Source organism: Lipophrys pholis (assembly GCF_963383615.2).
Source record: "Lipophrys pholis genome assembly, chromosome: 10".
In the NCBI taxonomy this organism is placed as follows: Eukaryota; Metazoa; Chordata; class Actinopteri; order Blenniiformes; family Blenniidae; genus Lipophrys; species Lipophrys pholis.
In genome coordinates, this window is record NC_137640.1 from 1,042,621 (window position 1) to 1,094,982 (window position 52,362).

General features: G+C 45.1%; 2 protein-coding genes across 3 annotated transcripts; one reads left to right on the forward strand and one right to left on the reverse strand.

Annotated features, from left to right (window-relative positions):
- Positions 1-23,785: 23,785 nt before the first annotated feature.
- fam174c (family with sequence similarity 174 member C) lies at positions 23,786-30,418 on the reverse strand. Its single transcript, XM_080472790.1, has 3 exons — positions 29,956-30,418; positions 27,827-27,949; positions 23,786-26,387 (listed from the first exon to the last, which is right to left on the reverse strand). The coding sequence occupies exons 1-3, from the start codon at positions 30,243-30,245 to the stop codon at positions 26,384-26,386; spliced, it is 417 nt and encodes a 138-aa protein (XP_080328916.1). The 5' UTR covers positions 30,246-30,418; the 3' UTR covers positions 23,786-26,383.
- Positions 30,419-31,905: 1,487 nt separating this feature from the next.
- Positions 31,906-50,822, forward strand: LOC308115302 (calcium/calmodulin-dependent protein kinase type IV). Of its 2 annotated transcripts, XR_013935679.1 has the most exons (12): positions 31,906-32,791; positions 34,279-34,357; positions 34,432-34,494; positions 37,784-37,866; positions 40,345-40,417; positions 41,511-41,601; positions 43,355-43,429; positions 44,647-44,722; positions 45,903-46,029; positions 47,490-47,642; positions 49,125-50,474; positions 50,650-50,822. XR_013935679.1 is itself a non-coding variant. In XM_080472741.1 (11 exons), the coding sequence occupies exons 1-11, from the start codon at positions 32,685-32,687 to the stop codon at positions 49,632-49,634; spliced, it is 1,437 nt and encodes a 478-aa protein (XP_080328867.1). In that variant the 5' UTR covers positions 31,906-32,684; the 3' UTR covers positions 49,635-50,822. The 2 variants fall into 2 exon arrangements, 1 of the variants encoding a protein (XP_080328867.1); XM_080472741.1 differs by having other exon boundaries at positions 49,125-50,822.
- The last annotated feature ends 1,540 nt before the right edge of the window (positions 50,823-52,362 follow it).

Genomic DNA, 52,362 nt, shown 5'->3' on the forward strand with positions numbered 1-52,362 from the left:
TGTGATCATTAATGTTCTTACTACTGTGGCAAGGGAAGTCTGTCAACGGTCAATTTTAAAGGTTGCAAACATTTAAACACTGTGAACAGAATAGACTGTGGTCGTGAGGCAACAGACATGCTCAAAATCAGTATCAAGCCCCCGGTGCACCCCAGATAACCAAAGATATTTCTCCACACAAACAGGGAATAATTACAGCAGAACAATAGAGTTAGGTTACATGTAGGAAAAGGAGTGGGAAGAAGTACAACTTATTAAATCTCACCCTTTCTCCATAAATAGTATAGAATTTTCTTTAGCCTCCACATATTTAATATTCAATTCATTTAAACATGTTAGAACAATAATATGAAGACAAATGGTCGGATGAAAAAGTATCAATAAATTACTTAAAAAAAAAAAAATTAATATGTAATATAGAATACATATAATAAAGTGACCATATCCAATCATACATACATAAATTACTTTATTTATACATATATTCAACTTATGTGCATAGAAATGTGTTCACACATATACCCACATGCAGAGATATACATTTGCTCACACTCCTTCTTTATATAATTTAAAAATCATCTCAATATCTTTTCTGAACTGTTTAATGTTTAAACATCTCTTGAGGTTCACATTCACACTGTTCCATAGTTTCACGCCACATATAGAAATAAAAAACCTTCTCCGAGGTTTTTTTTTACTTAAATGTAGCTCAGATCAAACTTTATGACCTAATAATTTTACATATTATTTAAACCGATTAGGTTTTCCACTGCATGTTTGCTGATTCAGCTTTTACCAGAAGCAACTGTGTGACGTAGACACGGCCTGGATTGGAGGTTTGTAGTGAGAAAGAGAAATCCTGACGGCTTTGAATGAGTCTTCTTGTTTTTCAGGGAACATTGAGGAGAAGGGGAGGAAAGTATTTTCTGTTCTCTGAAGCACAAAGCCCCCGGCTGAGTGTTGCTCCCGCTCGTGTTCACGATCATCTCCGTGAAAATCGGCCCGTCGGGTCTCCGAGACGACGACACACCAAATTAAGTCGTGACAGCGAAGCGTTGTCGACGTACGAACTCGTGACAGGAAGTCGCTCGGAGTTGTGCGACCCGACTCACCCAGCAGCCGGAAGGAAACAAACCCCTGGAGGTAAGCCGAGCGTCTGCGTTTCACGCTTCACCTGACGAGAGACAGATCCTCAAAACACGAGCTGGATGAAGGGTTAACCATCGGCAGTACGACGACCAGCTCCCTCTCGGTAAATAAAACTGTCAGCATTTCCAGCAATAAAGCCGATATCAGGCTCTGAAGCTCGGTGGAGTAATGAGGGGAGCACAGCAGGGGGTTTATTTCATTCTAGTTAGAGTTTGACAGCACATTCTGCAGGATAGAGCTTAGAAATAGAGAAACTCCACAAACCCAAAGCTATTAACAAAGAGCTCTCTCTCACTGCAGGAACGATGCACCGACTGTCAGTCAGTCAGGATTTGTGACAGGAGAAAATCCAGACCTCTGTCACCACAGCCAATCAGAGAGCCACAGAGATTATTGAAGCTGTGGCAGCAAATGAACCCGGGAGGAATCCTTAAGCTCAGACCAAAGCAATCACTCCCACTGATATTCTCCCCGCAGCCTCGCCGGCGTTAATACGACCCGCCTGAAAACGCCGACGGAGCACAGCCACAACCGGAACAGAGTCCTGGAGGTCCCTGGTTCTCCTGACACTCCCAGAAGTGAAGCTGTGAGGAGAGTCCTGCCGGTAATGAGCCGTAGGTCACTTCTTCAGTGTCTGCTCCTCTTTCCCACATCGACCCAGCTGAACACCGCCGGCACCTCAACATTAAACACCGTCATGATTTCAACAAACTCTAGTGATTAGTTCGTATACGAAGCTGAACTGTTAAAACACTTATTATTTTTTCCATTTTCTTCCAAACGTCCAGCTGATGACCAGTGAAGCTGCTCCTTAAGAGGAAAGTCCAGGTCTGCGGATTTCAGGGGAACTTTAAATATGTGATATGTAATATGATTTATTTTGTCTTTCTTTTCATGAATTAAGCCATAAGTACTTTTTCATCAACATTTATTTTGGTTGCCATGGAAACAAGCTCCCATGATTTATGCCATATTTTGGCTCTGGTGCGACTGGGAACACTCACACTGAATTTTGACCTTCTTCTCATGAATATGAACTGAAGGGTTTTCAAAGTAACACCAAATTATACACATCATGGGAAAGTACACCTCTTGTGCTTTCCAGACCCACGTTACTTCATATCAGGATATTATGTTTTACCCTGAAAATGCTTTGTTTTGTTTTCCTCTCCTGTAAGAATGAAAGGCCATTTCCATTGATCTGCTGCTACAATAGCGCCCACTACTGGGCTATACCCATATATTGAGCTTAGAGAAGGACGCCTGTATGGCGTCAGCATCTCTTAAGGTGTGTTATCAGTTAGATCCGATCCGTTCACGTTGATACCGAGGCTGAGTATGGCGCCGCTGGTTCCACTGCATCTATTAAAGAATAAGAGACATTGCATGAAGCAATATTATTGTTGTTTGATAAACAAGGTCACTAAAGCAGGTTGTGATGCGAGCCCATCCTGTGGAGCGTCAGGCGTCTTCAGGTAGCGGTAATGGCGGACAGTTTCACACTATGATTAGGTCTTTTCAATATTTTGGAGAAGTAATAATGATAAAAATAAATAGATTTATGTTCTTAACACCCAAATACTTATAGGAGGATTTATTGTAATTGTAGTGACAAACTGAAACTATGAGATGAGCATCAATGATCAGCGTCCATAAAGTCTCACTAGATGTTTCAGATTAAAAGCATAATTACCTATAACTCTCTACAGCTGTGAATCATTAGAAACATTACAACATTAGGAAGTTTGACAAATTATCCAACCATTTCTGATTGAAAAGAAGCACATAAGAATGAACCCAGCTGAGTTTAGAAAATATTCTTTGGTGGAGGTTTCAGCTTCCATCGCTGTGGCGTCGGCTGGCGGTTCGGTGTGAACGGATCAGCTGCTTTCAGAACATCAGGGCTGAATATCCCGACTAAATCGGGACATCTGACTGCGGGTCTGCGCACACACCAACTCCTGACTCCCCAAATGGAATTACTGCCTTTTTCGCAGAGTAATCACAGTTATTGTGCTGCTGCCTGTGTGCCGTCACACGGCCAGAGGAAATGGTCCCAGGTCTATTTCCAGGCTGCCTGCAGACGGTGGCTCGCCGGGTCCAGCCTTCAGTTTCACTGATTGTGAGATGCTTCAGAACCGTGCTGCAGGAATCCTTCCTGTCATTTAAATTACAAATCAAGTGATTATTTAAAAAAAAAGGCAAGAAAAGATTTTGGCCTTCCTCGCACTCTGTTTTTCAGGATCTGTCCTGCCGATGGCGAAGGTTCTTATCTCCACTATGGAGGCGGCGCCCTGACGGAGGAGTTCTTCCAAGGCGAAGGATCTTCTGGGAGCAACGTGGGCTGCAGGTTATTCGAAATGTAGATCTGAGCTGTGTCTGTTGCGCTTTCATCCTGTCCATGAAAAAAGCATGCAGTGATCTCATTATGCTGATCTCCTCTTGGAACGCCACATAAAATCAATCCGGGGCAGAGGAGGGCGAGAACACTCCAGATCCGTGAGGAGAGGCCCGACCAGCCACAGCGGAGAGAAATGTGTGAATCTGTGTTACTGATGTAACAGTAACTGAGCTTTTATTTCATATTTTGAATGACAACTTAAATTCAAATTCCACCACACTGAACAAATTGTCTTCCTTTATTGTTTATGTAAATAGAGTAAATATAGAATTATAATGTCTTAAGAGGTTTTCTGTATGCCATGTCTCCTGCCTGAAGGTATCAGCCTCTTAGTACCGTCATTATGATGCCTCGGCTATAGAAACCATCAAATATACACAGTAACATGGTAAAAGAGGGTTCTGCCTGGTGTTCAGGTATCTCGTGTAGAGACAACGAATGCTGTTACTAAACCAAATATCCCAATTATCCAAGTTTCCTGCAGCCGAGCAGCCACAGCTACACAACGAACATATTCAGCAACAGCATCACTATTAACATAATGAAATTAGTAGTTCTGTCAAAAATAACGCATTAATTCAATTAATTGATTTGAGACGTTTAATTTGTTAAAGAAATTTAACGTAATAATGCAATTTCGTTTACTTCCAGGTTTTCTTTTCCTCCCTTACCGGAGCGGCAGCATGAGCAGCGTCTCTGGATGCAGCACTGTCCACAGAGCAGCACGACACGCAGTGGAATAATGTTAAGGCAGAAAGTTTCACTATAAAAAGCTCCCCGACGGCTGAATGAGAAAGTGAAGGTCATTAGCTTTACTTTGAAAAGCTGAATTTAACGACCCCAGAAGTAATTCTGCAGCTAAACAGCAGGTTGCCATGTTGGCTGACCAGGAGCCTCCAAACTGCTAAAGCTGGAGGAAATACTGCTAAAATACAACTTTATTTCTAGAAATATTCAAATTCTCCAAGTGGTGGACCTGCACTCAAACAAAACCCAGACTTATGTTAGATTAATCAATTTATGTTTGTATTATTTTGCTGATCTTAGAGAGAAACAGTTTCACCAAAAGCTAAAAGGACGTTACAAAAATAGTCTTTGAATTTAAATATAGTCTCTGTGTGTGCTGAGTCGACATGTTTTCCGTGGTTTTCCCTGAATATTTATCAATTACAAGCTTCAGTCATCAGTAGAAAAACAATGCGATTAATCGCAATTAATTACGGAAAATTGTGCAATTAATTAGTAAACAATTTTTTAATCGATTGACACAAAAAATTACATTATTTGAAAAGATTTATGAAATGTAGCTTTGTTTATTACTTCTTTTCAGGCATATGGCATTTCAAATACAGTATTTGTGCCATCACATACATAACTGATATCCGATATACACACACACGCACACACACATTTCCATATATATATTAATATGAATGAATGATGGGAGAAAACAAGTGGGGGTGCAGGTGGGGGGGTGTACGTGTCGTTGGGATTTAACCAATTACAGTAATGATGGGTGGCGGCTGTGTCTCATTTCCCGCTGTAATGGACTAAAATGAATAGACTTAAACAAACACCCAGCGCCGTGTCGGTTCTGTTGTCAGCTTCGGCTGGTTGCGCTGGTGAGAGCACTCTGTTTATTCCAGTTACGGTTACCAAGGCAACCGTCCGCCAAAGGTTGAAGTGAGCTATGACCTGCCCCCCCCCCCCCCCCCCCCCCCCAAGATTAATGGGCTCTTCAGTCCCCCAGCGCATTGATGTCCTCCGCATCAACGTAGGCAGAGCCGTCTTCAGCTTCTCCACAGGGAAGTCTTACATAGTTTCTTAAATAAGATTTAAACAAAAGCAACAAACATTATTTCTCAGCCTCTTTTTCTTTTTTCCCTTCAACAGTCGATGGGCTTCATCTACCGAAGGGCTGCACTCCTACAACGGCATGTCGCCAGCACACATGTACGGAAGCTGATTTCTTAATCACGCATGACAAACAGGAAAAATAACAAACTCTTTCTATCGAGCCTGTTTGTCCTCATGAATATGAAGTAACATGTGTGTCTTCCAGTACATCTAAAGTACTGCGAGGAAACGGTTCCTGCTGACAGATAAAGGCACAGCGTGATTCACTTCCTCTGAAAAGGCCTTCTTCATTATTAAACCTTCTTTCAATAAGTTTGACATGTACTGCAGGGGAACAAAACTGTTGTAGCAGCATGAATACACACATCTGAATAAAAAAATTATTAAATTCATGAAAAGAAATTATAAAACCCTACCAGCATAATATCTAATGACATTTAGGATGAGGAATCATAGTTTGAGGTCTAATCAAACCTGCTTTCAAAGATTTAAGTTGATCTTATTCTATAAAATGCCATTAATCACATATTGTATTAACAGTATAGTGTAAATCATAATATAAAGATTGTTACATTCTATAATTCATATTGTGGCTGAAATTCTTTGATAAACTTCCTTCTGGTTCGTTGTTGATACTTTCCATAGCAACGCAACGCCATAGCAACACAACGCCATAACAACGCAACGCCATAACAATGCCATAGCACGCCACAGCAAAGCTATGCCATAGCAACGCAACGCCATAGCAACACAACGCCATAACAACACAACGCCATAACAACGCAACACCATAGCAACACCATGCCATAGCAACCATATCAATCCTAGGTTGGTTAGGAAAGCTGAATAAATATACCAAGTGGATACCATGAACATAAAGCTGACATTTGTTTCTAGAAAAACTATCAAAACTAAGCTAAAGCTACACGCTAACTGAAAATGTAGAATTCTCCACCAAAAAGAGAAGGGATGTTCGAAAAGTCTTGGCAGACGAAACGTACACGGTCCAATGTCGGAGCCATCTTGTTTAATTTAGTGAAACGACTGGGTGGCGGGAACTTAGTAAATCAGACACTTTCTTATCTCAGGTCCCCGTCGAGTCCCCCGACCTGCAAACCAGCACAATGGAAATAAAGCGGTTTTATCAAGGAGCGCTGCTGCTGTGAGGCACTGAACCACCGTTTCACGGTGTTTAGTTACTGACAGATTTCCTGCTGTAACCACAAAAACAAACCGGAATCACTTAAATCAAAGTGGTGATGCACAGCAAGAGTAGTACTGGTGAGCATTGTCAAAACAAATCTGCCTCACAATCAAAACAAGATATGATATTGTAAGACGCACCTGCTCAGTTGTGTTTAAAATATGGAGGAATTTCTTCTCATCTTTACAATGTAAGACATGAAATATGTATGACTTTGGTAAAACTTGTATTAAATACATATTGTATATTTCCCTTACCTTGAAAAGCCTTGAAACCCTCTACATTAATGACAATAAATCTTCCATGAGTACCTCACACAGAGGTTAATTGATTGATTTAGAAAGTTATTTATTTATTTATTTACTTACCTTTTGTTCAGGCAAAGCCAGAAGCTGACGACTTGTACAAGACTTTAAAACCAGGGGGATTCCAGAAAGCAGGTTTTGTGAAAACTCAAGAGTCTCAAGCTTGAAATGGGGGAAACTCAGTGTTTGCCGTTCCAGAAAGAGAGCTGAATTTAGCTCGGGGTCAGTCACCATGGCAACAGACTCTGTGAACCGAACCTGCTGGCTGCCAGGTTTTGTAGAGGAAACCCTGAGTTTCTACTGGCTCGATTGTCCGTTATTTTCAAACCCGATCGAGATCAACACAGAAATAATTTGAGATAACTTACATCCCGAGAGAGTCTTCCGGCCCAGATTAGAAGGTTTAGTTATTATTTTGACTGTATTAATTCCCGGTGCTCCATTGATTATGTTTTTTTTTATTCTGGTTGTGCAGCCGCTTAACTCAAGGTTCGCATACTGAGTGTCGACTGAACTAATCCAATTCAGCTGTTCTGGATCTGGAAACTGTGACTTTCACAACTCAGTCAGTTGACTCAGAGTTCAGGCAGAAACTCAGAGTTTGTTGAACCTCCTTTCCGGAATAAACCCCCTGGTCAGTAACCAATCACACTCTGTTGGACTCAGCCCAGTCCGAACCACTGGTCCACCGTGTCGCCCTTGATGCAGATTCACAACTCAACTCCTAAAAATACTCTGAGTAGCAAGGTAACTGTTCGCTGTGCATCCAGGCTGTTTGCCTCGTATTGACTTTGTCTTTGCTGTAATCTGATTGGCTTAATGGACTGTGCAACAACTGGATGAGCTTCTGAGCGGAAACAGAGTCACTCTGTTAAAGCAGATTAGTTACCGTCATGGTTACGGCTCGACATCAGCGGGGTTTAACGTGGTGAGTGATGATTGGGTAAGACAACTCTTTAGCAACGTGTTGGGAGTTGAACTCCAGCGCCCAGGTTCTGGAGAGTTGTCCTCCTTCACGTGTGTGTGGGATGAACCGCGGCTGTAAATCCTCCGTCTTTTCATGCAGCGTCCACCGCCGCCACTTTGCCTGAAAGACGACACCCCCACCCCCACCACCACCACCACCACCACCACCGCCTCCTCCTCCTCCTCCTCCTCCTCCTCCTCCTCCTCCTCCCCGCACGCTCCTGCTGGTGAACCGGCCGATGGAAATGTCAGGTGGTGCATGTTAACTGGCTGGCATTTCAATAAACAATGGGTCTGAAGAGGATGAAGGCTTGTCGTGTTACGTGTCCTTGGACAGGGCGGGTGGCGTGCTCCCTGGTTAGAGGATGTGATATCGTCATTACAGTCGTCAACAACAGAGTGGAGCATATGAGTGTGAAGCCTCTGATAATTACATGTATTAGGTTCATAATGTGTGTGAGCACACGCGGAAGCGCAGGCTGTAATTAGCAGATGAATGAACATGCAGCATGGAGAACTGGTGATGTTGTAATTGGACGATCCAGAATTGAGAGTAATTTGAATTGTCATACCTGCATCGGGCCTCGCTTGGCGCTTGAACCCGATCTGCGCCGAGCGGATTCCTCCGTCTCCTCTCAGCTGCTTGGACTGTTGGATTCATTCGATTGGCCTCGCCGTGTCGGCAGCAGCAGAGATCAACGCGTCGAGGCTCAGACCGGAACCCCCGACGAAAGCTGTCAGTCGGCGAAGAGCAGCCAGAGAAACCCGAGGCGACGGGAGGAGATTAAATCAAGGAAACGGCGATCTGACGCAGCGTTTTGTTAAAGCAGAATGAAGTGTGGAAGACTCCGCGGAGCTGAAGGATATCTAATAAAACCCACGATATTAGAGGCTTCGCAGGTGAACTTACTCCGAGACGGGTCAGGTCAGGCTCAAGGCTAAAGCTGTTTACAGCTTCTCCTTGTCTGGGTTGAATTATAATAATAATAATAATAATAATGATAATAATACATTTGATTTATAATGCATCTAAAAGTGCTACAAGAAACAATATTTTAAAAGGTAAAAGTAAAACACTGTTTAAATCATAGAGGCTTTTGGGTTCTAAAGAAACCAGAAGAGGAAATTAGGAAAAGGCTTTTTTAAACAGTCGGAGTAACAACGCTGGTATGTGAGGTTCAGTAACGCCTTACTTAGTAACACTTTCCTCTCATATGACCACTTTTATCAGTCATGAGTAATCCAACAGTTTACTATTTCCAAACCATTTATCAGATTACAATTACTTATCCAAGTAACTGTGCATTACTATTGTGGCGTTACTATTGTAGTGTTACTGTTGTAGTGTTACTATTCCGGTGTTACTTACTATTGTAGCGTAACTGTCGGAGCGTTACGATTCCAGTGTTACGATTCCAGCGTTACTATTGTACCGTTACTGTCGTAGCCTAACTGTCGTAGCGTTCCGATTCCGGCGTTGCTATTGTAGCGGTACTATTGTAGCGTTACCATGTAGCGTTACCATGTAGCGTTACTGTCGTAGCGTTACTGTCGTAGCGTTACTGTCGTAGCGTAACTGTAGTAGCGTAACTGTGGTAGCGTACTGTGGTAGCGTACTGTGGTAGCGTACTGTTGTAGCGTTACTGTCGTAGCGTTACGATTCCGGCATTGCTATTGTAGCGTTGCTATTGTAGCGTTACTGTCGTAGCGTTACGATTCCGGTGTTACTATTGTAGCGTTACAATTCCGGTGTTACTATTGTAGCGTTACAATTCCGGTGTTACTATTGTGGCGTTACAATTCCGGTGTTACTGTCGTAGCGTCACTGTCGTAGCATTACTATGTCGCGTTACTGTCGTAGCAATGCTGTCGTAGCGTTACTGTCACAGCATTACGAATCCGGCGTTACTATTGTAGCGTAACTGTCGTAATGTAACTGTCGTAGGTTAACTGTCGTAGCGTCACTGTCATAGCGTAACTGTCGTAGCGTAACTGTCGTAGCGTAACTGTCGTAGCGTTACTATTGCAGCGTCACTGTCGTAGCATTACTATGTAGCGGTACTGTCGTAGCGTCACTGTCGTAGCATTTCTATGTAGCGTTACTGTCGTAGCGTTACTGTCGTAGCGTTACTGTCGTAGCGTTACTGTCGTAGCGTTACTGTCATAGCGTTACTATGTAGCGTTACTGTCGTAGCGTCACTGTCGTAGCGTTACTATGTAGCGTTACTGTCGTAGCGTCACTGTCGTAGCATTACTATGTAGTGTTACTGTTGCAGCGTTACTGTCGTAGCGTCACTGTCGTAGCGTCACTGTCGTAGCGTCACTGTCGTAGCATTACTATGTAGCATTACTATGTAGCGTTACTGTCATAGCGTCACTGTCGTTGCATTACTATGTAGCGTTACTGTCATAGCGTTACTGTTGTAGCATTACTATGTAGCGTCACTGTCGTAGCGTCACTGTCGTAGCGTCACTGTCGTAGCGTCACTGTCGTAGCGTCACTGTCGTAGCGTCACTGTCGTAGCATTACTATGTAGCGTTACTGTCATAGCGTTACTGTCATAGCATTACTGTCGTAGCATTACTATGTAGCATTACTATGTAGCGTTACTGTCATAGCGTTACTGTAGTAGCGTCACTCTCGTTGCATTACTATGTAGCGTCACTGTCATAGCGTCACTGTCGTAGCGTCACTGTCGTAGCATTACTATGTAGCGTTACTGTCGTAGCGTCACTGTCATAGCGTCACTGTCGTAGCGTCACTGTCGTAGCATTACTATGTAGCGTTACTGTCGTAGGTGTCACTGTCGTAGCGTCACTGTCGTAGCGTCACTGTCGTAGCGTCACTGTCGTAGCGTCACTGTCGTAGCATTACTATGTAGCGTTACTGTCATAGCGTCACTGTCGTAGCGCCACTGTCGTAGCGTCACTGTCGTAGCATTACTATGTAGCGTTACTGTCGCGGCATTACTGTCGCGCCGTTACTGTCGTGCCGTAACTGTGGCGGCGTCACTGTCACAGCGTCCTGCAGGACGAGTTTCTTGTTTGTAAAGCTGCTTTATTACTGAACTGAACAGAGAGAGATGAACTGGCCTCCTCCTCCACATGCACACACCGCCTCGCTCAAGTAAGATAAAATAATAGGAACCAACAAACATCATTGAATCGTTACAACATAAAACATGACTGCAGAAATGTGACTCAATTTTTGGGAGTAAAAAGACATTTTGGCAGAAAGACAATCACAAACGATCGTGTTGATTCAGTTGCCAAATTCCAGGAGGAAACTAAAATCTATTTATCCGCGCTGCAACAAGACAGTTTCTTCTGGTAAAGAAAAAAAAAGTACATTTTTATGATTTTTAAGTTTAAAGTTGAAATTGAAAGTTCATATGAAAGTTCGTGTTTGTCACTATTGATCGTCTTGTTTAAGTCTCAAACAAAATGAAGATATTTTTGAAAAAGAAAAAAAAAGACTCACAACACACAGGACTCAAACGGATGACAGTTGTTCCTCGACATGACAGTTCTGTTGGAGATATTACTCTCCAATTAGCTTCATCGAATGTTCCGGCTGCCAGAACTCGGTTAAATGACCAGCAGGCCGTCGGCGAGTCGGGCAGCGCCGGGTTTGACTCTCATCAACCCCGCAGAGAATCGTCCGCAGCTTCAGCAAAAAGTAGCAGGATTTCCCCTCAATGTCCTGGACGTCTAACCAAATGTGATTTCTGTAAAAGCCCGAAGGAATGAGTTCATCTTTTTGGGATTATGTAACGTAGCTCATATCAGCCTCATCAGTGGATTTTCCCTGCAGACTGAGTCCTCCTCCTCCTGCTGCTGCTGCTGTCATGGGAACAAAAGCTCCGCAGTCTGAATTACAGTCAGACTCCCAGCTGGTGAAACCTTGAAGGCGCGTCGTTCATTTTGCTTTCAATTTGAGAGGCGCTCGAAGAAAAGCAGCTGTCAGCGGCGCGACGTCTTCCACTGGATGAGGAGAATCACTACCGATCAACTTTCCGAAAAGATGTAGGAAAACTCAATTTAGTTATTTATGACCAATGCAAGAATTTATACGTCAGTAAGAAGAAAAAAAAATCTGTTTTACAAATGTGTGAAATCACCTGGTGTTCACACATATCCAGTCTCCCTTTAAAGAACCCCCCCCCCCCCCCCCCCCCCAGTGATCAAGAAAGTGATTCTGATTAAGTCGCCTTTAAATCAATTCTTAAAATATATTATTAAAAAAAATAATCAAACCTGGAGCTTCATTCTGACCCTGTTTCATCCCACAACTTCCTCTCAGAGAGAACAGGAGAGTTTCTGACGGGTAGGATGTTAGGCTGCTGATTGGCTGCAGGAACTGTCAGTCATGGTGATAGCATAGCGATAGCATGGTGATAGCATAGCAATAGCATAGTGATAACATGATGATAGCATAGCAATAGCATAGTGATAACATAGCAATAGCATATTGATAGCATAGTGATAGCATAGCAATAGCATAGCAGTCCTCTGCTAACACAAAAAATAAAAGCGATGGTGCAGCGTCTCCAAACATCCAGCTGCAGAGCAGCGCCCCCCGGAGGTTTAAAATGAAATACAGGCTCATTTGTAAATCACATGGTTCAACGTTCATTGTACTTTGGGCGGCCTGGCTTGGTTGGTAAAGTGGTCATCTCCCAATCAGAAGGTTGCCGGTTTGCTTCCCATCTCCACCTGTCCACGTCGTAGTGTCCTTGAGCAAGACACCGAATCACTAAATGATGCATTCACTTTTATCCAGCTATTGTTTTAGCCTCCCTGTTCTTAAGTTATGTAATGGTGCTAAAAAAATCATTAAAAATACAAGCACACACACACACTTTGTTTTTCCGCTAATTAAGGGTCGCATTTGTCATTTCTCTTATTTCCTTCCACCTTCATCATGTTGTTGATGACAGTTAATCAGCAGGACAGCGAGCAGAGCATGACGGGTAATGCGCTCGTTCTTTCTGGGTCACAGAGACACAAACAGGGTCGTTACTCGGGGTCGTTACTCGGGGTCGCTCTCAAAGCCCTCCATTGATCTGCCAGTGGGAGAAGAGGCCCGCCACACTTTGAGCTCCTTCATCACTTGTTTGTTTGCTGTCACATGATGTTGGACTCTTCTTTTTGTGTCGTGAGTGTTTAACCCCCACCTGAAGTCCTAATGGCGGGAGCGAAAGATTTACATGCAGTGTGGCTATAACCAGTGGGGAAGGTTGGTCACATTATGATATTGACATGATATTGTATATACACCTTGTTCAGAGCTACTATGAGCAGCCAGACCTGTAGGGGGCAGTGTAGATGTTTTACCTTTCAGCTGCTGGTGGAATCCGCCTCCATCTCCACCAGTTTGTCATCTCATCCATGGATCTTCTCTGAGTTCTTCCTCTTCTCCTCCGGCTCGGCAGCTCCTTCTACAATACATCCACTGTGTGTCTTCAGCTCATGCCCAAACCACCTGAGCCACCCCTCCTCCCCAGTTTGATCTCCACACTGTGAAAATGTGAATCTTGTTGTTTTAAATCCTGCCCATCCTGGTCACTCCTCCATTTCCCAGCTTGAGCTCAGCTCCCCGACTTCCAGATAGTGTCACTGTCTTCAAACCAAACGTCACTGCGGGTCTCTCTCCTGATGGTTTCACTCGCGTTGCAGTCATCATGATCGAAACACAATCTCATAATCCACATTTTGCAATATTAATAAATCTATAAAAAAATCTATTATTTAATTCCTTGTTGGAGCTGATATCCAGTGGATGCTCGCTCCGCATCAAATCTGCGTGATTACTCGTACACGACAGGGAAAAGCTCCCATGGCTCCGCCCACAGCGCAGTGGTACTTTATTGTAATAGAAAACGGCCGAGGATGAGTGGAGTAGAGCCGGGGAGAGTAGAGCCTGGGAGAGTAGAGCCGGGGAGAGTAGAGCCTGGGAGAGTAGAGCCAGGGAGAGTAGAGCCTGGGAGAGTAGAGCCTGGGAGAGTAGAACCGGGGAGAGTAGAGCCGGGGAGAGTAGAGCCTGGGAGAGTAGAGCCGGGGAGAGTAGAGCCAGGGAGAGTAGAGCCTGGGAGAGTAGAGCCTGGGAGAGTATAGCCGAGGAGAGTAGAGCCGGGGAGAGTAGAGCCGGGGAGAGTAGAGCCTGGGAGAGTAGAGCCTGGGAGAGTAGAGCCGAGGAGAGTAGAGCCGGGGAGAGTAGAGCCGGGGAGAGTAGAGCCGGGGAGAGTAGAGCCTGGGAGAGTAGAGCCGAGGAGAGTAGAGCCGAGGAGAGTAGAGCCGGGGAGAGTAGAGCCAGGTAGAGTAGAGCCTGGGAGAGTAGAGCCGGGGAGAGTAGAGCCTGGGAGAGTAGAGCCGGGGAGAGTAGAGCCGGGGAGAATAGAACCGGGGAGAGTAGAGCCGGGGAGAGTAGAGCCTGGGAGAGTAGAGCCGGGGAGAGTAGAGCCGAGGAGAGTAGAGCCGGGGAGAGTAGAGCCGAGGAGAGTAGAGCCGGGGAGAGTAGAGCCTGGGAGAGTAGAACCGGGGAGAGTAGAGCCGGGGAGAGTAGAGCCTGGGAGAGTAGAGCCGGGGAGAGTAGAGCCTGGGTGAGTAGAGCCGGGGAGAGTAGAGCCTGGGAGAGTAGCGCCTGGGAGAGTATAGCCGAGGAGAGTAGAGCCGGGGAGAGTAGAGCCGAGGAGAGTAGAGCCTGGGAGAGTAGAGCCGGGAAGAGTAGAGCCGGGGAGAGTAGAGCCGAGGAGAGTAGAGCCGGGGAGAGTAGAGCCTGGGAGAGTAGAGCCTGGGAGAGTAGAGCCGAGGAGAGTAGAGCCGAGGAGAGTAGAGCCGGGGAGAGTAGAGCCAGGTAGAGTAGAGCCTGGGAGAGTAGAGCCGGGGAGAGTAGAGCCTGGGAGAGTAGAGCCGGGGAGAGTAGAGCCTGGGAGAGTAGAGCCGGGGAGAGTAGAGCCTGGGAGAGTAGAGCCGAGGAGAGTAGAGCCGAGGAGAGTAGAGCCGGGGAGAGTAGAGCCAGGTAGAGTAGAGCCTGGGAGAGTAGAGCCGGGGAGAGTAGAGCCTGGGAGAGTAGAGCCTGGGAGAGTAGAGCCGGGTCGGAGCTAGTGGAAAAGAGCCATAAGAATCAGTGAGAGTTGCGACCCCTCATCGCTGTGTCTTATGTCCAGTTATTGACAGTGTCTCAGCTTTTTTAGAGCCGAGCTCATCATACCTGATTCTTCTGAATGAACTCAGATATGAAGGCCGCCACACACGCAGTCTCGTGACACTCATATGAACACACTGCATAATCTAAAGTTCACAAATCACCATGGCAACCAACAAGGTCAACACTTCCTGTCTCAGCCTCACCTCACTTAGGATGACAGTGATTTCACTGCATCACCGACTGAACACTGTGAAGAAGACATCCCAGCACATCTCACATCTTTGTGGTTAAAAAAACAATAAAAAAACAACTTTGCTGTTGTTTTTCTTTGAGTTCATTATGTATCCGGATACTTGTGTTGCTGTGTTCCTTCCTTTATGTGTCATCCGGTGAAATGCAGCTATTCATAGAGGCAATCAATGCCAACCAGCAGGAAGAGTGACAAAACAAAGCTAAGTGACGTGGGCGGCTGCTTTTGATAGCTCGTATAAATAATCTTTACGCTGCTGCTCATCGGGAGGCTGTTCAGAACCACGGAAGCTGGCGAAGGAGTCTGAAACCATGAACATCGGCACCAAAAAAGAAAAGAAGAAAAGGAAAAGAAAGTTCTTCAGTTCATGTTTATGGAGTCCGGCCAAAAACACAAGCTTGATAAGCTGCAGGTTGGAGCGGGGGTGTCACACATGCAGCCTGCAGGCAACCAGCAACCAGCAACCAGCAACCAGCCCACCCACAGGATGACCACTTCAATCCTCCAATCAAAACTACAGCCCATTGCCAACTTCTTCCTTGTTTCAGTAAGAGCAGTTAATATAAGTTAGACTGAACACTGAGACAATAAAGCAGTAAAGCTTGTACTAAAAACAACGTAGCTTAGCATTAGCACCAACACTGTGAGGTTTGGGGAGGCTACATGCTAAAGGCTAAAAAAACATCACCTCTGGATTATTTGGTTTTTGGATTGTTTACTGTAGTTTGCTACATTTGACATAATTACAGCTGCTTTGATATTTAGCTTTATGTGTTTTAAAATGTTGTAGTTTTCAAAATGCATTCCCAACCTCTTGAACTAAAGGAGAAAATGGTTGTTAGAATCTCACTGAGTCGTAAAAGTTGTACCAAGTCAAACCAATGTGTTGAACCAAGAGGGCAACAGCTGAAAGACGCTCTCTCGTCCAACGTTCAGGCAGAAAAATGTGGAAATCCAGCAGGAAGACAATGAACCTAAGGTCAGGCGAGGCGAGACGAGACGAGACGAGACGAGACGAGACGAGACGAGATCAGGTCGTCACGCCGGTCCAGGACGTTCAGGAATCCAGGATTTTCAGGAAAGTTTCAGCTGAGGTCCAACACCAATACACACACTTTAACAGGGACGAAGGTCATGTCCGGGTGATGACTTCTTTAATGAAAACACAATTTGCACATCTGAGTCAGTGATGCTGTTTCAACAGATTCCCAGACTGGATTTAAAAAAATGAATAACTAAATAAAACAGGCATAACAGACATGTAGCTAAAGCACCGAGGAAACATCCCAGCAGACGTGGAATCTGTACTTTTGGCAGCGTTAGCTCGTTCTGGCTCAACGCTGTCTGAGTGCACAAACAATTAGACAAACACTGGGGAAATAATGGCTGCTTGTCCTCCCTGAGCGGAGGGATGACGGCTGGATGAGTGACTCACTGCTTCAGTCTGTTCTGTGGAGTCGATGGAAGGAAGCCACGCTCAGTGATTCCTCCTGTCGGTTCTATTTGGACTCTGAGCCGGTGGCCTGGGGACCAGATCGCGTCAGTCTGCATCCTGCAGGTCCACTGAAGTCCTGGTTTCTCTGCTGTTTGTGTGTGAGACAATCACTTCCTCGGATGTGTGTGTAGTGCATATCATTTATTTTTACTATCATACCGACGTCAGGGATCGTCTCATTGACTGAATGCCTCTAACCTTCCAGATAACTTTTAAAAGAAGTGCTTGATCCACTGAAGGGGTGTAGGTATTAAACATGGGCGAGTCCATGGTTGTCTTATTGCTGAGACCAGCGTTCGACCGGGACTACTGGAGGAGGAAGGCCGTCGGTAGAGCTTCAGAGGCAGCAGAGACTCTTCTAGCTCTTCTGCCTGTGGATCAAGACGGACTAACTGTGGAGGAATGCTGATCACGGATCGCTCCCGGTCGGGTTGCCTGGGCGACGCTGTCTGAAGTTGAAATACCGGAAATGGCAGATGGCCCCAGGTACCATCACCGATGATGTGTCCGAACGTATCGAGAGACGTATCCTACTATCTTCTGACACTCTCACACTGCATCAAAATATACTCCACAATGATGGGAGGCTGTGAGAGACGACCTCAGCAGGGAATGTCAACACGGCCCTCAGAGTCAAATCTAGTAAAAAAACTGATTGAAAAAATGACTGAATCGTCCAACAGTATTAGATGATGCATCCACACAGGCAGTTTGATCACCATGCCGTGGGACCTCGGCCTCCAAGGTGCTCCTTTCTCCCCGTCACTCACCCCCCCGGAGCAGCTGTACCCGTCAGAGCTCGCCATCCACCAGCTGCTGTCGCTCACCTGCTCCACATCGCCCTCCGCCTCCTGCTGCCCTCCAACCACTACCAATGTCTGCTGTGGCTGAACAGCAGACAACCCACCGGGCGCCGCAGCATCTCAGACCTTCAGCTGACCCAAACGGCCACTGGTCACCTGTAGGTGTCCAGAAGGAGCCAATCAGATCGCTGAGAAACTCAGTAGAGCTTTAAAGACTCTGACATCATAGCGAAAGAGCCTGAACTCTGCCTCACTGGAGGAGAAGATCGTAACTCTATAAAAGGAGGGCGCGGTAGTGAGTGACCAGAAGAGCAAACTGGTAAACTTGATTGATTGATGAAGTACTGAAGTTGTTTGATGCAGTGGCGGCTGTGTGTACCTGTATTTCCTGGCAGAATTATGCCAGTAATGTGATTTACTGGGTGGGATCGGCTTTTTTATTTCATGATATCATTAATGATGCAAAAACAAAAGATAGCACAAAGATAACACTCCACATTTCGACTCTATGTTCCGTAAAAATACTGGTGCATGGCGGATCAAAAAGAAAAAGAACTAAACAAATAAATTGAAATACCGATTATGACTCAAACCAAGAGCTCCCTGCAAGGCAGGTAGGAGTCATAACCACTAGGCTCTGGTGCTGCAGGTGAAGCAGCTTCCCACAAACATTCATCTGCTGGACGCTGCTGCTCACAAGGACAAACTTTAAGTTGTGTCACAGACAGTGGTGAGCAGTGGTGAGCAGTCAGAGGCAGCAGGGTGAGCATTGTCAAAAATGATTTTTCTTTTTTTCTATAATTAAAAAGTGATTCTGAAATTTGTGTCTGGAATCAACTAGGCTGCTTGTTTAATATGCAACTTTATCCAGAAAACAACTGGTTCTATTTTGTGGAGCTCAAATCTCCTACGTCCTCTGAACGCACCACAGCAGTTACTTCGTTGCTAACCTCTGATAGAAGCTGGACGCTGCTATTGGGTATAAATTTTGAGTGACAGGATCATCAGCCAATCAGATTCTGATATTATTGACAGAACGCCCCAGGGCAAGCGGAGTGTCTCGTGCTGGTGTTGGTGTCGTCATTGAATTGAGCTTCACTGATTGGCCCATGAGCAGGTGGTGATGACGCTCTGTTATTATCTGACGTTCTGGAGGTGATGGCGGCGAATTTAACATCTAGATCAGGTGATACGATGGCGGACCTGCTTCTGGACCTGCTTCTGGACCTGCTTCTGGACCTGCTTCTGGACCTGCTTCTGGACCTTTTTCAAGGAGCTCGTTTGAAGAAGAAATGGAAACTGTGAGTAGAAGAAGACCGAAGACTTTGAGGAGCATTTTACTGTGGAAACTACCGACACTACGACTGGGAGGCAGCGAGCTGGAGCTCAACGAGCTGTTCTGCTGCTCATGGTGACTCTTCACTACAGCTCCAGAAGCTGTTCTGCTGCTCGTGGTGACTCTTCAGTACAGCTCCAGAACATGGAGCAGCAGTGGATTTAGCAGCGATTCATCAGAAAGGATGGCAGGATGGTTTTCATCTCCCAGTGATGGTGAGTGCTAGTTAGATTTTTTTGTGAATCTTTTTATATTTCAGTAACAGTTTGAGAGCATAAATTCTGGTAACCATCAGAATCTATGTGATTCCTCCTCCTCTCCTTCGTTGTCATGACTCCTCGATGCAAAAGGATTTTGCTGCTTTGTCTCCACAACGGTTGTAGTTAAATGCTCTTATATGTGCGATGCCACACGTCTGCGCAAAAACTCAAGTAAGGCAATATGAGTGAACAATCATTCTCATTGTTTTGTGATCCAACACATATTCAACTCTGCTCCCCAAAATATTCTTTAAAGGTTTTAAAGTGACTGTACGGTTCAAAACATTGGATAACTATAAGTATGTCAGTTATTTATTAGATATTTTCTATTTTCCGTGATGACAGGTGAGGCTCTGTGGACCCAAACGCATAATCACAAGTTCCATTAAAAAAACTGAGTTTTATTGGTTTCAATGTTCAGGGGGTCAAAATGGAGCAGAGAAAACAAAAATCACAAACTAGTGTCCAGGAAATAGACGGAGGAGCAACAGAGGAGAGGAAGGCTGAGAGACCACAGGTGCTGCACATGAGCTGTGAGCAGAGGAGGAAGACGAGAGGAAGAGTGAAAACGTGAAGTGAGAAACACCAGAGCAGCTGCAGACTCGGGCCTCGTTCACACGGCAGGAACCGAGACCCGGTTCTGATGTTCTGCTCACAGCGACTCATCAACCTGTTTAGTTTCCATGTTAAAGCTCCAGTTTGTTCATATGTGGAACCAATTCTGATATTTATCTACATCGACTGCTTCGTCATCGACGTCTGACGTCACTGATAAGAGGAAGCGGCTCCGCCAGAATAAAAGCTGTGCTCTCTTCTCCCTCCTCCTCTTCTTCTTTCCTCCTCATGCTGTCTAGATTCTGTCGCTCATATTTAACAACCTCTGGAAAATGAATCTACAGGCTGACCTGTGTTGCCAGATATGGAGGGTATCCCCCAGTTGAGGACCCAAACTCTCTGACCTTTTAACTTTATTTCCTGCATTTGTGTGTTTATGACGTGTTCTTTATGACACATATAATAGTTTTAAGGTTTTAACATGATTCCTACACAGGCTGAGATTCGGGCTGGTTTTTATTGAGGTGTTTGGGTTTGACCTTGTTTGGGCTGAAACAGTGAGTCACATCTGGCAACCCTGGTGCTGAGCGGCGTGGCGGCCGTACTCAGTTCTGTCAGCAGCGTCTAAAACAGAGTAAAAATATATGATCAGGCAGAAAATCATTTTCCAGTGAAAAATCTGAATTGAGCAGAACGAAGCCAAAGAGACGTCTCATGACGAAACATCACTGACTTCACTGTATCTCAGTGGTTATTATCAAACTGAATTAATTACCAACAAAACCTGATGTAAAGGTACTCTACCTGTAACAAACTGATCTCAGCTCACTTTTGGCTGAAGGGCTGAAATCCTCCCTCATTGCTGGAAACCTTCGACCCAGATTTCACTTCTACCAATCGTATGAATACTCAGTATAAGTACTCAAATGTCCATTAAAAAAGGGGGGGTTGGGTTGAATTGGATGTGTTCTGTTATTCATTGTGATCCATTAAAACCGTCACTCATACTTCTTCTCATCAAATATCTAAATTGCTGCAGTCATCATTGTTTTGGTGACGAGTGGTTGAAATTCAGTTTATTTACTTAAATTCCATGCAGTGCAGCGGGGGCCTACTATTGAATTGAGGGAAAATGATAACAAGAAATGGATAAACAGCCTTTATAAAAGCAACACAGTGTAACTGCCACTGTATTAAAAACACTAACAACTAGCTGGTTTCAACACGGAGTAACTGCAGAGCTGATGGAACAAGTCTCCTTCCTGTCACTTCCTGTTTGTGTGCAGTGTTTACAGTCGGGCGCATCAGATATGCCGAGCAGCCAGCAGATGGCCAAACAAACAAACAATCGGCGGTGGAGATTGGATTAACTCCGGGATCTGATTGTGTTAGTGAAACCAGAGAACGCTCATGAGGAGGAATTAGAAGTGGCGTTTCCGTCACACAGCAGCAGAACTTCAGCAGAACAGCAGTTCATCGTCTGTCCACTAGAATGTCGCTTCTCCCCATCGTGTTTACCTTTACAGAGTACTGTTCCCTGCACACATGTATGTGTGCTTTCATTATGAAAACAAACCAACAGCGCCACCTCGTGGTCCCGGCAGACGAACTACATCGTTGTCAGTGTGTCTGCTGCTGCCGTGGAAACGCGACACTTTCCCCTCACAGACGGGTTGTTGTCACTTGTCGTGTAAACGGGGCCTGAGTGATGAACAATGGGAATAACTTTGAACTTTCAAATTTAAAGCATCAGGGCATTTCCTCTTGTTTGCTCTGGAGTCTACAAAGTATCTTACTTTGAAGTAGTTTCACATTTGTAAATGCAGACTTGATGCCCCAGACCGTGTGAAGCCTCAGACACCCCGTCATTGCTGGCCCCGCCCACTGAGGCGGTCCTACACCCCATGTCAGAGACCATTGTAATAATAATGATAACAATAATAAGCTCAGGAGGAGGTGATGGAGGCCGGGGGTGTAGCTCAGGAGGAGGTGATGGAGGCCGGGGGTGTAGCTCAGGAGGAGGTGATGGAGGCCGGGGGTGTAGCTCAGGAGGAGGTGATGGAGGCCGAGGGTGTAGCTCCGAGGTGATATTTTGCACCTGATAACAACATAATATCATGTATTTTGTTATTTCATTATCGAGTTTCTTTATCTAGGCTATTACTGCAGAGATTGCGCCATTAATATGAGTGCAGCGCCCTCTGCTGGACAGACTTGGGTCTGCATGAACATTCTCTATGGATGTTCTGGACGCTTTGAGACTGAGCTGGAGAAATATTTCCACTATCATCTTCCCAGAGGAGAGAGAAACCACGACCTCAGCTTGAAAAGTGAAGAAAGAGCTGTTTCTCATGAAACACAGAAAAGCCCTGAATTGAACGAATGAAACAAGTTAAAACTGTTTAAAATTTCCAGGCACTTCTTGGGATATAAATTCATGTTTCAGAAGCTCAGATATTTTCACTTAACTCATCGATACAGGAATCATTTAACACAATACCGAGAGACATTCAAAAAGACATTCAAAGTTTGGCCAATTTACCACTAGATCTTAGCTCGAGAACATTGTTTTTATTTATTTTCCATAAAATGCGGTTACATTTTATGTCAATATCATATTTATTTTTTCATATTTCTGCTTCTGCCAAGAGTCATAAGAAATACAAACAAATCACATGTAAACGCGGCCTCATCAAACATGTCTAATTTATAGTTTTAGAGTGTTTATGTTTTCAATAAAAGTGTCAAAATAATAAAGGGTGAAGCAAAAATGGCATTCAATCCACTCAAAATAACTAACCCAATACATGTAACTTTCCCATGTAATTATATTACATGGTGTAATGTAAAGGGTTGTATTTATTACAATGTTTGTTTTCTGTCATATTGATTTGATATGAATAAATCAAACACCGTTATTCAAATTTGCTTCAGTTAATGCAAACTAGCACAAAGTGTGTTTGACTGAGACTTTTGATTGAGAAGATATTTAGTTTGTTTGATTTGTTCAGATTATCAGGAGCAGTTTCAGCTCGCAGGCTCGTTATGCAGTAATTTCCTGTCTGTCCACCAGGTGGTGTTGTCACTCTAACTATATAATGGTGTATGGCGGGGGGGTTCGGGTCCGGGCCTGGAGGTTCCAGTGTCCTGCACCTTTAAGTCTCTGCCTGTTGCAACACACCTGAATGCAGGAAGAGGCTCGTTATTGGGCTTTTTTACAAGCTTGATGACGACATCCAGATCAGCTGTTTCACACAAGAAGAGGAAGTTTTGACCTTCAACAAAGTGTAATTGCCACAGCTACTGCATCTTTTCATTGTCTTTCACAACTTCTTTTAAATCTGCATTTTTATCTGCATTGAGGCTGTTGAGGGAGGATGAATATTCTTCTTCTTCTTATTTTTCTCGATGGCCGCTCCGGACTGAAACAAGACGGACGTGAAAAAACACCAAGAGCGACGAGGAGACTCAATGTTTTTTGGTTCTTTGGTCTGCATCCGAGGTTCAGGCCGGACTAGATGGAGCGACTTGGACCAGACCACTGTTACAGTCCATCTCCTGGTTCCTGACGGCGCTATGTTGGTGAAATCAGTGACGTACCTCGTTCTGGAGTGACGCAGTGACGTGGCTCTACTGGCTCCCTGATGGTGGAAACACAACTGCTTCTTTGGAGCTGCTGGAACTGGCAATAGTGCCTGAACTAGTACCTGGTTCTGTTTGGTGGAAAAGCCCCAAAAAATGTCCTACAATCTCTCCTCAGACACCTGATCAACAATCCCAAACAGTGGACCGACTTTATCTTCCCAGATCAGTTTAATTAGGTGATAAAGGAGCTGTCGGTGTTTGCCGCCTGCAGTCAGCCTTCCTCACACTGACATTGTGAAAACGTCACTCGTGGTTTTCTAACAAGTACTTACTCCGTAAGTATTACCCTGAGCACACAAACTAATAGATCCGTCCTTTGATGATTTCAAATCATCACTGAATTTCATGCAATTCGGGTGAGTTGATCAAATTCACGCTAGAAAATAAATAAACACACAGAGGAAAACATAAACCACCCAGTTTTCATTGGCGAAGGTAATAAAACATATTCACATACATGTACACATCTGAAAACATTGTTCATAATTTTTGAAGACAGTTGTTCTTTGAACCTGGTAAAATACTGTAGCTATTTAATCCAGATAAATAATCTATCATTTATTTCAGGTTTTTATCTTGGAAAATGCCTTTTATATTTAGTTTTATATCTATAATGTATCTATTACACACCCCACACACACACACACACACACACACACACACACACACACACACACACACACACACACACACACACACACACGTATTTAAAGCACTGATATTTATTATTGACGCCACCGTCATCTACTCAGGTGTTGTCTTGAATCTTTCTATCAGTGGACATTACAGGACGTTTTCCTGATATTGTGTAACTTTGATTTAATCTGTCCTGCAGATTAAACAGGAAACGACCAGAGCTTGGAGCTCCTGCGGTTCATCAATAAAAAGTCACTTCTGTGAGTGGAAATGACTGAAATGTTCCGTCCAGTACCTGAGAGGAAAATAGATTCTATCGTAGTTCAATCAACCTTGATTGTCTTTAGTTTTTTCTTTCAGTTTTTGTCTTTTCAGGCAAACAAAATAAAGCCACAATGAACTTAATTGAACAATTCCGAGGACGACTGTGATGAAGAAAGCACTTCGTCGAGACACGTTCATGGTATGTTGTAAAAACATACTTGCCTGAAAGTATAATTGTTGCTTTTGTCTTTTCAGACAAGTAAGTTTTTCAAATATACCTTCGGCACGTTTCAACAGTTTCCTTCAGTCTTCATCAGAAGCATCAATGTTTATCCGTAACTTTCTCAAAGATCAACTGTGGTCCCGTCCACACGAGCCAAAACGATCCTTTTCGACACCATAAAAATGACTCAAGTGGTAGTTCACAGGCCGAGCCTGAAGGGGGCGCTGTAACTCTGACAGAAATACGCCAAAACCGGAGAAGACATGAATTAAAAATCCATGTACTCGAGAAATCTGACATCTGGCTTTGTTAAAGAGACGAGCACCAGTAGCTTCTGTAGCTCCACCCGGAGCAGGTAGTCCACCATGCTGTCGCGGAGAGGGAGGCGGGGTTATAGGTGGAGAGGCGGGGCGATGACATCACTGTTTTCAGCCAGTGTACCGAGGTGGCATTTTAAAGGAGTCATATCCTCCAGATGTTCACCTCCTCCTCCTGTTCTCCTCCTCCTCCTCCTCCTCCTCCTCCTGTTCTCCTCCTCCTCCTGGTCTGGTCGGTCCAGAAACCTTCAGTATTCTAAGTTTCTAGCTCCTCCTTGATTTTCCTCATTTGAATATTGGATCATAGGAGCTACATTTAGAATCTGCTGTGTCTGTGTGAGCTGGACTGGCTCCGCCTACACATGCCCATCTTGGGAAGAGGAGGAAGTACTTCCTCTCGTGGTGCCATGTGCCAGGGCAGAGCTGCCTAATTGTGGGAGGACTCAAAGGGAGGGTCCACCTTGATTGGGATTGGCTAAACCCCGATGACACTATATAGGGTTTGATTTCTGATTGGCTGCTTGGAGCAACACACTTTTTAAAACCTGAAACAAGCCAGGGACAGAGAGGACAGACTGTCTTCACTTCTGGGACATCAGTCCAGGTATGGGGACGAGTAGTACTGCTGAAAAACCAGTAGAAAGTAGATTTAGTGTAATATGAGCCTTTAAATTTTCTCCTCTCAGAAACCATTTTTCCAAAAACCCATTTCCAGGCTCTAAACTGCCGTGTGAGACAAACAATGCAGTTACATGAAACGGCGTTGTCGTGTGGACAGGGCCTAAGTTCTTTGAGGTTTCTGATGAAGACGGACGCACACCTTTGAAACAGGTCACTGGTATTTTGTAAAAAACGACTTCCCTGAAAAGACGTAAGCAAGATACTTAAGAACAAACTAAAAGCATAATGAACTTAATGAAACAATCGTGAGGAGGTTATGGAAAAACGATGAGGATTCTGATGAAGACGGAGGAAAACTCTTGAGGTCTCAAGGTATGTGTAAGAAACCTACTTGCCAGAAAAGAAGTAAAACACTTAAGTTTTGAAACTGAATGAAGCAGAACAGTCAGTTTGGTACGTTTTCTTTCTTTCTTTTTTTTAATCAAAGTATAATTTTTGGTTTCGTCCTCGCGCTGCAGCGAGGAGAGGAAAATGAACCGCTTGCTTCCTTTTCACCTTCCAGCCGGGAGTGAATTGAATATGGCCAGTTCTTCCCAGTTGCTGGTCCGAGTCCGTCGGGAGATTAAATCCCGCTGACTGCAGCTCGCAGGGCGACTCGGAGTGGAAACAAACGAAAGAAACTCTCAGCGAGGAGAGGAAGGAACACAAGAATGGACAGAGGACAGACATTTGGCCTTCGAGACAAGTCATGGCACAGCGACTCCGACAGCACACGTACAAAAACACCTCCCAAGTCCCGCTGCTCCTCGTCCAGCAGCTCCACACTTTGGCAAAGACACTCTGTTTGTTTGTTTGTTTGTTTGTTTGTTTACAGTCAATGGTCCGTGTGCTTGCTCTCTCCCATCCTGGGACCAGCTTCAATCCACCAGAGGGAGAAAGACTTGACTCATCTGCACAGAGACAAAAAAAAGAAGAGAGAAGCAGTCACAGATCAAGAAGTCAAAGAGTCGACTCGGTCTTTGATTCACAGAATCGTCTGAAGACAGATTAACTAGAACGTGAATCATTGACGTGAAGCACATCCAATCCAGTGACTCGAGTCTCGACACCTGGAAGTTCTCATGGAACTGGACACGAGTCACCAGTTTTCTCCTTTGCCCCTGGTGAGTTGGCTCAAGTCCCAAGTCCCCCATCCTGATGACAGGTCTCTGGTCCCACTGGTCACTGGTCCTCAGACCAATACCTGTCCTCCATGGACGGAGATCATTGTTCACAGACGAGACATTAACTCCTGGGCATAGCTCACACCACTGCACAGGACACAGTGGACACAGTGGACACACAAAGGTCATTAGACAGCAGTGTTGCCACAGTTACCTTGAAAAAGTAATTTGTTTACTGATTACTTTTTAAAGGAGTAACTAGTAAATTAGTTACTTTACTGATTACTTGTTTTTTAAAGTAACTAAGTTAGACTACCAAGTTACTTTTTTAGCTACTTTAAGCAGCTGCCGACAACACCCCCCATCGTCCCAACATGAAGATTAAAAAACTCTTCTGCTCTCCGCCTCCTGCACCACGTTTACAGTTTAACCTTCATTCTTTGTTGTATTTATATCTGACTCACGCTTTTGTGATCAGATTTTTACTGTTACTAGTATTTATTTACCCGAGATGTAGTTGTCTGTTGTTGCACTATTATCTATTCATTTATTTGCACTGCTCTTAGCGACCATTTAATTGCACCCCGGGGACAAATTAAGTCTTTCATTGATTGATTGATTGAAAAAGGGAGAGGCTTGCTCCCAATATATGTTTTTACTCAGGAAAACTACAAAAATAGTGTAACGTCTCTGTAGTTGTGTTCTTGTTGCAATGACAAGGTTTATTGATTAAATTTGTTTGTTCCGATTCTTTTGTCACCTGAGCGCACTGTTAGACCGAGCTGGCCTGTGATTGGCTGAGAGTGGAGAAGGGGGCGGGGCAGGTGAGCGTGCAGAGCACAGTGTGTGTGTGTGGGGGGGGGGGGGTGGGTGTGTCCGTGTGGGGGAGCAGCCCGGTTCTGTTTAATAATAAAGTGGCTTTACAGACAAGAAACTGGTCCTGCTGGACGCTGTAACTCTACAATAGTAACTCTACAGTGACTTGGAGAAGTAACTTTAATCTGATTACTGGTTTAGAAATAATAACACGTTAGATTACTCGTTACTGGTCATATTAGAGTAACGCGTTACTAATTAACGTTACTAAGTAACACGTTACCGGCATCACTGTTATACAGTGGACACCCTTAATAGACGGTGTAGGACAATGGCCACAGACAGTGGACACCCTTTATAGACGGTGTAGGACAATGGCCACAGACAAGTGGTTGGGACTGGTGTCGGACCTGCGCAGGCTGCGAGCTTCGTACAGCGTGTCGTCCTCGTCGCTCTCCATGGCGTCCATCTCCACCGAGTCGTCGTAGTTGGCCAGCAGGCCGTACTTCTTCCTGTGGGCGGGTTTCTTCAGCCTGACACAGAAAAAAGGAAAAATGTTGACATGACAAACATGAACAGGAACTTTGTCGACAGACGTCTACAGGAACTCTGGGATCCGAGTCTACGGGAGCAGAGCGGCTGTTGACAAAGTATAAAATAGGAGTGAGGAGTGTAAAACACAGGAGTGACGCAGGCTGGAGTGAAAACAGTCTAACACATGACTCACAGCTGTAGGCATTAAAAAAAACCTGGTGTGACACGAGTCTTCAAACACACTTTATGTTGCACACGTGCCGGGCTCGAGGGCTCACTTCACTTTATCTTCACCTTTAAATATATTGATTAAGTTTTGTTTTTCTAATAATACAGAAAAATGTATTTATACTCTTCTTCTATTACAGTTAACCAACCTCATTAAAACACATTTAAGTATTTTTCTTTTAAATTTTATTCATTCCAATACATGTTTTATTGATATTGCTTGTGGTCAGGTTCAGTTTTTAAAATTTCATTAATAGTAATTATTATTATCATCATCATCATCATCATCATCACCCCCACCATCAATAATAACCAGGAGAATAATGAAAAGAAGAATTCCAATAACTAAAGCTATACATTTCCAAAATCAATCATGGAGAAATACAAAAAATGCAACAGATACAGATTGAAAGTAATAATTCTATTAGTAATATTAGTGCATGTAGTATTACAAATAATAAATTAGCATTAATTAATTGTAGTAATATTAGTATGATTAATATATATCAGATATAAATTCTGTATCTCGTCCATTATTAATTTAATATTTAAAGCTTTTTTGTATTTAGAATTTGCACGCAAACACACTTAATTTTTCCTACATACTGAATCTATATTCCACCCTTAAATACTGTATCTGAAGTCAGTATAAAGCTTCAGTGGTGATCTTTAAAAGAAAACACCCTGATGAGCTACTTAATGACTGATGCTGGTGTAAAATTACAGGATTCACAAGGCAAGTAAAATAATGTCCCGTCACATTAACAGATCTCTAAAAGAATCTACACTCATATTAATACAAATCTTTAATAGTCTGCTCTCATGAAGAGAAATGTAAAGTTTAAAACTACACATGTTGTAAAAAAGTACACTATTTGTGGCCACGCAATGTAAACAAATCTTTTATTGTCCAAAACATACGTGACTCCATTTATGAATAACAAATCTCCCATTAGTTTGGATTAATTCATATATATTATGAGCTATAATAACATGAATTCACAGTTTTGTTTGTGTGTGGCATTCCTCCATATGGACATAGTAAAACCAAACTTTTACCAAAAAACAGCTGTTTTGATGTTTCTCAACAGTTTACATACCTAAATGAAAACAAATTGAGGTATTTTCTTTTGAAATATTAACATTTCATTTAAAATATGTTTTAAATGTGTTTTCCTTACCTAAAAAACGTTTTTCCTCAAGAAGAAAATTCCCAAGGGGTGTAAATCTTATAAACACTGAGGGTTTAATTTGTTGGACTTATTACTCAATTTAATCTTACAGCTTAATCTCATATTTGATGTCGCTGAATTCTTATTATTTCATGTTTATCATCTGCATGTGAGAACCTGTCAGACCAGACTCCATTCACTAATCCACTGTGTTAATGTTTACATGCTTCTCTGCTGATGTAGCCATCATGTACAGTATGAGATTAGTTGTTTTCCTGATGTTATACGTGCCAAACTTCAACTCGGCTTCAATTGATTCGCGGTGTTTCTGATTATTTTTTACATTTACATTATACAAGAGTGGCACCGGCGGCTGCTCTAACCGCGGAGCCCCGGTGTTGATGAGCGGACTGTCGAAACCTGTCAGACCAGACTCCGTTCACTAATCCACTGTTTTCATGTTTCTACGCGTCTCAGCCAATGTTGACTTTGTGCTCAGTGTGAGATAAGTTGCTTCCCAGGAGTTATAGGAGCCAAACTGTGGTTCGGCTTCAATTGATTCACGGTGCAATGTGGCTGGTACGGTAAACGGCGGCTGTTCTCACCGCACAGCCCGGACGAGGAAGTAGAGCACTCCGATCATGGTGAAGCCGATGAGGACGTACAGGGCCCTCTGGATCATGGAGCTGTCCACGTTCATGCCGTTAAACCGACCCTCCGTCAGCTTCCCGCCGCCCTGCGTTGAGTTGGTCGTCACGCCGGACGAGGAGCTGTTGGCCGCGGTGGCGGCGGATCGGAGCGCAGCGGTGGTGCCGCGGTTCTCCGTCGCGGACACGGACAGAGAGAGCCAGCAAAACCACACGAAGCCCGCCGAGAGAAGTCCGCGAAAAGTCATCTTACACCCGGGAACAGTCCGCACGGAGGGGAACGCAGGGCTGTTGTTTATTAAACGGAACCGGATTTCCCTCAGATACACGTCGCCTACGGTCCGAAAGTAGAAAACCCCAACACGGAAGTTTATGTACACCTATTGTGACGTTAGGGGGAGGACACGCTGGTGTTCCCCCTGCGTGTGACGTGGACCCCAGGTAGCGCCAGGCAACCAATCAGAGCGCCCCGCTCACCTGCGAGCCCGGGAAGCGGGTTCACTTCACAATTTTAACCCATCCATCCATTCATCCTTACATCCTTACATCCATCCATTCATCCATTCATCCATTCATCCATTCATCCTTACATCCTTACATCCTTACATCCATCCATTCATCCTTACATCCTTACATCCATACATCCATACATCCAGCATATCTTTCCCTCAAGACAAGCTTCTGGTTTGACCACTGATTTTCAGGTTTCATAGATATGATCTTTTATCCATCACATTAGTGGGACTAAGATATTTTAAAGAATTTATCTTACTAGAACCATCAATTAGTTGAAAGCTGTGGTCCTAACACAGAGCTCTGCAGAACTCCATGTTCACTTTAGTACAAGCTAAAGATCGCAGTGAAATCTGGCTAAAAAATCCTTGTGCTCCTAATTAGAAAATGAATTCAATTGTAAATAGAAATACTTAATTTATCCCTGAAGGAAATTCTTCACACTGGAGCCGATCCCAGCTAAGTGGACGAGGACTGAGAGCACCTGGACATTTTCCAGTCTATCAGGACAAACAAGAGACAAACATCCACACACAAACATCTTCACCTGGTGGTCAACTATTAAACTCACATGTTTTTGGACTGTGGGAGGAAATCGGAGTACCAGCAGCAAAATGACTAATATTAAATATTTAAATATTCAGGATTAAACGGTGACTAATTTAAATGTTAGTCATTTGGCACATTTTCAACTCCAAAGGTACAATTACACAAGTAAACTGCACTAATTAACTAATACCGGATTAAATCTGCATCACTGCAGTGGTGAGCAAAATCTCATCTGGTTTTTCACTGATATAAAGACTATATTGAGAAGAGTGATACATTTTAAAAAATAGTTTTCTTAAACATTTATTTTCATGGGGGATATTTTCAGAGTAATGTTCAATATTATAATTAATCATAGTGATTCCTTACAGAATTTCCTTTCGAGGAAGCGTGGATATTTCTAAAAGTATGGGTCCTGACACACACACACACACACACACACACACACACACACACACACACACACACACACACACACACACACACACACACACACACACACACGGTGAATAAAATATTTGTCAATGTAATGGTCAATTTCGTGTATAATACTGTAAAAAGTGTTTTTGTGTGTCGATAGTGAAGCGAGCCCTCGAGCCCGGCACGTGTGCGACAGTTGCAGGTTTGACTCCCGCAGGCTCAAAGCCTCCAGATGTCACGCTAATGTACATTTATGTATTTGGGTTATTTCTGTATTTAGGCTGCTCCGGTGATTGACAGGCGCGCCGGTCCAATGGGAGCGCGGCCAATGAGCGCTGTGATTGGTCCGCTGGGCTGACAGGGGGCGGTGCTGTGAGATTACAGCTCCCACCCCCTCCATCCCTCCATCCCGGTCCGCATCCCTCCGCAGATCCAGCGGACATCTGGAGCAGCCCTGCCCGGGGACTCGAACACCCAGCACGGAGCACCGAACCCCCGCACAGAGCCGGGCCCGGCCGCGGCGGCCCGATCCCCCGCAGAGAAAGCCCTCGCTCCCGCTCGGTGTTGTTGTTGTGGTGGTGGTGGTGGTGGTGGTGCGCGGCGCGGCGTGGCGCGGCGGGCTGGAGCTCCTGGGGGGCAGCACGGTCCGTCTCTGCCGGTAAACACACGGAGGCTGCTGGGGGTTGGACTGAGCCGAGCCCGCGGCTGACAGCGGGGGGATTTCGGGCGACACATCTGGATTAGGGGAGACGTGCCCGCGCCCCCGCGCTTCACGCGCACGTCCGGCGTGTTTTCCCGGTCCTGATCCGGAGTTTGAGGGAGCAGGTGGCTCCCTCCTCCTCTACTTCCTCCTTCTCCTTCTCCTCCTTCCCCTCTTCTTCCTCCTTCTCCTCCTGGTCCTCCTCCTCCTCTTTCTCCTCCTCCTCCTGGTCCTCCTCTTCCTCCTCTTCCTCCTCCTCCTCCATCATCTCCCCCTGCCGGTCTGGATTAGAGCCCATCAGGATCATGAATCATCCCCCCGCTGCGACTTTAATCTGGGTTTTACCGAGCTGGATTTACATCTGATCAGGATTACTCCTCCCGCTGCTCCTGGTTCCGATCGGGTCGCTTCTGACCCGGTCTGAACCGGTCCCCGGTGCTGGCATTGGGCTCTTTTTTGGGGCTTTTTTCCCCCTTCTTCCTGATAGGGGTTTTGCGGTGTCATCATGCCGACGTCCCGGCCCGGTTCCGAGCCGGTGGAGTTCTGGGTGGACGGGTCCAGGCGGGACGGGACGGTGGAGGAGTTCTACACGCTGAGCTCCGAGCTGGGCAGGTCTGGAACACATTGTTGGGAGGGGGGACTGGAGTTCATACTGGGCTAAATTTATTATCCCAAAGAGGCGTTCAGTGACCCTCATCACCCTAAAACTCTAAATAATTATAATAATAATACTTAATGATAATTATTAAACTAGATATTTTTTAATGTTCATGTTTATATTATTTCTATTATATTTCATTTAATTGCTTTGGCTTTTACACTATCTTTTGTGTTTTACAAGCACCTGTTTCACTTTTTTATATATGATATTTTTTTCAAGCAGTTAATTCATATTTAGCAGTTTTATTTTATATTATTATTATTCTATTATTACTATTATTATTTATTTATTATTATTATTATTTATTATTATTATTACTATTGTTTATTAAATAATATTATTATTTTTACCTTGAATAATTATTTGACATTAAAAAAAGAAGGGAAAATTTGGTGGTTTTTTTGGAAAAAGTTGTTTGCAATGTATTCATTCAGGAAACCACAAATATTTGACTGCGAGGGAAGTTCAATATTTGCAAAATAATCTTGCTAAAAACTTTGAAAACGTATGATCCAACTTTAATATTTTATTATTTTTATGTTACTGTTTATTTTTCATATAACAGATTATATCAGTTTATATCTGATTTTATCATACTTTTTGACTTAAAAATCACACTTTTTGGTATTTGTTATCATTTATCGCACTGTGTAGTCATAAATAAATGTTATATGTACAGTACAGTGGGTGTCAGTGTTAGTGTGTTTGTTGTTTGTTGTTGCCTCTGTAAACAACAACAACATCAACACCCACAACTGAACTGGGAGAATGAGATTGTGAGCCACCAGCTCTGTTACCAGGTGTCCTGTTTCCATGGAGACCGGAAGAGAGTGTGTGGGTGTGTGTGTGTGTGTGTGTGTGTGTGTGTGTGTGTGTGTGTGTGTGTGTGTGTGTGTGTGTGTGTGTGTGTGTGTGTGTGTGTGTGTGTGTGTGTGTGTGTGTGTGTGTGTGTGTGTGTGTGTGTGTGTGTGCGTGCGTGCGCGTGCGTGCGTGCGTGCGTGCGTGCGTGCGTGCGTGTCTGTTTCCTCCATCTGTCCCAGCAGAGTACCAGATCTCCCATAACACAGATTCATGATGTCATCACTTCAGAAGACCAAAACTATAATCTCACTAAACCAAACTGTAATCTAACTAAACCTGGGTAGAATCTAACTAAACCTGACTATAATCTAACTTAAAATAACTTTATTCTAACTAAACCAAACTGTAATCTAACTAAACCTGACTATAATCTAATTTAAAATGACTTTATTCTAACTAAACCAAACTGTAATCTAACTAAACCTGTGTAGAATCTAACTAAACCTGACTATAATCTAACTTAATCTAACTATAATAGAATTAAACCTCAGAAGAATCAAGTTAATCATAATCTAACTAAATCTGACTATAATCTAACTGTGTGTGTGCTTGCGCGTGTGTGTTTGTGTTCTCTCAGAGGAGCGACGTCCATAGTGTATCGCTGTGAGGAGAAACAGACCCAGAAACCCTACGCCGTCAAAGTCCTCAAGAAGACGGTCAGTGGTGAGACAGGAAGTAGGACTGCAGAGTCTCACATTTCTGCTGACTCGTGCTTCTGTTTCCACTGCAGATCGATAAGAAGATTGTTCGCACTGAAATTGGCGTCCTGCTGCGTCTTTCCCACCCGAACATCGTGAGTAACCATCGACTTCATCGACTTCATCAGTCATCATCTGCTACTCTCACGTATCCAGTCTCCCTTACATAATTGTCTTTAAATCTATTCTTCTAATTTATAAGGAAAACAAAAAATGGAAGATGGAGCTCGTTGACTCTCCTTCATACAGAAACTTCCTGTCAGAGAAACAGGAGAGATTCTGACTGGTAGGATGTTGATTGGCTGCAGGAACTGTCAGTCAGGGTGATAGCATAGCGACAGCATAGTGATAGCATAATGAAAGCATAGCGGTAGCATAGCAATGGCATAGTGATAGCATAGCGATAGCATAATGATAGCATAGCGATAGCATAGCAGTCCCTTGCTCAAACGAAAAATAATTTTTTTTTAAAAAAGGTGCAGCGTCTACAAACATCCAGCTGCAGAGCAGCGCCCCCCGGAGGTTTAAAATGAAATACAGGCTCATTTGTAAATCACATGGTTCAACGTTTATACTAGTCCTGTTAGCGGTTAGCAGTTAGCAGCTAAATCTAGCAGAGGTGGTTTAGGATTTCAGCCTCCTGAGTTGACGACAATCAAACCCTCCCGTTCTGGGGTGGCGCCCCCTTGTGGGCGATTCTGGTTTGAACAAAGAGTCCAAACAGAAAAACTTTCAAACTCCAGATTTTCACTTTCAACTGAGGTTCAACACCAAGAATCAAGTTTTAACCAGGAAACCAGGGATTTCCAAGTAATGACTCCTTTTATAGACCGCTTCCTGAGTAGTTTTAGACTTTAGTATACTTTTCAGGAATATTCTTTAGTAGACCGGTTCAAGTAAGGAGTCTTTACTATTTAGTAGACCGGATAAAATAAAAATTCTTGTCTTAACCCAAGTGGTTCAAGTCAATGGTCTTTAGTAGACCAATTGGAGTCTCTGGTCAAGTCTTTTATATCCTGGTTAAATGAAGAGTCTTTAGTTTTTATTGGTCTAATAAAGACGGGTGTGTTGCGGACTAGGTTTTCTTGACAGTTCTGAGTCTGATAACGAGTTTTCTCTTGAGTAGTCCACTGAAGGCTTAAAGTTATCCTATCCTCCTCCTGTTCTCCTCCTCCTCCTCCTCCTCCTGTTCACCTCCTCCTCCTGTTCACCTCCTCCTCCTCCTCCTGTTCACCTCCTCTTCCTCCTGTTCTCCTCCTCCTCCTGGTCAGGTCACTCCAGAAACCTTCAGTATTCTAAGTTTCTAGCTCCTCCTTGATTTTCCTCATTTGAATATTGGATCATAGGAGCTACATTCAGAATCTGCTGTGTCTGTGTGAGCTGGACTGGCTCCGCCCACACATGCCCATCGTGGGAAGAGGAGGAAGTACTTCCTCTGGTGGTGCCATGTGCCAGAGCAGAGCTGCCTAATTGTGGGAGGAGTCAAAGGGAGGGCCTACCTTGATTGTGATTGGCTAAACCCCCGATGACACTATATAGGGTTTGATTTCTGATTGGCTGCTTGGAGCAACACACTTTTTAAAACTGAAACAAGCCAGGGACAGAGAGGACAGACTGTCCTCACTTCTGGGACATCAGTCCAGGTATGGGGACGAGTAGTACTGCTCGAGAACCTTTAGAAAGTGAATTTTACATAGTTTCTGAAATGCTGAAATAATGTAGTTATCATGCCAGCCCACAGGAGGGCACTGTTGTTTGTTTTTGTAATGAGACCACATCCACATGCGCAGAGAACAATACACCATGTCCATTAACAATGGTGAGTACAACGGCATTGGATTGTTATTACGGTGACTGTGAACTATAAAACTACCAAGTCCCAGGAGAATGTGGAGTCGTGACACGTTTTCACTTAAAACGTTGTGTAAACAGGGCGCAATGGAAAACTCCTCCAGGTGAAACCACACACTTTTTAACCAGTTCAGTACCGATGTTGGAAGTGAAGCGGTGGCTGTTTGAAGTTCTCAGGGTTGAGTTTTGCCGTCGTGACACTTGGTTTCTGCCTTCTCAGTTTGATGTGGCACTCAGGTGTTTCTTTGTGGTTGCGAGAGCTGTAAAGAGTGAGACGTTATTCCTGGTTGCTGCAGTGACACTTCATTCCTTTTCCACCGACATGCTGGTGAGTCACCGTCACAGTGAGGGATTGGAGGCCGCCGTGGAGGGAAGGGAAAAGTGGAGGTTCGGTGGAGATTACGCTCGCCGATCACATTACCTCCTAACCCTCAGTCCGGCGTGGTTCTCGTGCCTCTGCTCAGGTGTTCAGAGTCGACCGCAGGACGGTTCCACCTCGGACCCCAGGCAGAACCTGAACTCCTTCATCTGCACATCAATTCAATTCAATTTCACTCTTATGGTGCCAAATACAACACAGTCATTTCAAAGCATTCTGGCTTGGTTGGTAGAGCGGTCGTCTCCCAGTTGGAAGGTTGCGGGTTTGATTCCCATCTCCACCTGTCCACATGCCGAAGTGTCCTTGGGCAAGACCCTGGACCCCAAACAGCTCCCATTGGAGTGACAGCGCCTTGCATGTGTGTGTGAATGGGTGAATGTGATGAACGCTTTGGGGCTGCTCACACAGGAGTGAGGCTCCATATAAGTAAAGTCCATTTACCATTTTTAAGGAGAAAAATGCAACAATTCCACAAGAAGTGGAAAAACTCCTGTTCAGCAGGGAGAAACCTGCAGAACCAGAATCAGAGGCGACCGGGTGGTTAGGCAAGAAAAAGATAGGACAGACAGACCAGGTGGTTGGGGGGGGGGGGGGGGGGGGGGGGGGGCATCAGTTGGAATCATTCTTGGAATTGGCTGCCAGTATTTGTAGCCTCCACAATGGGTAGGTAACATTTTAAGGCTGTACCCTGTCACCCAAAAATGGATTGTTGGTGTAGAATTTAGATCAGTGGTGTGGTCAGGGGAATACAGATATGGATGGATGGATGGATGGATGGATGGATGGATGGATGGAAAGACAGATAGATAGCTGCTTTATTAAACCCTTTAAAAAAAATGTACACAGAAAATTGCAGACCAGGTAACAGAGGAAGATCTGTGCACTACAATTTTAAATTCTAAGAATAATAACCCCAAGTTTCACCCGGAGAAGGTCTCTGCTCAGGTGATCTGAGGTGACCCCAGAAAGGTTCCAACGTCTACTGATCCAGGACAGAACCAACGCACTATCAACATTTTTCAGCTTAATCTTCAAAAACCTCCTGCACCTTTTCCTTTCCAGATCACAGGCACATACGTTTCTCCTGAAAGTAAAAATGAGGACACAAGTGGTAGGAAGTGTCTGACTGGTGTCTTTCCTTGATTGTGTTTCAGATCCAGCTGAAGGAGATCTTTGAGACTGACACCGACATTGCGCTGGTGCTGGAGCTGGTCACCGGAGGAGAGCTCTTTGACCGGTAGGAATCCTCTTCAACTGCAGCGATGGCATCCCTGTTGAATGGAAGTGGTGGTGGTTGTTGTTGCAGAAAGTGCAGGTGGTAAAGTTGAGGTTTGAAGTGATCATGTGCATGGGGGCATTCACATTGGGATAGTCCAGGACACGGTTCACTTTGGTGGGGGGGGGGGTCACCCCTTCGTTTGGTTCGGTAGCGTTCACATTGACTTTAGAGTCCGGATCAAACCTCCTGGAAAACATCACGCAGTTACACCAGCTGCTGGTTTGGGGGCGCTGCCACCTGAAACAAAGACTGACCAGAGAGGAAGTGAAGAAGAAACATGGCTCTTTGATTGGTCCAGACCGAAAGAGGAAGTCCCGCCTCTTTAGCCCGTGGTGGCCAGGCTAGTTAGCTCGTGTTTAATGGGTAGCCACAAACAACAGCAATATAAAGTCTTCAGACCAGATATCAATGAGAGTCTTCCTCTCTACTTCCTCCTCTCTTCTCCCCCCCCTACTTCTACCTCTTTCTCTCTACTTCTTCCTCTACTTGGAGTGGACTGTAAACTCTGAAGTCTGGATGCTATCTGAAATTACATCAGTTAATGAGAGGAAGATGCTCTGCAATCTGATGTTAGAGGAGGAAGATGCTCTGTAATCGGATGTTAGAGGAGGAAGATGCTCTACAATCTGATGTTAGAGGAGGAAGATGCTCTGTAATCGGATGTTAGAGGAGGAAGATGCTCTGTAATCGGATGTTAGAGGAGGAAGATGCCCTGTGCCCTTTATCCTTCTCTTGTGGGCTCTTCTGGCCTGGGGGGGGGGTCCTCTCTGCATTCTCCATCTGGTGCTTTCTGGACGGGGGCGTGGTTCTCTGGGGCCTCCCCGGGTCTGTGGGGCTGCCGTCCGCACACACACACACACACACACACACACACACACACACACACACACACACCCACACACACACACACACACACACACACACACACACACACACACACACACACACTGAAGTTGCTTGTTCTCTATCATCATTTGCTCAAACTTTAAAAGTCATGTTCCTCTTTTGTTGTCACCTCTTTGTTAATTCATGTTCCTGCTTCACGTTACTGTCTAGATAGAGCTGCTCAGGCTGGTTAATCTAGAAAATCATCTTACTGTCTAGATAGAGCTGCTCAGGCTGGTTAATCTAGAAAATCATCTTACTGTCTAGATAGAGCTGCTCAGGCTGGTTAATCTAGAAAATCATCTTACTGTCTAGATAGAGCTGCTCAGGCTGGTTAATCTAGAAAATCATCTTACTGTCTAGATAGAGCTGCTCAGGCTGGTTAATCTAGAAAATCATGTTACTGTCTAGATAGAGCTGCTCAGGCTGGTTAATCTAGAAAATCATGTTACTGTCTAGATAGAGCTGCTCAGGCTGGTTAATCTAGAAAATCATGTTACTGTCTAGATAGAGCTGCTCGGGCCGGTTTAATCTAGAAAATCATGTTACTGTCTAGATAGAGCTGCTCAGGCCGGTTTAATCTAGAAAATCATGTTACTGTCTAGATAGAGCTGCTCGGGCTGGTTTAATCTAGAAAATCATGTTACTGTCTAGATAGAGCTGCTCAGGCTGGTTAATCTAGAAAATCATCTTACTGTCTAGATAGAGCTGCTCAGGCTGGTTTAATCTAATAACAGTTGGAAAGTATTTGGATCAGTGTGATAACTATAAATCTGATGTTAGAGGAGGAAGATGCGCTGTAATTGGGTGTTAGAGGAGGAAGATGCTCTGCAATCCGATGTTAGAGGAGTAAGATGCTCTATAATCGGATGTTAGAGGAGGAAGATGCTCTATAATCTGGATGTTTGAGGAGGAAGATGCTCTGTAATCTGGATGTTTGAGGAGGGAGATGCTCTGTAATTGGGTGTTAGAGGAGGGAGATGCTCTATAATCGGATGTTAGAGGAGGAAGATGCTCTATAATCTGGATGTTTGAGGAGGAAGATGCTGTATAATCTGATGTTAGAGAAGGAAGATGCTCTATCATCTGGATGTTTGAGGAGGAAGATGCTGTATAATCTGATGTTAGAGAAGGAAGATGCTCTATCATCTGGATGTTTGAGGAGGAAGATGCTGTATAATCTGATGTTAGAGAAGGAAGATGCTCTATCATCTGGATGTTTGAGGAGTAAGATGCTCTATAATCGGATGTTAGAGGAGGGAGATGCTCTATAATCTGGATGTTTGAGGAGGAAGATGCTCTGTAATCTGGATGTTTGAGGAGGAAGATGCTCTGTAATTGGGTGTTAGAGGAGGAAGATGCTCTATAATCGGATGTTAGAGGAGGAAGATGCTCTATAATCTGGATGTTTGAGGAGGAAGATGCTGTATAATCTGATGTTAGAGAAGGAAGATGCTCTACAATCTGGATGTTAGAGGAGGAAGTTGCTCCATAATATGAACGTTAGGAAGTTGCTCTATAATCTGTGTTGCTGTCTATTGTTGCTTTCAGGATCGTGGAGCGTGGTTACTACAGCGAGAGAGACGCGGCTCACGTCATCAAGCAGATACTGGAGGCGGTGGCGGTAAGACATTTTTAATTAAACAACTTTACAGCCAATCTCAGTCCAGCAACAAATAACCTGCAATGGTTGCTGTTAGAGCTGCTGAGGCTTTCAGTTGCTTTGTTTTAGCTGATGTTTTGTTGTGTTGGCGGCAGACAGTTCAGTTGCACTAGTTGCTGTGTTTGGTTCTCTTAGGTTTTAGTCTGTTGCAGGAGGGAGGGCAGAAGTTGGATGCCTTGTTGTTGCTTTAGTAGCAGCAGGTGTTGCTCCAGTTGCTGGTTGCTGGTTACAGGATCTGGTAGGTGTAGTAGTTGCTTGTTTTGCCAGGGGTGGGTTGTTTTGTAGTTGCCGATTGTTTTCCACATCTTGTTTGAGGTTGATGGTTTAGTGGTTGCTAGTTGCTGGTTGCTGATTGCTGGTTGCTGGTTGTTTGTTGTATGGCCTGGCAGGTATAGTAGTTACACGTGTTGGTCTCTTATGTAACAGCAGCTTCCATCCTGCTGCTGAACAGATTATAACCAGAGAGGATTAACACACACACACATCACTGTTGACCTATATTTTTCAAACTGAGAAACATACGCCTCATATATCTGTGTGTGTGTGTGTGTGTGTGTGTGTGTGTGTGTGTGTGTGTGTGTGTGTGTGTGTGTGTGTGTGTGTGTGTGTGTGTGTGTGTGTGTGTGTGTGTGTGTGTGTGTGTGTGTGTGTGTGTGTGTGTGTGTGTGTGTGTGTGTGTGTGTGTGTTGGGATTACAGTTGTATTTGTTGTATCAGACTTATGTGCGTTGTTAATCTGCAGCACAGAAACAACATGTGACCCTTGAACACATCGGCATCTTTTCACTGCAGTTTTACAACATCTCAGATTATTAGTAATATAGTCCATTGTCTGTGGTCAGTCCACTGTATGTGATGTTAGTGGACTAGTCCATTGTCTGTGTTCAGTTATAAGAATGGGACAAACTATTGTCAATGGGTAGTTATCTTTTATAGCAATAGGACACACCATTGTCTGGGGGGAATTCACTGTTATCACAATGGGACAAACCACTACCAGGGACTCTGAGGACTCAGATCTTCAGCTTCAGGTGTGCTTATTTTTTTCTTTTTAGTATTTACATGAGAACGGCGTCGTGCATCGGGACCTCAAACCGGAGAACCTGCTGTACGCTGACCTGTCACTGGACGCCCCGCTGAAGATCGGTAACTGTTCACCTGCACGACACACTCGGATGAAACAGTGTCTCTGTTCCACGGGGGCTTCTGACAGTCTCTGAATAACCTCAACCCCTCTACCAGAGCCTCTGAATAACCTCAACCCTTCTACCAGAGCCTCTGAATAACCTCAACCCTTCTACCAGAGCCTCTGAATAACCTCAACCCTTCTACCAGAGCCTCTGAATAACCTCAACCCTTCTACCAGAGCCTCTGAATAACCTCAACCCTTCTACCAGAGCCTCTGAATAACCTCAACCCTTCTACCAGAGTCTCTGAATAACCTCAACCCCTCTACCAGAGCCTCTGAATAACCTCAACCCCTCTACCAGAGCCTCTGAATAACCTCAACCCTTCTACCAGAGCCTCTGAATAACCTCAACCCCTCTACCAGAGCCTCTGAATAACCTCAACCCTTCTACCAGAGCCTCTGAATAACCTCAACCCTTCTACCAGAGCCTCTGAATAACCTCAACCCCTCTACCAGAGCCCCTGAATAGCCTCAACCCTTCTACCAGAGCCTCTGAATAACCTCAACCCCTCTACCAGAGCCCCTGAATAGCCTCAACCCTTCTACCAGAGTCTCTGAATAACCTCAACCCCTCTACCAGAGCCTCTGAATAACCTCAACCCCTCTACCAGAGCCTCTGAATAACCTCAACCCTTCTACCAGAGCCTCTGAATAACCTCAACCCCTCTACCAGAGCCTCTGAATAACCTCAACCCTTCTACCAGAGCCTCTGAATAACCTCAACCCTTCTACCAGAGCCTCTGAATAACCTCAACCCCTCTACCAGAGCCCCTGAATAGCCTCAACCCTTCTACCAGAGCCTCTGAATAACCTCATCCCCTCTACCAGAGTCTCTGAATAACCTCAACCCCTCTACCAGAGCCTCTGAATAACCTCAACCCTTCTACCAGAGCCTCTGAATAACCTCAAGCCCTCTTCCAGAGCCTCTGAATAACCTCAACCCCTCTACCAGAGCCTCTGAATAACCTCAACCCTTCTACCAGAGCCTCTGAATAACCTCAACCCTTCTACCAGAGCCTCTGAATAACCTCAACCCCTCTACCAGAGCCTCTGAATAACCTCAACCCTTCTACCAGAGCCTCTGAATAACCTCAACCCTTCTACCAGAGCCTCTGAATAACCTCAACCCCTCTACCAGAGCCCCTGAATAACCTCAACCTCTCTACCAGAGCCTCTGAAAAACCTCAACCCCCTTCTGGAGCGTCTGCGCAGCCTCAAACCACCTTCCGGAGTGTAGCCTCAAACCCCTCTACCAGAGCCTCTGAGTAGCCTGAGAGCCTTATCTTAATGTCCCTTCATCTATTTTTACACCAACATGTTCAGAAATCCAAACTCAGTTAAAAGTTGGGCTGTTTTATTTTCTTGATCTCCTCCACTGTGTCTGTGAGCCGAACCTTTTCTGTGGAGAACTGCTACCTGAACTCATCCCACCATGTTTGCTCTGTGTCGGCGGAGCGTGGGCAGGACACCTCGCTCTTTGTTTAGCTTCTGATTTCCTCCATTCCGATGCCCAGATGGCGACCGAGCCGCGGGCCAACACCTCCAGATGGAGGAGGCACACATTCAGCCTCCGCTCAGTTGGAGTCCTCTCCTCCTCCTCTTCATCTTCCTCCTCCTCCTCCTGGATTGTCTTTAAATAGAAATAATAGAACACTTTAAAAAAAGAACAGAGTTCTGATCATGAGAACTTTTCCTCCCTCTCTTTCACAGCCGACTTCGGTCTCTCCAAAATCATTGATGAGCAGGTGACGATGAAGACCGTTTGTGGGACTCCTGGGTACTGCGGTAAGTACACAGATAAAACCGAAACTAGCAGTACTGTGAGGTAAAGCAGCATGGCCAGTTTGATGGAGTCAAGTTTTAGGTCTCCTACTTGTAAAGGTACATGGTTGCAGGAGATGTTTTCAGGTGAAAACATAAAACTTGTTTTGGGGTCAGTGTTATGGGAAACATTCATTAGGTTTTAAGTGTAGCAGTAGTAATGAAAGGTGTAGCAGCAGTAATGAAAGGTGTAGCAGCAGTAGTAAAAGGTGTAGCAGTAGTAATGACAGGTGTAGCAGTAGTAATGAAAGGTGTAGCAGCAGTAGTAAAAGGTGTAGCAGTAGCAATGAAAGGTGTAGCAGTATAATGAAAAGTGTAGCAGCAGTAATAAAAGGTGTAGCAGTAGTAACGAAAGGTGAAGCAGTAGTAATGAAAGGTGTAGCAGCAGTAGTAAAAGGTGTAGCAGTAGTAATGAATGGCGTAGCAGCAGTAGTAATGAAAGGTGTAGCAGTAGTAATGAAAGGTGTAGCAGCAGTAGTAAAAGGTGTTGCAGTAGTAATGACAGGTGTAGCAGTAGTAATGAAAGGTGTAGCAGTAGTAATGAAAGGTGTAGCAGTAGTAATGACAGGTGTAGCAGTAGTAATGAAAGGTGTAGCAGCAGTAGTAATGAAAGGTGTAGCAGTAGTAATGACAGGTGTAGCAGCAGTAGTAAAAGGTGTAGCAGTAGCAATGAAAGGTGTAGCAGTATAATGAAAAGTGTAGCAGCAGTAATAAAAGGTGTAGCAGTAGTAACGAAAGGTGAAGCAGTAGTAATGAAAGGTGTAGCAGCAGTAGTAAAAGGTGTAGCAGTAGTAATGAATGGCGTAGCAGCAGTAGTAATGAAAGGTGTAGCAGTAGTAATGAATGGCGTAGCAGCAGTAGTAATGAAAGGTGTAGCAGTAGTAATGAATGGCGTAGCAGCAGTAGTAATGAAAGGTGTAGCAGTAGTAATGACAGGTGTAGCAGTAGTAATGAAAGGTGTAGCAGCAGTAGTAATGAAAGGTGTAGCAGTAGTAATGAAAGGTGTAGCAGCAGTAGTAAAAGCTGTATTGGCAGGACAGAAAAACGTACTCCTCCGCAGCAGTGAAAGGTGAAATTACTACACCCTGAAGTGGGCCATGTTGCATTCACTGTCACTGTGGCGCAGTGGGAATACTGGGAACTCTCAGTTGGGTCCAGCTCACTGGCTCTTCTGCCCACAGCGCCAGAAATCCTGCGAGGCAACGCGTACGGTTCTGAGGTGGACATGTGGTCAGTGGGCGTCATCCTCTACATCCTGTGAGTCCGATAACACCCCTCACACACACACACACACACACGCACGCACGCACGCACGCACGCACGCACGCACGCACGCACGCACGCACGCACGCACGCACGCACGCACACACACACACACACACACACACACACACAGAATAAAGTGAGTCACTCTTGACTTCCTCCATCAGTATGGATTTCATATCTTCTTGCTCCTAACAGTCATTAAAAGCGATGACAGAACCTTGTTTTGATCGGTTTTCCTGCCATGTTCATTTGTACGATAACGGCGCCTCTGAGCGATGGAGCGGCGGCGTCTTCACTCAGCTGGGGGTTTCCTTTCCACAGTGGATTGACATCACTGGCCTCCTTTTCCAAAGTGATTTAGATTTTCCTTCTTAGTTCTCTGAAACATGTCTAGGTGCAGGCTTTACAAGGTACTTTTTAAAATATTCCAGGATAAAGCCCCTGAATAACGCTCTTGTTAAACAGCTGATAGTATATACTACTGCGTCTACAGTATGCATGGGGAAGTGTGTAGCGCCGGCCTGTCACCAAACCACCAAGCAAATTCTAAAAATGTCAAAGAAGAAATTGTTTTTTTTTTGGTAACATATTTCTTAAGAATAGCGTACACAACACAACACTGAAACCGGAGCTGAGTTCTCAGTGATGCTGCCATGAAATCTCTCTGCCTCGTTGCGATCAGACGAGCCTCAAAGCCACGCTGTCGGGGGGGGGGGGGGGGGGGGGGGTTCGTAAAAACATGCAGAATTCAACAGCTATAGATGGTTTCTGGACGTTTCATTGTATTTTGGATCATTATGTTATCATTAAGCTTTATGTTGAAATTGTAGTTATTTTCCTTAGAAATGGTTTGATTTTGTGAAAATATAAACATTTGCATCACATATACTCAATGCAACAACATAGAAAAACTTGAAAGTTCAGATTCTAAAGTTATTTTGTCACTATTTTACCAGTGGCCCCTGAACTAAATAATACTAATGGTGAAAGGACAGCGTCTTTTCACCGTGGAACGCTAGTGACGGAGAACTACTGGTCACGAAACCATATGAAACTAGTTGGTAGTGTTTGTTTTCCTGTCATAATGGCGCAAAGATTGGCAACGACACTGCAAATTTTAGCTTCGGGTGAAGGTACACATGAGCTAAACTGCCTCTTCCTGCCCCCCCAGACTCTGTGGGTTTGAGCCCTTCTTCGACCCGAGGGGGGATCAGTACATGTACAGCCGCATCCTCAACTGCGACTACGAGTTTGTGTCTCCGTGGTGGGACGAGGTCTCTCTCAACGCCAAGGATCTGGTGAGTTCATTTCTGAGAAACTGTGTTTCAGCGTGGAGTGGACCGCAATTCAAACAGGTCTTCAGAAGACTCAGACTTCTTTTGTAAAAACTCTGACTGATACTTGACCAGAGTACAAGCTCCTGCAGACTGTGTAGTTTTAACAAGAGAGAGAGAGAATGAGAGCGAGAGAGAGACAGACAGACAGACAGACGGACAGACAGACAGACAGAGAGAGAGACATACAGAGAGACAGACAGAGAGAGAGAGAGACATAGAGAGAGAGACAGACAGAGAGAGAGAGACAGACAGAGAGAGACATAGAGAGAGAAAGACAGAGACAGAGAGAGAGAGACAGACAGAGAGAGAGACATAGAGACAGACAGACAGAGAGAGCGAGAGAGAGAGAGACATAGAGAGAGAGACAGACAGAGAGAGAGAGACAGACAGAGAGAGACAGAGAGAGACATAGAGAGAGAAAGACAGAGAGAGAGAGACAGACAGACAGCGAGAGAGAGCGAGCGAGACAGAGAGAGAGAGAGACAGAGAGAGAGACAGAGAGACAGAGACAGAGAGAGAGAGCGAGCGAGACAGAGAGAGAGACAGAGACAGAGAGAGAGAGAGACAGAGAGAGAGACAGAGACAGAGAGAGAGAGAGACAGAGAGAGGACAATAACCTTGTTGATGACATAAAACTTACAGTTACCATATCAATTCAAACACCTTCTTAAAAAAAAAAGTTGTGAAACCAAAGGAACCTGAGCAGAACTATTATTATATATAGCAGATTATGTAACAAAACAAATACAAAAATAAGAATGATTTTGGCATTTGATGATTAATGGCAGAAAACCAGCAAAAGCAGCACATCTCGTGGGTGGGGAGTAGGGATGGGAATGGAGAACCGGTTCTGACTGAGAACCGGTTCCAATGGATCAATCCCACCGGAATCGTACATCTTAAATGTGTTCGATTCTTCTTAACGATTCATTTGCAGCACGACGTCTAGTCTCGTTGCATTACGTCACACAATGCGACGCAGACCTCCTTCAAGGAGAATTGATCAAATCTTATCAATTCTCACCCCCTAATAATCTACCTGTTAATGCTCCTTAAAAAAAAAAAAAAAAAAAAAAAATCGATAAGAGAACAGGTAAAGAATTGAATCGTTAAACAGAATCGAAAATAGAATCTGAATCTGAAAAATCGTATGAATTCCCGTCCCTAGTGAAGAGGTGTGTACTCTGTTGACTTGAATGATGGATGACAGTGATATGACAGTATGGCAGTCTCTGACAGTTTTATTCTTCACCTGGACTTTTCTAAAGATCGATTGATTTGCTCAGAATGACTCAGACTTTAACAACATGACGAATACCAGGACTTCCATTGAAAGACTTCCATTCGCCCGTTTCAGCTGCTTGCCAGTTGTCTTGGGCTCAATCTGGCAGCACTTGAGACTAAACTGGGTTTGTCTCCAGGTCAGTAAGCTGATAGTCCTCGACCCTCATAAGCGCCTTAGTGTCCGGGAGGCCCTGCTGCACCCCTGGGTGCTGGGTAAGGCCGCCCGCTTCTCCCATATGGACACCACCCAGAGGAAGCTGCAGGAGTTCAACGCTCGGCGCAAACTGAAGGTGCGTCTGAGGCTCCGTTCACACGGTTCCAGTGAAAATGCATTGTTACTTGTGTTTTCGTTATGGAAAAGTTTTTACGTCGTGGAGGTCGTTAAAGATGAGACGGACGGAGAGTCGAGTCGACGTTCTTTATTCCTCCCACAGATGGACAGCTGACATGTCAAACATTCCAACGATCCAGTGCATCCGTCGGTTCTGTCCTTCCCTTCCGAATTTATCCCTGAACACATCACCTAACACCGCCCCCATGCATCACCTAACACCGCCCCCATGCATCACCTAACACCGCCCCCCTGCATCACCTAACACCGCCCCCATGCATCACCTAACACCGCCCCCATGCATCACCTAACACCGCCCCCATGCATCACCTAACACCGCCCCCATGCATCACCTAACACCACCCCCATGCATCACCTAACACCGCCCCCATGCATCACCTAACACCGCCCCCATGCATCACCTAACACCGCCCCATGCATCTGCTAACACCGCCCCCATGCATCACCTAACACCACCTCCATGCATCACATAACACCACCCCCATGCATCACCTAACACCGCCCCCATGCATCACCTAACACCACCTCCATGCATCACCTAACACCGCCCCCATGCATCACCTAACACCGCCCCCATGCATCACCTAACACCGCCCCCATGCATCACCTAACACCGCCCCCATGCATCACCTAACACCGCCCCATGCATCTGCTAACACCGCCCCCATGCATCACCTAACACCACCTCCATGCATCACATAACACCACCCCCATGCATCACCTAACACCGCCCCATGCATCACCTAACACCACCTCCATGCATCACCTAACACCGCCCCCATGCATCACCTAACACCGCCCCCATGCATCACCTAACACCGCCCCCATGCATCACCTAACACCACCTCCATGCATCACATAACACCGCCCCATGCGTCACCTAACACCGCCCCCATGCATCACCTAACACCGCCCCCATGCATCACCTAACACCGCCCCCATGCATCACCTAACACCACCTCCATGCATCACATAACACCGCCCCATGCATCACCTAACACCGCCCCATGCATCACCTAACACCGCCCCATGCATCACCTAACACCGCCCCCCTGCATCACATAACACCGCCCCCATGCATCACCTAACACCGCCCCCATACATCACCTAACACCACCCCCATACATCACCTAACACCGCCCCCATACATCACCTAACACCGCCCCCATACATCACCTAACACCGCCCCCATACATCACCTAACACCACCCCCTTCCTCCGTTCTGATGTGAGGTCGTCCACACCACAGCATTGGGTTAGCCACACACACATGCGCTCAGAGAACGATACACTATGTTTCTTTGTTTTGCCCAAAGTATGAGCATGTGCAGAAGAGCTAGTTACCTTTTTTACGGGATTCAGTCGTTGTTTCTTCTCTGGGAATTCCGTGTTCATTAATCAAGCCTTTGTGTGCCGACAGGCTGCCATGAAGGCGGTGGTGGCTACCAGTCGGATGCACGAGGGCTCGCGGCGCCGCACCGACAGCTGTGAAATCCCGGGTTCAGGGACTTCCCGGCAGAGCAGCATGCAGCAGGACCCGCCCCCTGAGTCCACCAGCCCCGCCCCCTCAGACAAACAGGCCCCGCCCCAAGGCACACAGTTGCCATCGGAAGGTGCCGAATTGAAGCCCACCGACCAAAGTGCCGTCAGCCCGTCGCCGCCATGCAGCCCCAAGCCCCCCAGCTCCGAGGTCTCGCCCTCAGCCCCCGTCCCCGTCAGACCACCGCTGCGTGCCGACGGGCTGCGCCAGGCGTCCGTCATTCCCAAAACCATGCTGGTCCAACCACGGCTGCCGCAGAAGAGCTGCTCCGTCATAGAGTCCGCCCCCAGGGTGGAGCCGGCGCTGGCCACGCCTCCAAGTCCCAACAACCTTACCAATGGCTTCCTGCCGGGGGCGGATTCTAACAGCAAGACCTCCAACTGCCAATGATCGCTATGCCAGCACCCCAGTCTGGATCGGATCTCCTGATACATGGCTATTGCAGTGGCAAAATGAGTGTGAGTGTGAGTGTGAGTGTGAGTGTGAGTGTGAGTGTGAGTGTGTGTGTGTGTGTGTGTGTGTGTGTGTGTGTGTGTGTGTGTGTGTGTGTGTGTGTGTAATATAATGAGTGTGTACATATTGAGACCCAGTTTACACGACAACGTTTCAAGTGAAAACGCAGTGTTATTATGTTTTAGTTTCAGAAAAGTTTACATGTTTTCATGTTGGGCCACTAGAGGGTGCTGTTGGTTGTTTTGTAATAAATCCACACACACATGCATGCAGAGAAAAATACGCTTTAAACAATAACAATCGTGAGAAGACAGACATTGTAGTGGACAGACCACCAGGCAGGAGTCCAGGAGAATCTGGACTGGGAGTCATGACACTTTGTTCTTAATGTCCATCTACTGAGCATGTGCAGAAATACTAGTTACTACGGCCGCGATGTTCAACAGCAGCATTTCAAAAAAAGCTGTTCTTCACACTTCCATGGAGACAGTCAAGAGTGTTTACGAAAAGTTCCACCTTGGGAGCGATTTCCAAAAAGTTCTGTTTTCAGTGGCTCTGAGCACCGTTTTTCCGTTTTCACCTGAAGACATTGTCGTGTAAACAGGACCTGAGGCGGGGACGTCTGTTCTCCTGCATTTGTGTGGGAACACACATTTTAACCATCACACACACACAATGTCATTTTGCGACTGTTTTAGCCACATTTTCTGGACTCCAGAAACAAACGTGTCCAAAACAAACAAACAGAGATTCCCGCGAGCGTTCCACCTCCGCAGCGTTCCACCTCCGCAGCGTTCCCCCTCCGCAGCGTTCCACCTCCGCAGCGTTCCCCCTCCGCAGCGTTCCCCCTCCGCAGCGTTCCACCTCCGCAGCGTTCCACCTCCGCAGCGTTCCACCTCCGCAGCGTTCCCCCTCCGCAGCGTTCCCCCTCCGCAGCGTTCCACCTCCGCAGCGTTCCCCCTCCGCAGCGTTCCACCTCCGCAGCGTTCCCCCTCCGCAGCGTTCCCCCTCCGCAGCGTTCCCCCTCCGCAGCGTCCAAACACCGACTTCCTCCCCGAGGGTTTCTGAATGTTTAGTGTGGATGGAACGACGTCCTGTTTGTAAGTGTCAAAAGCTGGCGACATTAAAAGAGAAAAACAAAAAAAAACAATTGAGCCACGTCAGCTCTCATTTTCACGTCGTTCATCATTCCATCATTCCGGATCCTTCAGAACCTGAACTCTGACTCTGGGGACGTCGCGGGATCACGGCCGGATAGCGAGGATGGAAACGTGAAAACGACTTGGCTCAGAGAAAACCACGCCTCCTGTTTGGTTCCCTCATTTCAGGACAAGTTAACCCTTTAACGCCGCGCTGAGCCGTTCAGTACAGAACCTCGTCGTGTCGCTGAAGAACTAGTGGTACGTGATGGATGAATGCACAACGAGCCGGCGCCAAAATGTAAATATTAATAACTAAATGCAATCCTAACATTCAAACACAATCACACAACTTTATGTTTGTTTATGTGTTTAAAAATCTAAATGCTTGCTTGATATTTTTTTTTCACTGGAGGATTTTTTTTCAGAACAAAAATAAAAATAGATAACTGAGAAGAGGTGAAACAACCAAAAAGTCAAATCCAATCTGAGGACTAAGCATACCAATTATACAACTCGGTACAATTTACCAACAAAATGTTCAACTTAGTTACTTCAATCCCACCAAAGATGCTGACAAACGAATTATCTTTTATCTTCTTAGAGGACATTAAAGGGTTAACGGAGAGATCTATCTATATTTTTAGTTGTGAAACAGTCATTAGCTTAGCATTAGCATTGAGGCTAAAAACACTGGGATACTGCTCGCTGCAGGTTTAACCCTTCCTGTTACGTTACGGCTCAAATTCAACCATTTTACACAAGTTTACGCGACAACATTTCAAGTGAAAACGCTTTTATTTATTTTTTTGTTTGGTCAAAAAAAAGTTTCACCATTACGCGACAAAACGATGTTTGTGTTCATGGAACTGCTGAAAATGATGTAGTTAGCATGGCGGTCCACAAGTTGGTGCTGTTGGTTGAAACCACACACACACACACACACACACACACACACACACACACACACACACACACACACACACACACACACACACACACACACACACACACACACACACACACACGCGTGCCCAGAGAACAAAATGCAATCAACAACGTTTCAGCTGAAAACGTTCTCGTTTCACTAAAGTTTCACGTTTACATGGCAACGCTTTGAAAATGATGTTTGTTTACATGGAAACGGCAGAAACACTGGAAACGATGTAGTTTTCATGTTTGGCCACTAGTTGGTGCTGTAGTTTGCGCTTGTAATAAAATCACGCACACAAGCGCGCAGAGAACAAAACACTGTAAACATTAACGATGGCAGAACACCAAGTTGGATTGTTATTATGGTGACTGTCAAAATAAAAGTACCAAATCCCAGGAGGATATAGACACTCTGGATGGAACATTGTTCTTATTGTCTATCCACTGAGCATGTGCAGAACTACAAGTTACTATGGCCATATCGCGCAGCAGCAGCAGTGTTTTCAAAAAGTTGCCCCCCGATCCTACAGAGATGGAGTTGGATCATTTTCTAAAAGTTCCACCTTCAGAGTTGCTTTTAAAATGTTTTGAAA

What these genes read in the sequence shown, in the direction of transcription:
- fam174c (XM_080472790.1), bottom strand. Translation starts at nt 30,245, where the DNA reads ATGACTTTTCGCGGACTTCTCTCGGCGGGCTTCGTGTGGTTTTGCTGG. An exon ending in TTCCTCGTCCGGGCTGTGCG is followed by an intron (nt 27,950 to 29,955) that starts GTGAGAACAGCC and finishes TTTCTGTGTCAG; the next exon opens with GCTGAAGAAACCCGCCCACA.
- LOC308115302 (XM_080472741.1), top strand. Translation starts at nt 32,685, where the DNA reads ATGCCGACGTCCCGGCCCGGTTCCGAGCCGGTGGAGTTCTGGGTGGAC. An exon ending in TCAAAGTCCTCAAGAAGACG is followed by an intron (nt 34,358 to 34,431) that starts GTCAGTGGTGAG and finishes TTTCCACTGCAG; the next exon opens with ATCGATAAGAAGATTGTTCG. An exon ending in AGATACTGGAGGCGGTGGCG is followed by an intron (nt 40,418 to 41,510) that starts GTAAGACATTTT and finishes TTTTCTTTTTAG; the next exon opens with TATTTACATGAGAACGGCGT.